The 69,662-nt window shown below is 50.0% G+C and overlaps 4 protein-coding genes across 4 annotated transcripts; 2 read left to right on the forward strand and 2 right to left on the reverse strand.

The window, feature by feature from the left end:
* Positions 1-450: 450 nt before the first annotated feature.
* On the reverse strand, positions 451-28,127 carry B4GALT1 (beta-1,4-galactosyltransferase 1). The gene is made up of 6 exons (XM_027748093.2): positions 27,802-28,127; positions 14,812-15,047; positions 7,504-7,691; positions 5,972-6,094; positions 4,414-4,518; positions 451-3,857 (listed from the first exon to the last, which is right to left on the reverse strand). Exons 1-6 carry the CDS (start codon positions 28,073-28,075, stop codon positions 3,722-3,724), a joined length of 1,062 nt encoding a protein of 353 aa, XP_027603894.1. The 5' UTR covers positions 28,076-28,127; the 3' UTR covers positions 451-3,721.
* Positions 28,128-39,879: 11,752 nt separating this feature from the next.
* SPINK4 (serine peptidase inhibitor Kazal type 4) lies at positions 39,880-42,159 on the forward strand. Its single transcript, XM_027748109.2, has 4 exons — positions 39,880-39,943; positions 40,917-40,951; positions 41,268-41,380; positions 42,085-42,159. The coding sequence occupies exons 1-4, from the start codon at positions 39,880-39,882 to the stop codon at positions 42,137-42,139; spliced, it is 267 nt and encodes an 88-aa protein (XP_027603910.1). The 3' UTR covers positions 42,140-42,159.
* Positions 42,160-49,454: 7,295 nt separating this feature from the next.
* Positions 49,455-54,576, forward strand: HEMGN (hemogen). The gene is made up of 4 exons (XM_027748114.2): positions 49,455-49,536; positions 51,953-52,046; positions 52,465-52,766; positions 53,910-54,576. The coding sequence occupies exons 1-4, from the start codon at positions 49,455-49,457 to the stop codon at positions 54,017-54,019; spliced, it is 588 nt and encodes a 195-aa protein (XP_027603915.1). The 3' UTR covers positions 54,020-54,576.
* A 13,409-nt stretch (positions 54,577-67,985) lies between these two features.
* On the reverse strand, positions 67,986-69,120 carry FOXE1 (forkhead box E1). Its single transcript, XM_027748112.2, has one exon. It carries the CDS (start codon positions 69,118-69,120, stop codon positions 68,245-68,247), a length of 876 nt encoding a protein of 291 aa, XP_027603913.1. The 3' UTR covers positions 67,986-68,244.
* Positions 69,121-69,662: the final 542 nt, after the last annotated feature.

A 69,662-nucleotide genomic window follows, 5' to 3' on the forward strand; every position in this document is an offset into this window, starting at 1 on the left:
TTCCACAGAAACTGTTTTCATGAGAAATTGCCAAGGAACACAGGCAAATGTTTACATCAGTTTCCCAGGAATGACTTTTCCATTTCCATGCTTGAGCCAAATCCACAGGCACCCAGGGAGCAAGCAGTGGCCTGTTTTCCCCAAATAGTCAACAGCTTGAGTGAGGGCTTGCATCCCCTGCCTGGTTTCAGGAAGGGTTTGCATGCTGTCCCCCCACCCCCAGGTAAAGGAACCACGCTGTTGTTTTCTGGTGTCAAATGGGGACTCTAGGATCTCTTTCTCTAACACAGGGAAAAATTTTGCAGCACAGAGAAGTTCACTCAGGGGGAAGACAGATGGAGGAAAAGCTGGAGAAAGTTAATGCAAGGAGGCTAAGGCATGGCCCAGCCCACCCCATCAGCCAGAAACTCACCCAGCCAGGGGGGTAATCCAGAGCAATGCTGCCAGACATCATTACTGAAAATACTTTATTTGACATCAATAGTAAAGCAGGAACATTGGATTACACAGCCCTTGATACATAAAATGATAAAAATACAAAAGCAAAACATGTACAGGAAACCCATAATCAGTCCAGTACACAGCAACATCCTGGGGAAAGCTGCGTATCAGGACCCTACCTCACACTAACAAGCAGACAGTCATCCCAAAGAAACCAAGCATTAGGATTTCCTTTGCAGCTATTTTTTCTGGGTTTCAACCCTTAGTTACACTCAGTATCACTTTGAGTGGTTTTACCAGTACGGGAGAGGAAAAAACACCACCCATCACAGGACATGGCCAGAACTGACTCCCGTGCAGCCTGAAGGTTCGTAGACAAGGCCCCAGAAAATCCCGGAGAGAGAAATTTCATGGCCAGGTAGAGACAGAGCACTTAATGAGTTTGACTGATACAGTTTACACAGAGACAATGAGATCTGGAAATCACAGTCAGCACAGAAGGGCAAAATAAGCAACAGAAGTGGCTTTGGTTCTTACATGGCTTGTGGCTTAAGTAGAAGAGAAACTATGCAGCAGCTTCTTGCACTGCTAGTATCTCTCTGCTGAGAATGCTTTTCAGGTTTCCTGATTTCCCAGTTTCCATTTCTATCCTCTTTCAAGGCACATGCTGTAGAAACCTTAGATCTCAACAGCCAGAAACGGGTGCTCGGACCACCTCCTGATATTGAATGATTTCAGCACACAGCCGAATAACGAGTTGTTACACTAACTTTTTCTAATCTTCAAAGAATCCCACTGCAAGGAGCGCCCCCAGGGCCTCCCCCCCACACACCTTGCGCCAAAATCAACCACTCAATTACAACAGGTATCCCCTTTGCAGAGGCTGGTAGGAGACAGACACCGCTACCGCTGAAGGTCCCAGCTCTGCGAGTTACAAAAGGCTCAGCACAAAATGGCAGTGCTCTCCACAAAGGCCTGCCGTTTTCAAGTGGAGTCTTGATGAGTTTTGGTGCTGATGTGCTTCCCGTGGGAGTGGGTCCCTGCTTCTAAGGCACCTTTGAAAAAACAAAAACAGTCTTCTCCTGTGTCTCATTACTGGTGTAGACCACACTGTTTTATGGGTAGACATTTGACCTGACTTCTCTGAAACACATCTTCTTGTACTCCCTTGTATCTGCAAGAGCTGGAGCTTAAGCTGCCAAAAAGGAGTATTTTATTTTATTCATTTTTATTTTTTTTTTTAATGCAATGATAAGCACAACAGAGAAGCTCTTAACCACAAGCCTCCTTCCTTGCACTTTGCTCCTGCTCCGTGTAAGCCCATCTTCGCTCACCTCCCAGCATGACTGGAGCAGCAAGTCTAGCCAGAAAGAGCTTTGAAGCAAAGGGAGTGAAGACTTTTTCAAAGTGAGACTGAAAAGGCAGTTTCTATGCATCCTTTGAGCCACTGCTGGCCTAAAAATAAATGCACTGTCCCCCGGCCCCTGCAGGATCCCACCCCTGCAGTGCAAGGGTTCAGCAAAACCTTCAGGTCTCAAAAAAAATGCAATAAAAAACCAAAACCAAATCGAAACAAAACAAAACAAAGCAAACCCCCCAAACAAAACAACAAAAAAAAAATAAACAACCCCCCCCCACCAAAAAACTAAAGGCAGTGCTGAAGATGATCCCCAATACAACAAGTGTCCCTGATTTTCACAGCCTTCAGCACAGGCCAAGGAAGTGCAAATTGCTGTGGTCAGAGCTGGTGGCAAAGCACTCACCAGAAGGAATTCAGTTCTCGGTTATGGCTAAGAGCTTTAAATCATTTAAACGAGCTCCATGGGTGTCAGCGCTTCAGGCTTTCATATGGTCACGGGAAGGAGAAGCAGGGTCTGTACAGGTGGTGCCCTGGTGCACTGACAGAAAACAGTACTGCAGAACGTGCATGGCCCTCAAAGCCTGAGACAATCGGAAAGGAGGTTCCAGATGGAGTACACGCACTGCAAACAGGCTTTAGGCGAAGGAAAATCATTTGGATGTCAGCCCTGCTGTGAGTATCTCAGCACTGCAGGAGATTTCATGGACAAATATGCAGAGCAAATATGATACGTGGCTTATATAGAATGACGCACATAAAAAGCCTACTAGTCTAAAGATAGAGGAGGCCTTGAATCATATCCCATTATATGCTGCACCCTACTTTAATCTGGTATTAAATATACTGCTTATGATACACAAATTACTTTTAAAAGTTATTAAGATGTTACGACAACAACAAAAGTAATAAAAGATTTCAAGTTTTATGCACAATCTTGCAAGAGAGAATTTTGGTTTTATGAAGCTTCAGACAATGTTTAAATAGTGTGGTAACTTCCTACCACTGTTAACAAGTGTCGGCAAATTCTAAGGCCATAATTTAATCATGCAATTAAATTAATCTTTATTTCAGGGGAAAAAACCCAACACTACAAATCCACCCCTCTCAACCCCCCGAAAACCCCCAAGTGTTGTTGTGAGGAAGCAAATAGGCTCTATCATATCCAGAAGTAACATTATCTGAAGCCAGCAGTTTTTGCAGATGCTGCCCGTGTAGCTCCCAACCTAGGCAGAGAGCTCACTGACAAATTCCGGCAAACTCTGTCTCGACTCACTCAAAGCCTCCTTTGAGACGAAGAGAAATAATAACATTCATTGAATCCAGACTTGATTGTTCAACACCTGCTCTGCACACAGAGAAGATGTTTGTTTTGGTCACTATGAGAAAAAAATGTGTGATGTTGTCTCCTTTAAAAAAAAAATTAAAATCTAATGCAAAGCGTAAACTTGCACAGTTTTAGCAGCATTTTACAGTCCTTCATAAAGTAAAACCAGGAATGATTTAAAAAGAATGTTCGCACGCACCTCATGTAAAATACCAAATCTCATGGGCAGTAATTGCTGATACATCAGTCATAATCAGTAAAATTTGGGTCCAGAAATTAACTCAACCCATGGGGAGTACTGCAGCAAATAGATCAGATTCAACATTTTCTGGTAAATATTTACAACTCCTATATACAACTTCTGGACTTACAAAACAATGGAGAGCTAGAAAGTTGTGTAAAGTCAAGTTTAGAATTTAAAAACATTAACAAAAAAAAAAAAAAAGCACTTGTCCAACCAATTTGGAGACACTTTGGCATGCCAAAAGAGGCCTTTTTTTGGTTCACTGCAGTTGTTATAAAATCAGCAGATATAATGCATCAGTGAGGCCAGATGTCCTGGGCAATATAGGCAAGTCTCTGTTGTATCTCAGATGTTAGCTATTTGGCGAGCCAATATCCACTGTGATCTTTGTATACAGAGGGTACTTGTCAGTTCTTAACACCTTGTAGGATAGTGTATTTAAGCCGTCAGAGTTCATTGTCTCCCTCGTGTGAGCAATTCGGTCAAACCTGCAGGAGGGGGAGGGCGGAAACAACAAAGAAAGGAAAAAATGTTTAAACAATCTGAATTTTGCACGCCCCTCAGGCAGCATCTCCGGTGTTTCAAGAACAACCTGAGTATCAGTCCCATAAACTCCCAGATTTGGCCAGACTGAGCAGTGGGCCAAGGCATCCCTACGGGGTCAAATTTTAGATAGGAAAAAGCAGCTAAGCTTATAAATCACCCAAATCCTTCTCCAGCTTTGCACTGGAGCACAGGTTTATATCCCAAAGACATGCTGGAAACAATTGCTCAGAGCTTAATTTGCTGTGTTTAAGAAATAAAAAAAAGGGGAAGAGACCTTCGTGTCATAGTGCAATGTTGGGGAATAGCTCTGTAATCAGGTAATAACCTGGTAAGGGGAAGGGGGCAGCTTGGAGCGCAGGGAGCTCAGTCAGGGAGGAGGAGATGGCTGCAGCCTTTCTGCAGTTGAGCTTTTTGCACGGCAAAGAAAAAGCCGAGCAGTCGGAGCAGCAAGGGCAGGAGGCACCCCTCAAACCTGCTGTGGGATAGGGTGAGACACACCTCTCAGGGTTGGGTTCATTCTTCCTGTCCCGGGTATGCCGAATCATTCTGCACTTCCCAATGACGGCATCTGGACGGGATATCCCCATGCCTTTAAACACCAGCCTGTAAAAGAAGCAAGAACATTAAACACTGAAACGGATGTGGGATGCTCTGCCACACCTTCCACAAATGACCACTGGTTTTGCCTACTTTTTTTTTTTTGAGGGCGTTGCTAGTGCATTTCCAGGCTTGCCAACACTGAAAGGGGGGGAAAAGCCAGTCCTTTTCCATACAAGCACATTAGTGTGGGGAGAAGAGACGTCCCCCTGTCAACACCAACGTAAATTCACTGCACCTTCACCTCCATCTCCTGCAACCAACACCCAACACCCACATTAACCTCGCTCCAGAGGCTGTAGACTCCACTTTGAATGGGAGGCATCTAGTTTTTAACCCTTCTGGGTAGGATGTGAAAGCTGCAGGGCTGGGAGAACCTAAAGTGAATAGTGGTGAAGCAGCATAAAGGACTCACATGGTGAGAGTCACAGTAGTCTTAGCTGGGTCCCACTGAGTGAGGGGCAGCCCCTCTTTGTTTGCATGTTCTCTGCAAGGCACCTGCAGTTATTTCACAGATACTGATGCTGGAGAAGTACTTGATTTTCTCTTCTTTGCCTCTCCCTTTTCACTTCTATATAGCATCTTTTGCTCCTCAAAACCTGAGTGCCCTAAAAAGAGAGGACTACTACCTTGCTCTGAATGTTCTGGAAGGCTGTCCCTCTCTTGGTTTCTTAAACCATTTTTAGGAAGACCCTTCCTGAAGCCCAGAAGAGCTCAAAAAGCCCAGAGAAATGACCATGCAGAGTGGTTTTGAAACTGAGAAACAGGGCTTTCAAATTCAAGGTCCCAGTGATGCTTTCTCTCAGTGATTGGCCTGGGGATGTGAAGCTGTAAGGTAGCACAACCCCAAGTCCACCCTTTGCCCTGGTCTTCAGGCAGGGATGGTCCCAGCCTGCCCTGTGCAAACACCTTCCTCCTCTCCTGCAGTTCTAAGCCTTGCTCAGCTTCCTTCCAGGCAAGAACCAGTGGCTCACAGCATTATTTAGAGCTGCTTACAGCCTGACAAATGAAGCTCTCCTGGGAACCATGGGATCTGCTACAAGGCTGCAGACCCAGGCAAGCACTGAGCTGCATTGGGCAAGGTGGATAAATGTCTCATCCACCCTCCTGCTGCATGTCCTGAATCTCCATCCTTCAGCCAGTGCTGGGAGACTCAGAAGCACAGTGCTCCAACCCATGCACTTGTGAGGCCACACAGCGAATGAGCAATGAGGGAGGAGGAGGCACGAGTATGATTTTTCAAACCAGACCCACTCCCCACCACACCTTGGAAGCTGTGAAATGGGGTGCCAGCACTCAGCAGGAACACGTTTTTGCTGAGCCAGCAGCTTGCCCACACACCACCTTTATCTCCTGCCTGGAGACACCCTATGCCCCCATACCCGAGTGAGAGCAGCAGGTCTGTGCTCATCCCCACCCTGGATGCACCCCAGGGTGCCAAGGAGGAAAATTTATTTACCTGTTATAAATGTCATCATCTTCGCCACCCCAGCCCCAGTAATTGTTTGGGAACCCATTGATCTTTGTGAACTGCTCTTTGCTCAAGGCAGACACACCTCCAAAATACTGATTGTAAGGCAACCTGGAAGCAGAGAGAAGAGAACATTAGAGGAGGAGAGGTGCTATTCAAGGGGCAGCCTGCCTGCCTGCCTGAATAGGGTTTGCTGCTGCCCTTTAACCCAGCCCACACAGAGCCAGCACCCACTGCAAGGCACCTTCCCGCAACAGGAAACAGCATGTGTGGACTCGGCTGGTGTAGAGGGAACTGGTGGGCTCAAATACATTGGGGAAGTATTTTACAACTGGCAATGGATGCATCCTTTCACTAGGCAGTACACTGTCCTCAAATGACAGGCTGGTGAGATGCACATCACATCACCAAAGGTGACATGCATGCCGCAGGAGCGGCAAGAGCTCAGACAGACACTGGGTGTGCCACAGAGCCGTCTCTTCCTGCAGCTCTACCACTGCCTCCACACTCCTCAGTGTCATAAAAGGAGGCCTGCAGCGCAAAACCGAGCTGGCAGTGTGACCTTACATACACAAAGCCAACCAGCTCCTGCTCAAAAGAGAGGACAATTCACCAGGGGTTTGGGGACAGATGAATTTCAGACCCACAGCGCAAGGAGCGGGTCCACACAGGACCTAGCGCAGACTCGTCTCTGCTTCAACAAGCAGAAGAATACCCTGGGGCATGCATTTCTTCTTTAAACTTCACCTAGCTGCAAGAAAAACCTGTAGCTGTTGTGGTGCCAGTGGCAGTCCTGCTCTGAGCAGTGCTTGGCTCTGGAGTGGAGACGTGCAGGGATCCTGCTACACCACCACTGCTATAGCTTTAGCACTACCAGCCACCCATTTTCACTTTACAGATTCACTATACAGGTGAGCTTTTAAACTCCCGCTTGGGGATTTGGGACAGGAAAAAAGAAGCCAGAAAGGAAAAGCAAGACACATTTCTGTTCACAACACCTTGCTGAACACAAACATATGTTGAAGGAAATTTCATTTTGTGCTGCTCTCAGATACCAGGGCAGGTCTCTCAGTGGTACAAAACTGAACAGCCAAAAAAATTTCATTTTGGTCTTAAAATAATGCCTGATGTAGTATTTTTAAAGCTGCACATAATTCTCACTATGTGAGAGTGTCTCACTTTTCAGACTGAGTGGAAACAGTAGCTGTCTTCCAGCTTCCAGCCTGAAACACAAGAAGGGATATGTGGGCATCTGTGAAACGAAGGGCGCTTGGTTTTTCCTCGCCCTACATTTCACTTTCCAGAAGCTGTGAATTTTAATAAACTGCTTGGCTGCATTTCTCCGCCCTCCTCCCCTCCAGCCATCCCACTCCCTGCAGGCACACGCATGCCCAGACAGGCTTTTGTGAGAGGCGTTTTCCCATGCTTCCACTGGTAGGTGGGGATGGGTAACACCGTGCCTGGCCTGCTAGACGAACGGTGGTATTAGGAAAAAGATGCCCCTCCAAAAGGTGTCTCACCGAAATCCAAATTTATCCATGGATACAGAGAGGTGCCGCGGCTGGCTGTAACATTTGTAGGTGTTCCTGTCATCCATTGGGATGAGGTCTACGTCACTAAACACAAAGCAATCATAGTCATACTCTTTCAAAGCCTCTGCGAATCCTATATTCAGCAGTTTAGCACGGTTAAATTCTTCCTCTCCATCCTAATTTAAAAACAAAGAAAAACAGTTAAGTGCCTTAAATTTGACAGTTGACATCAGCAGTTTCTTACCTGTTCCGAGATGCCCGTGTTGCCGCACTGGGTTGGCACACCTGTGATGGACTGAGCTTGAGCCCGAGCACTACCCTTGCAGCACCCATGGGATGTTTGCAGCAAGACCTCCCACCCACTGAGGATGCTGCCTGTGGGGTGGTGACATCTGGGGCAGCTGCAAACCATGGGGGCAGACAAAATGGCTGAGGAAAAGCTGGACCTGGCTCAGCGCCCAACTCTTGGTGGGAGCTTCCACGAGGGCAGGTTTGATACCGAGAGGTCTCCATGTCCCCTTCCACACATAGGCATTTTGGGATCGAATTCTGTGGTAAAGGGGAAGCAGCTGGGGCTTTCTGGAGCAGCACAGGAAAGCAAAGAGAGATGAGCTCCTCTAGAATGAGGATCTCTTGCCACAGAAAGAAACCTTGGTGGTGCTTTGGCTTACAGCCAGAACAAAGGACCATGGACCAAAACTTTCTGTGGCCAGGATTTGAGCACCTTCTTCCTACGCTCTGCCACAACACAGCTGTGGGACTGTGGCACGGCCTCTGCTGAGCAACATGTGTGAGCACAAGCCAGACCTGATTTGCAAAGCACAAGACGGCACCAGGAGTTAAGGTCTGCTTCTCTGCTGCTCGCTCCTGATCCTTTGCCAAGCTCTAGGCAGATATGCACACATAGGAGCAGAATGCTCCCTGGTAACCTCAGAAGCTGTTTCAGCACATGGCTGTAGCACAGCCTCAGTTACGGGGTGATAGGTCAGTGTGAGCTGCTTCCTGAAAGGGCTATGGCTCATGCGCTGGATGATGCCGCTGCTGCAGTGGCACATCCCCTTCTTTGGTGCTCCTCCGCCACCATCCATCTGTTTTGGGGGCCCTGATGAGAAAACAAAATCAGGAAGGCTGTCATCATGATGGGAAGTACCTGAAAAGAACTGACACTGCAGCAGGGCACATTTATCCCAGAGGAGTCACAGCGAAAGAAGGGACCTGCAGAGAACAGGGCAGGAGAGTCTCCACTTTCCTCCCTGAGCAACTGAGGAGAACCTGTTTGGCCTTTTTCAGGCAGAAACATTTAAAAACATGGCTTTGAGCACAAGTAGAGGCTTGCAAATTGCTTGAGTACTTTTGAAATACTACAAGATCATACGCACAAACAGAAGAATATTGGTTTGAGAGTAAGGATTTTCAGTCCAAGACCCCACTTTGCAACAGCAGCTTCAAACCCAAACCCTGTGCAGGGGAACAGAGCAGGTGGAAGGAAACTCACAGGCCATCCCCGAAGGAGGATGAAGTTTTTTGCCAGCCTGGAAACCAAGACTACCAAATCCTTTCTACCTTTGCTCCTCCACGCCCTCTGAGCAGTGTTCAGCCAAAGGACTCCCCGACTGTGCAAGCTGCCCCTCCACCCTGCACTACCCACGCCCGACAGGGGATGAAAATCAAGGATGGATTGTGCCCAAGGAGCAGCAGCTTAAAACATCACACCTCCTGAACAGCTTTCCCTGGTTAATAAACAGCAAGTTTGGGAACTGTTTAATCCAGACTGGTTAATGGATCTGCTGCTGGAGAGCCAATGCAAGTTCTTGAAACAGCCCCAAGTATCTTTCAAATGAAAGTTTTTAACATGCAAGTGTCAAACCACAGTTTTCAAAAGCATTCATCATCTGCCTCGGGCATAAATGACTTCACGGGGAGGAGTGAGCTTTCATGGAGGAGGATCTGAGCAAATTCTCAGCATCCTTACCAGAAACAAAAGGGTTCACACCGTAAATAAGGTGGTGGGAGGATGATTACCATTGTGCATAAAGTAAGAGCAGTGAAAACTCGACTACAGAAAATGAAGGCAAGTGGAACAAAGAGCCATGGGAGAGGAGCAGCTAAGGCTGTGAGATCAGAGGGTTTTCTTCACCTAGCAAAAGGGCTGCCCAGCCCCAGCTCCTCAGTGCTCCTCAGGTTCCACAGCACCAAACCCAAACCTGGCTCTATAGTCCCAAGGGGGACTCTTCCTGGTGCTGGTGCAAAGTGCAGTGTTCTTATACCTCAAAACAGCTGCTGAGTCCAGTCTAGGAGAGTGTCCTCATTTCACACCCTTTGGCTGCTCTTTTTCTAATGAAATTCCATGCAAAGGGCACTTCACACCAATTTTGTTACCAGCAGAGGCTCAGCTGTAATTAACTCATACCTTCAAGTAGCCTCTAACTCTTCTGGGTGACATATGGGGATTAACATGCTACAAGGAGCTGCATTTCTAAACTTCTCCCTGAAAAGCCTCAAAGCACAGCACAGTGACCACACCAAGAACATGTGGGACCCCTGCACATGGAGGGGACTAGACACAGGGCACTGCCACTCTCTTCCCAAATGGCCACACAGCTTCATAATCCAGGATCCAAAGGGGCAAAGCAAAGACTTGGGGCAAGGGAATAAAAACCAATATAAGAAAACAAAAACCCTTCTCTATGCCATTTTTCTGTAACTTTACATCGAGCAGGTAGCTCATGTAGCAAACTTTGCAAGACTGTTATCAAATGCAATTGCTTTAAATGCAGAAGGCTGGTTTTCTGTCCCATCAGGCACGTGGGGCTTTACAGCACCTATCGAGAGGTTTTGCTTTTTGCAGAAAGCTCTATTTCTTTACCTAGGGCAATGTGGAAGCACTGGCGTGCTCGCAGTATCTGAGATTCAAATCTCTCAAAACTCAGAAGCATGGTGCAGACTTCCATCTTTGACTGATCCCCCACAGTTCAGGAAAAAAAGCCCAACAATCCAGAGCTGAGAAAACTTTGTGCCACTGTCCCTTCCAGGTCAGCACAGGGCACCCTCGAAAAAGCAGATAAAGCAGAACTGAAGAAACCTCCAGCCCTCAGCTCTGTTTGGCAGCTCCTCATCCCATGGAAGCTGTTTTTTGACACAAAGAAATGGATTACTTTGGACTTGCTTTGACAGAGGAGCATTATCCTGAAGAGCAAGGCAGCACACAGGGGGCTGCTGCTTTGACAGTGCAGTCAAGCTCCACGCCTTCCTATGTTTTCAACCACTAAAAATGTAGTCCCAGCACGTTTTTGCTATTTTCTTTTTCCTGACAATTTTTTCCCAATATTCTCTTGTCCTGAAACTTAACCCATGTCTAAGTTTAGTGCTGGTGCCCAGCACCTGTTTCTGGCTCCCGAATTTACTCTCTATATCAATCCACTACACCCAAGTCCATTCCCATTCCCTGATCCATAAGAGACTGGCTGAAGGGAAACAAACTGCTGCCTCAGTCCTGCAAGGTCTGATGCCGACTCCTTCTTGCACCCAAAGATGAATGATCAGCCTGAGCAAAAGAACATCCAGGGCGTTTTTACTTCCCATCCCTTACATTTGCTGAAAATCTTAGGCAGACCTACCAAATGATGGTACTAATTTTTTTGGGCCCAACAGAAAAAAATAATGGTTTTGGAACCATTACTCAAGCTAAAGGGGTTGCAAACCAGCAAGAAGCCATCTGTCCTGACTTTGTTCTACCTCCCACTTCCATGCAGGAAGCAGCTTTGTCCTGCAGACAGCACAGAGAATCTGTGGCTGCATCTCTCTCACTTGGATCTTACGCTCATCAGGTCTCAAGGAGGTAATGGTGAGGATACATGTTCCTGGCCAGCTAGAAGAGCCATCACCTCTAATGAGAGCTTGCTAGCTAAGTCAGGGATACACTAAGACAACCCGAACCACACACGCCATGTCCATGTGAAAGTCCTCACTCCGGTGACTTAAGCAGGCAGAAACGGATTTCCAGGGTCATACAGGGCATCAGGAGAGATACTTTGGTGTTTCTCTGTCAAAGGGTGTTTTGATGCCTCAGCACAATTACACTGGGCAATGTGAGAGAGCAGCTACAGTGGAAACTTGCCTCCCTCACCACTGCAAGTGTAAACTGGAGCCAAGCTCAATTCCCTCCTTTTCCCACATACCCAGGGGGTCCTGATACCCCCTGCAAAATGACATGAATAAGAGTGATGCCCAACCACTCCACATTCACACACACCCCCCCCCCCTCTCTGGAAACTGCTACCCAGACATTGCAGGTAGCACCAGGGGCCAGTGGAAAATGGTTGAGCAACTGCCTGGTTTTCAGGGAATTTGTCAAGTCTCCCCTTTCCCAAACTTCAGTCTGGCTCCACAGGCATTTGCGTGGGCTGAAGTGCAGTGAGAAAACTCATTTCTAGACCTGCGTGCCCATGTGGCAAGAGCTGGAGGTGCCAGAGAGCACACTGCTAATGGCAGGACTGAGAGAGACACTGCAAATTCGCTGCTGACTTCTCATTTGCTCAGGTCAAGCTTGCACAGCATCAAATGGGCACTACACAAAGTGTGCCCAGCCATGTGCCCTCATCTCAGATTTATCTGAAAAATCCTACAACTGCTACTCCATACACTGGGTTTGGGTTTTTCTGGGGGTGGAGTGTGCAGGGTGAAACGTAACATGTGTTTTTTTCCACTGGCTCCTGTTACATGGCAGACATTTTACAAGCATCATCCCCCTGACTTCAGCCAAGTCCTACCCTGAGGCATTCAGGCACGCAAGAACAGCACGGTGGAGACACAATGGACTCGTGACAGAAACACATTGCGCTGAAAGGAAGAAGTTTGACATTACCAGTGCAGCAGTAGCAGGGCTCAGCGCTCCTCTTTCTTTCTATGAGATGCGGAGCACAGAAGAGCATGTAGGCAGCGTGTAAGAACCAGATCACACAGTAATTCTCCTTGCTTCAGTGATTGCTTTGATATAGACAGGATTAACAAGTAAAGGTAATATTTCCCCACTAGAAGGAAAAATAAAATAAAAAAGAAAAAAAGGAGGGCAGATGCAAAGGGAAGGACAGACAAGAAAAAGAGAAAAGCAATTGTCAAGACAGCAGAGAAATAAGACTGTTTTCCTACTGTACTTCTGGCAGAATTAACACATTTTCTGCAACTCTCTCTATTCAGTGTTCCCACTCACCCTTGAGAGAGGCATCCGGTGGGTTTACTACCACTGACCACTCCACCTCTTCCAGACACAGCTTATTAGAGGCATGCAGAAGGAAGATGTTTATTTTACAAATCAAGTAGTCTTACTTGCTAACCTACATCTGCTGGATGTGTCCAGGGCATATATACCCTGTGTACCGCATTCCACTCCTGCTCAAACTGTGCACAAGGGATGCACCTGAAAAAAACATTTGCTTCAGAAACTTCTGTGACGGTTAACTTTAAAGCACACAGCTCTAGTGCTGGAGAACAGGACCAGAGAAGAGGAGTAGCCAGCAACACAGGGCAATGCAAGCCAGCATGCACCATCGCAGCAGCAGCAGGAACTCCAACCGGGCTTCAGACACTGCCTGCCTTTACCCTTGAACACCACCGACGGCAGAATACCAGCCCCAGCTGCACTGCCAGCTCTTTGCAGTGGAGACACTGGCTTTTCCACAAGTGATGCCCCAGATCATGGGTGGGCAGCTCTCCCCGGTCCTCCGCAGAGTTGGCGGGCAAGCTGGGAAGGCAGCAGACCCCACTGCAGGACCACTGCCGGATGCCACATCGCACCCTCCCTTCCGAGCCACGCTCAGGAAAGCGAGGCATGCTGCCCTGCTACCCTCACCCACCTACACCCCAGGGACCAGCAGGGTCCGTGGCTCAAGCAGCCTTGTGGCACCAGTAACTTGCACAGGCAAATGCTGCGCGTGCAAGGAAATGCAGCCTGAAGGATGAAGGGCTGGGGCTGGCCCTGCACTGCTGGACCGCAGCAGCACCAGCTGCTCTTTGCATTACAGAGGAAGGGTCTCCTTACAGGGCTTAATTTTAGGGCACCGTGTGCCAGTCCACATGCTGCAGAAATGCCTTGTGTCCTCAGTAATGTGGCTGCCAGGCCACAAGCACAGCCAGACGCAGACACCAGAGCATCTTGGCTGCTATGCTTGGGAATAACTGCTAATTCCTCACAAATCACCTCTGTCAGATCTCTGGCACCCTGAAAATGAGCAAAGTAAGAGAAACTGTAGTAATGAAGTATTGGTTTTCTCTCTAGGAATAGTTCTCCCCTTACTTTCAATTCTGTGAGGAAATTCATCGCTTGGGCGACCGCTTTAAATATGCATGGTGTTTGATATGCCCAAACACATCAGCTGATCCAAGCACAAGTTTAAGAAGTTAACATTTAAGGGAGCATGCTATATCATCTCGGTTTTTACTGAGACGAGAAAGCAGGATATAAATAAATATCCAAGAGAGAAACTGCACTGTGGGATTGCCCAGCCAGTGGTCTCTGCTGGGGCTCTCACAACTGCACCTGCCCTTTCACACTGCAGCCCATACAAATGTCTGCACATTTTAAAACTTTCGAAGTGCAAACACTACCCAGTTATTTAAACACCATTATGGTATAAATTAAGACAGCTTGTCTTGAGTGAAATGTGCCTTTTTATGCCTGGTTTTTTTTTAAAAGAGAGATCTAAGGCCACCAGATATCAAGAAAAAACAAACAAACAAAGAAACCCAACAACCTTCCCATGACTGCTTGTTTCTTTTCTGTTCTATTCACCTGAAGACAACCACTTACCTGCTCCACTGCTTTCTCCATCCTGACACTCTGTGCACTAACATTAACAGAAGATGCTCAAGAAAGTAAGTGAAATCCTACAACTTCACGGCACATCAAATACCAGAATAGGCTTTAATAATACTGTGTCACCTTAAAGATCTCTGCATGCAATTCCTGCAGCAGCTGGGAAAAAGGAACATTTGGAAAGAGGTATTAAATTGGGTTGTGCTATTAGGAATTTTTTTCCTACTCACCAAGTGGTTTCTTTAAGCAGAAGCTCTCTAGGGTGAATTGTGCCTGAGCAGAAGAGGGTATCTCAGTTTTTCCATCAAAATTGTTGAAGCAAAATTTTTCATTTTTAATTTCTTTTTTTTTTTTTTTTAAGCAACCTTATCCCTGCCTGCCAGCCTACTGCTGCTCAAAGTAAAGCAACCGTTCCTCTGTTTGAAGGGGCACAGGCAGTGTCATGACAGCTGTATAAGGGCTTGTCTCTTTAGCATCTTTCTTACCTGGTTGATAACATATACTCCATAATCAAGTTGCTGCCTTTGGAGAATTGGGTGCAAGTAATAGAGCCAGTACTTCAGGTGCTCCTCTCGGTTCCTGAACGGTATGATTATTGCTACTTTCTGAAGTGCTATACAGTCCTTCGGAGCAAAACGACCTCCTGCTTTGATCTCTGGATTTATTCTTGCCACTTCTTCCAGGTTTACAGGCTGGGAAAACTCCACACGCAGCGCGCCAACTGGAAGAAAGGCATAGCACAAAGCAAGTTAACACACACAATCTATTCCTCTGAGCATGTATCCTTTACACACATTTGGTTTTTGGTTTGGTCTTGTTTTTAAGAAACAGACCTTTTGATCCCAACTCAATCCCAGCAGTGCACAGAGGTGTTGAAGCTTGGACCATCCTTACCCAAAGCAACCTCACACCATCATTCAGAGCAAACACTGTGGCCTCCTGGTATCAGAACCCAACCAAGTCAATGACGTTAAACTGAGTCTTGAAAATCCTACAGTCTGTATGGCAAACCAACAGCTGTGCTCCCACTGGCACATGCACCATAAAACCAGCCTGAAGCAGTTCCCTCTGCACTCTCACCCATCTCATGCAGCCCAAGAACTTCAAAAATAGTACTGCTTTCCTACTGAAATAATTACTTATGGCTAGCCACATGCAAAGTGAATGAAATCCCCTTTTCTTGTGTTTTGTTTTTTTTTCTTAGAGGTATTTTCAGTGTTCTGTAGACATGCCCCATATTTCTTAGGAATGCTAAAAAAAGCCTCTTCCAGATTTGCATGCAGGTTGGCAACTCCTGCAGATGGTTTCAACAGTGGTCAGTTTTGAAACTGCCAAAACAATCTGTGCCAAAACCAGTGGGTAAAACTGAGAAGCCCCTGTGGCACCACAGAGAGAACTCACTCAGAGAGATGCCCTCTCTGAACATCAAGGACAGTCCTTCTGCAATATTTGCTTCCAGCTGCTCCAGCCCTGATGGAGCAAAAGCCTAACAAGTGTGGCAGCTCCTGCAGAAGGAAGGGCCTCTCTTGCTGCCACGTCCTGCTCCCAGGAACAGCCAGCTAATACAGTGGGCTCTGCACACATACTCATCTACTGCTAAAACCTCTGCAGTGGGTGGGGATGCTGAGGCCCCTGTGCACAAGGCAGAAAGTCTCCACCATAAATACCAGGCTGGGGATCACTCCTTAAAGGTTTGGCTGCTGTGCCCTCCCCCTTTCCTCCATTTTGGTGTGCACAGACACAGAGGCATGTGTGCTCTAGAGCTACTGCCTCCTGCTTGCATTTGCTACAGAGACCCCCAGTCCCCCAAAAGGCAGGCAATGTGTGCACACACCAGCGGGGGCTACAGAGCACTTGAGGAGCCCCTCAGGAAGGGGCACAAGTGATTTTTAGAGCTCAGAAAGGCCAGGGCTGTCACAATCAACCTTGTGCATCCCGTAACACGTGACTACTAAAAAAAGCAGAAATAAGGCTCCAGACTCGCGGCTCATTCCCTGGTTATTTAGAAAAAGCTACTTTAGTTCAGTTGTGCTGCTCCACAAACCTGTGCTTGCTGAGGCTGGAGAAGGCAAGGAGGAGACTAGCCAAGCAGGCAGAGGTACCCAGTGTACCCCCGGAGGCAGCAGGGAAGCTCTGCTGCCTGATTCACTGCCTGCACAGCAGCAGGAAGCGGCATCATGGACAGGATGCAAAAGGATCTCCTGACCTCTGCATTTTGCACTGGTTAAATGGGCATGTTTCCCTTTCTCAGAGGAGGAGAAGGAAGCAATTTCTCAGACTCCAGGCACTGGGATCAGTCTGCCCATGCTCTCAGCACTCTGGCGGTTCCCAGCTGCACCCCCAACATGCCTGCCCGGTTCTGCACCCTCTCTGCCCCACAGCACAAGATGGATTCCTGCCCTGCAGCTGCAGGGCCAGGTCTGAAGACTCTCTGGTCTAAATGTGGCGTGCAGGGAGAGCTCAGAGGGCGCTCTGCAGCGGCGGAAGAGGCAAGAATTGGAGGAACTGAGGCAGGAAGGAACATGCAGTTGTGTGACCTGGACCGGGGCTCAGTGATGACAGGATCAGGGGCCAGGCACAGCCATCCTTCTGCCTGTGGGACGGCTGGGGCAGACACCATATCAACAAGGCCAGTGGGGGCGGGAGGGGAAGACAGTGCATCATTTCCTCTGAATTTGGGTACTGCTTCCGCACAATGGTGGCGAGCACTTTCCCAGAACAACCTCTGGCCTCAACCCACTGTCATGCCTGCTTCCCCCACCCATCCCTCTGCCCATCAGCATTACCTCCATTAGGAGACTGGCACTCAGACTTAGGATGATGCTACACTTCTATGCACTTAAACAGCAATTGAATTCAAGGGCACTGAACTGGGCATGGTTCACCTAACCGGTCATGGCCAGCAAACGGGATTACTCCGGGCATTTGTGTCCAGGGTGTTATTTTCCTGCCTCACTCACATCTGGCTGCCAGCAGCAGGACCAATCTGGTGGGATGCTGCAGGAAGCAGCTGGGCAGAAGTGACATGACCCCTCGTGGGGCCCTGCCAGCCTGGCCCACTCCCGGGCACTGGGTGGCTGCCATCCCACCAAGCAGCCCCTTCCTGCCAAGACAGGCTGCGCTCTCTGCTCCCAGTTACCACGCTCTGCTCTTAGTTGCTGCTCCTGAGAAACAACTGCAAGCCCCATCAGCCCAGAGGATGCTTTCTGGTTTAATGAACAAAGGTTCTTTTAATGTCTCGCACTCACTCATTTTAAGGTGGAAGGAAATGAAAGTTTGCCATTTAGGTGAATTTACTCCTGCTGGTGACTTGTAAGCTCCAACTGGGCAAGGACAGCCACAAGCACTTGGACACTGCAAACAGGGCATTTTGCAGATCAGCATCCAGCAACCCCCCAAGGCCAAATGTGGACCATTCATCCTGCCAGCACTTGCTCTTGTTTGCCTTCAGGAGACTGGAGCATTGGCAAGGAAGAGATGGGAGAAGAAAACATAGTCATGGTAAAAAAAAGCTGCAGAAGACAGAGATTTAACAGTTTCATAGTCTTGAAGGGCACTGGTGAGAAATTATCTGTCCTGCTCCAACCTCCTGCTTAATAAATCAGTTTTAAAGGCAGCACAGCTTCTTGCAAATACTGTCCTGAGGGATGCAGCCAACATGCAGGTCAGTGAGAAGTTCCCAGGCACTGGTGCCATCCATGTGCAGCAAGGCAGTCGCTTCTGGGGCAGGCTGGACACAAATCACTCGGTTAATACATTCACTGAATACAAAAACAGAAAAAAGCTGAACAGGCTGTTTTGAAACACAGAATGACTAAAACAAACAAGACTTCCTAAAGCCATGTGGCTGACACAAAGCAGCAGCAACATACCACCCCCACTGCAAATCGACACTTTCAGCTCACTTCCCAAGCAGGACAAAGCTAAAGCCAAATCCACAAGCACAGGCTTTCCAACTGTGAACAGTGTCATGGTTCCAGTTGCTAATTTTAAATCCTTTTCACTGAAATTTGACTACCTGGATAGCAAGCAGCCATAGGGCTGTTGTCTCCCAGGGATGCTGACTCAGGACATGATCCGTGATGCTAAGAAAGCGTGCAAAGTCTCCTGCAAGTGCTGTCCCATCAGTCAAAACTGTATCTCTGTCTATGTTTACTAGGTAAACTTTCCAGCCCAATTCACTCCATTGGAATCTTTTCTGCTTTTTTTCCAAGCTAACTGCCTGACATACAAGTCACTGTATATTGAGCCCCTCCTAAAAACAGACAGGCACAACAGAGCTGTGTGGACTTGCAACTCTGGTCACCCCTACACCCTGGCACCTGTAGGCAGATGCCTTTAGTGTTCCGCATCACAAAGCTCCAACAGAGCAGCTTCATGAGCCGCCACTGTGTATTTTCAGCAAAAGAAAACCTTGAAAACATAAATTAAGCAACTGCCGGAAGCTTGCAAAAGACACAAAAGCACAGCATCACATCCAAACATTTCAGAGATTGTAAAAGAGGCTTTAGCTGGCAGTGGCAGGGTAAGACAGACACACATACCTAAAAAGAGCCAGCCCACTCCTGCCCTTGCCTCTGACACTCAGAAGAGTTTCTGCTCACAGGGAAGGTGCACAGGAAAAGCGCTGCACAGGCAGATGCCAGGGGCCATCATGCTGCTCACAAACAGGAAGCAGCTTCTCACACAAAGCAAAAGTGAGGCTTGCAAAAAGCCAGAGGCAGCACAGCACTCGAGCCTCAGAAGCCTGGCCCACAGCCCCAGTGATTTGCTTGTCCCCACTTCCCCAACAGCCATGCCTGGCCACAACACCCAAACCTCTTGCCATCTGAGGCTGCCAGCACACCTCCTCCCCTAGTGCTCATCCTGATGACTCAAATGGGAGGACCCCCCAAAAATAAGCCCAGGATCTGCTCAGCTTGATGCTATAGTAGATGCAGAGAAGGCTCCAGCCTCCCCAGACCACAGGAAGCGGTCTAGGGGGATTATAGGGAGTATTTTCTCAGTACTAGAAGTGTTGGGAAAACTCAGGCAGCGATGCCGTGCAGGGCCAGAATTGTACTCTTGCCTCCCTATGGGGGCTGCAAACGAGATGGTACCACACTCCATCCAAGGGGATACAACAGGGGGCTGCTGCCACAAAGTGCAGCCTCAGGGGGTCTCGGGTAGGACAGAGCTGGGGAAACCTCTTCTTCAGGAAGGCAGTGCGGCTGCAGCAGAAGGACATACAAGGGAGGGAAGCTGGGCTAATGGACGGGCTTGGAGAGGTGATCCAGCAGTCTGAATCATCCTCCTAAGCACTTCAGTGGGAAAACCAGGAAAATTCACCTTCATGCTTTAAGCCAGGTGTCAATCTCAGATACTTAATTTAGTGACAATGAAAGCAAAAATCATGTAGCATCAGCTGGAAAAAGTCTCTCCCCAAACAGAGCAGAAAAGAACGTTTCCATCGCCCTGGCTGAGAGCTGGGCACTGCTCTCCATCCACTGAGCCATCCACTGAGCCACGTGCACACCCACACTGCCATGCTTAGACAATCCTCATAAGAAAGGAAAGCTGGAAAAGAGAAGCGGAACTCACAACAGGGGGGGAAAAACCAAACAACCCTCTCTTTGCAGGGGCCCAACAGAAAAGGGAAGGAAAGGCCCATCGGCTGCACCAAGCCAGCCCTGGCTGGGAAAAAAACAGCATCAGCTCCACCCCAGAAAATGTGGGGGCAAGTTCCCCCACTCCAGGCTGTGAGGCAGGGCTGGAGAAACCTCCAGCCCCCAGACCCACGTGGCAGCTCCAGGGCAGGCAGCTGCATCCCACAGCTCGGCAAAGCACTAATTTCTTCTTAAAATCATCAAAATAATTTCCCATCAGCTAAACTTCAGAGCTGTATCAGCACCTACTGAGGTGTACCTATAGGTACACCTATATAGAGGTGCATCAGCTCCTATTCAGATGGCACCAGCCAGGCCTGAATTACAGGTCAGCCCCATGGTGGGTGGGATGAGTGGAAGGGACAGCCTGCATGTCCCTTGCCCATCTGAGTCTCACGAGCAGCCCCCTGTCCTGGCATGGAAATGGACATGAGGACATTGGACACTGGCCAGTGGGTTGCAAACTGGCTGGCAGCTGCTGCCCCTTGCTGCCTGCAGCTCGTGCTCACCTATGAGCATTTAAAGAAAAAAACTCCTTGGGTCTTTCTCGAAATACCCCAGTGAGGAAAGAAATGCCCTCCCAAAGACTGACATACATTTTAGTTGGCTGATCTACACTTGTAAAGTAAAGTTGCATCCTGCTACAGATGTCAGATATGCCAATGCAAGGCTTCAACCTGCTACACAGGCATATGTCCAGGCAGGCTTATGCAGCCTCTGGCATCAGCAACTCTGGAACCAAAGGGAAACAGGCTGAAAAAAATGAGGATGCATCACATGCACTGGCAACATTGGGTCTGCATGAGAGCAGGTCTGTGTGATTAACTCAGCGACTACAGCCAGAGAAAAACGATTTCTTAATCCAATCCCCAACACTGCCTATTCTAACAGTGTCTCACACTGGCACATGGTGTCTCTAAAAAAAAATAAAAAAGATTGTTGATGAAAGATACTTCTGGGAGAGAAGCAAAGTCCTCCTCAGCGGCTCAAACCCAGTGCACGCTCAGTGAGGCGGCTTTGAACTGTCTCCCTTTGAGCCGGGCAATCTGCATGCGATTAGCCCTTCCCGCTGCCGCCGCAGAATTAAATTCCAGGCTCTCAAACAGCAAACTACAAACAAACAGAGAGGCAAGGATCAGAGAACGGCTGAGCTGCCACCCGCCAGAAACCCCCCACCGTGCTGCGGGACGGGATGTGTGGACGGGAGCTCTCCCGGGCTCAGTGGCATCCCAGGTACATGGCTTTGCCAGGGGCAGCCCCAAATCAAAAGGCAGACGCCGCAACCCTCCTCCCCTGCCCCATCCCATCCTGCCGGTGGCATTTGCACCTGGATTCCCCGGGGGCCGGGGCTCCCCAGGTGGTGTAGGGGAGCACCGGGCGCCAGGTGGGGCAGAGGTGTGTTTGTCTGGCCGAAACTCTGCCACGCCCTGCGAACCCCAAAAGCACGGGGTGCCGCCAGCATTGGGGAGCACAGGAGGTGAGGAGAGGAGCAGGGCATTACATGCCTGGGGAAATGGCTGGTGCCCCATGCGCTGCCCTAGAGCGCAGAGGTTTGTGGAAACCCATCCCGTAAAGCCTTTACAGGGCTCCTTCCAGATTCAGCAAGACAGTTCTGCAGGTGAGTGCCCTCAAAGCAAGTCCAGTTGACACCCCAGCCTGAGGAGGTGACAACAGCAGCCCACTTTCAGACAAAACATCTGCAGAGGCTTGGGGACTGCCCCGAGCTCCTGCAGCTCAGCTGCAGCGGGGAGGCAGCTGGAAAGGCTGTTTGCTATGCCCCAGTGGGCAGCCAAGGCCACTGCTCAGTGGATTAGCACCTGCAGTGTGAATCCACACCTGGCTCACCAAGCACCTCTCCTCGCAGGCAGGGGCTCTGGGCACTGGTTAGCACAAAAGAAAGCACTACCCGAGTGGGGACAGGCCAAGCAGCAAGACCTTCTCCAGCCCAGAGAAACAGGGGAGAGCTGGACACTAACACTGTTCCATCCATGTCCCAGAAAACCCCAGATCTTTGGCCCCACCACTGCAGCACTGCTGTGGACTGGCTTGCTTTGTCCCCAAAACCTCTGCAACCAAACCCCCTTCTGGACTGCAGAGGAGGGTGTGCAAGAGTGAGGGGAGCGGTGTCTGGCTGGGGAGTAGGGTCCACTGGTGAGGAAAGGTGGTGAGCAGTGGAGTCCAGCAGCCCAGCGCCTCTGGCTTGTTTGGGAGGCCACCAGACCTAGAGCACCTCCCTGCTGAGGACTTGCACCCCAGCCCCCCCCCCTTTGGGGTCAGGATGGCCCTCAAGACAGCAACAAGTCCCCTTTCTGCTGAGTGAAGTCAGACTAAGGAGCTCCACACCAGCAGAGGAAAGTTGAGAGCTTAACTGAATTCTGCATCAAACTGCAGTTTTGGAAGCTGCAAGTATCTGTCTTTTTCCAAACACAAACTTGGCCAAATTTCCAAAGAAACTTCTTCAGATCAACGCTGGCAGGGAAACAAGCACGTTATAAAACACTAGATGCACGAGACAGAAAACTTTCCTTTTCTCTGTGTGTTGTGCCGTGTGCCTGAAACAACTGCTCTCCAGCATGGCAAGGTACCTTTCCAAATTACTTTGCAAGCCGAATTAACAGTCCTCGACCTCCACCACTTTGACCGGGTAGGGATGCTAGGGATGTTCTCACCACAGGCTCCCTGCCCACCAAGAAAGCCTGTGCTTCAGAGGTACGATGTGCTCCCAACCACACAGCTACGGAGCTGTCGGTGGTGTTGCCAGGATTGCGCATCTGCTCCCTGCCAAACATCTTAAACCTATTCTTTGGAGAAGTTTAACACAGTTTCTCAACTCCTCTTTTGAAGCCAAAGAAGCCTAACTTTGAGCTTGTTAGCTCCCCCTCCCCCAGCCCTCTCCATGCTCTCCTCTGAGTTTCTGTTTTACATTTTCAAATAAAGGCAGAGAAGGGACACAGCACAACCCCAGCTTGCAGCCATGAGCGAAGTAATGCCTGTAGCACTGGGGTTTGGGGGCAGGCAGGAAGGAGCAGAGAGACTGGCTGTATTGAAAAGGTTCAAAAAAAAAAAAAAGAGCAAAGTAAATAATAGTAAGTTCAAACTAGAGACGAGGGAGATGCTGAATGTAAAGCAAATGCTTTCTCCACAGTGTGGTATTGCAAGTGACCCCACAGGTTTAGAGGCCCCCAGTTTCTGGGATAGAAACACCCCACAGGGAGACAAGAGCCCAGGACTGCAGGTGGGAAATGTGACAGGATGACCAGACCCCAAGAGTGCCAAACCTACCAAATCCCTCCAGCGCTGTCACCATCAGAAGTCCTCTTAAAAAATCATGGGTTTAGCATCTCTTAGGTTTGCACCCTCTTGCCCAAATTTTGCCCTGCTAGGATTCTGCCAGTGCTAAAACGCCCTCTACCTCTGCCCACACAATGTCCATATATACAAGGGCCTCGAACTAGATTATTTGTGAATTCACTGACTTCTCAGGCAGCACACAACCTCTAAAAACTTCTGTAATACGGAAAACAAGCATCACCACTGATTTGACAAGCTACCTACATCTCCTCAGAACAAACCTCAAAACATCAGAAGATCCTCATCACTTATCTTCAGCACCTACAGTTTAGAACGACTGCTTGTACTGACAACACAACTGACAACACAGACATCAAAAGCACTGCATGAAAGAAAAAGCCCGTGCCATAGGTGCTCCCCTCCATAACTGACTGATGGCTGCTCACTCATAAGCTGGTCAAAGGAGCTTTTTTCTCTAGGTTCTTGATTTTTTAAACATGCCTTGCAACAGTGGGAAGCATGAGTTTCTATCCAGAGCTCTGGCATCTCAAAGAAACTGTTTTCTTGCATGCCCAAGATCCCTGAGCAAAAGGACTTGAGGGTGCTGTTTGACCAGAAGCTGGACATGAGCTGGTAATGTGCACTTGGCTGCATCAAAAGCACATCAAAAGTGGCCAGCAGGGCAAGGGTGGTGACTCTGCCACTCTACTCTGCTCTGGTGAGACACCCCCAAAACACTGCATCCATCTCTGGAGTCCCCAACATACAAAGGACACAGGCCTGTTGAAGCAACTCCAGAGGAAGGCCACCAAGATGACCTGAGGGCTGGAGCACCTCTCCTGTGAGGGCAGGCTGAGAGTTGGGGCTCTTCAGCCTGGAGAGGAGAAGACTCCAGGGACACTAGGAAGGACTTCCAGTAGCTAAAGGGGGCCCAAAGAAAGATGGAGATGGGACTTCTGACAAAGGCATGTAGTGATAGGACAAGGGGCAATGGCTTTAAAATGAAGGAGGGCAGGTTTAGATCAGATATTAGGAAAAAATCCTTTACTGTGAGAGTGGTGAGGCACTGGAACAGGTTGCCCTGAGAAGCTGTGGATGCCTCATCCCTGGCAGTGTTCAAGGCCAGCTTGAATGGGCTCTGAGCAACCTGGTCTAGTTGAAGGTGTGCCTGCCTAGGTCAGGGGGTTGGAACTAGCGATCTTTAAGGTTCCTTCCAACCCAATCCATTCTGTGTTTCCATGATGTCCCAGAAAACAGCCATTTTTAAACATCAGTGAAAACAAGTACATCTCTAGTGGTTTGTGCTTTGGACAATTCACGGGTTCATACACTAACTTATATTTTTGTTTTGTCAATATCCTTTAATTGTTGGTGTTCAGGGTTATCAGTCTTCTGAGCTTAAATCTGGGGATGAAAAGCCATTAAGACAGACCTGACTGCAGTGGTTAGCACACTTGGGTCACCTGTCCCACGAGGTGCTCATGGCAAAGAGGGTAAGAGCACACCTCTTAGGTTTGCCATCCCAGGCACACCTGGTATCTAAATGGGGGTCAAAAATGGCTAAGAAGACAGGTGTACTCTAAAATAACCTCCCCAAACATATGTGCTCAACTGGGCAGGACTGGCAAATGATGTCCCTGAAATACAGATAAGCCTGTCCATGAAATTCTGCTTTGCTGACTTCTGGCTGCCTTGAGATGAGATCTTTTGAAAAGGGTTCTTACAATCAAAGAATCTGACCCCTTGTGCACCCCCTGCTTAAACCAGCGGGCACGCAACGACCCCATCACCAAAACACAAAACCTGCGTAGAAATGATAGAAGAAAAGCATTTGATTGTTTTGAAAGCACTTCATCCAACACACATACTAATTCTGTAAAGCAACATTTTACTAAAAAAAAAAAAATAACCCAAACCGACACCACAATACTGCTCCTAAAGAATGTAACAATTTGGGGAATGGAAAACCTGCAAGAAGTAGCTGGATTTATTTGCTTTTGGGTTTCTCAGAGAAGCCAGAATTTCTTGGGCTCTGCTTCTTGATACCCCTTTTAAGATACTCCTTGGCATGCAGCTCTAAACTGGAGCATAAATCCAAAATGCTTATCTTACCTTGTATTAGAGAATTTCATAACAGTTAAGGATTTTTAATTCAAAGTTGAATTGTAGTAATTCCCCAGCCCCGATTTATTCTTTTGAATTATAAATAATGGCAAGTGAACCATAAAAGCACATTTTAAATTTGGCAGCTTCTTGTAAGAGATTAAACCTCATTCAGCTAATGCATTTGCTGCAGAGCCAGACAGCAGGGATTGTAAACCGCTCTGTCTAAAGACTACTAGGAAGAAAAGTCTGGGCCTCTGAAACAAGTACCTGGCTATTTTACCACTCAAAAAGTCTGAGCAGCTCAGTCACACATATCCTGTGTGAGTCATCACATACTTCCCAACGACGAGGAGGGCGGAGGGGCGGGAAGGGGAGGGGCAGGCAGGAAATTAAAAAAAATAAGATGATGTACGATTCAACAAATTTAGGTTTACGCTGAGGAAGGGCAGTTGGAGCTACCTGTTCCCAACAGAGCACTTCTCCATGGCTTTGGGAAGGTAGGAATCACAGGAAGGTCCTTGCTGGTTCCTGTTTTTTATGTTCGTACTGATAAGGAGTTTTGTGCACAAAAAGAAGAGATCTTTTGAATTGTGGGTGGGTGAATTAAGTGCCAGAAATGCCCACAAAGTGTACACCTCTCTGTTCCTCACAGTGGCCTTAGAGATCCATGAGATGTTGATGGAGACTCGGCTCTGAACAACATGTGAGGCATGCATGACAGGACTGTTTTACAAAGGCTTTTTGCTACCAAAACCTGAAAAGAGCAGGATGAAAAAGAACAGTTTCTCACCTACATGCTGGGTACAAATCTTGACACTGTGATGGTACCAGGCTGCATGTGACTGCACCATCCCACAAGTACTGAAGGTAACACAGCTAGTTTGCCTACTGCCTTGTAAAGAGCTACTTTCTGTATGGCCCTGTAGCTCTCTGACTATCTGTAACCATTTCCAGTTGCCTGTGGCCTTTGGCAGATCCCGCAAGATCCATTGAAGATGTCACAAAGACGATTTAAAATACTTTAATTGATCCTTCAGCGACTAACTCCAATAATGCTTTGAATCTTGAGGTCACTAAGAGCGTTTCTGCAAACCCCAGGCATTTCCAAAGCACATGACTCACTCCTGACAGGATCAGAGTAAGTGGAGACCATTTAAAGGAAAGCCATATTCATAAAGGGTTTCCACATCCACTCTGTGAGGACAGGCTTGCATAGCCACTTTCAACCTAAAGTGATCTTGGGGAAAAAAGTGAAAGATATTAATCGAAAACAACGATAAAAAAACACAGCACAGTTTCTGTTAGTGACCTCAAAACCGCCCTCCTAAAATACCAAGTCATTTGTAATTCAGATGCATTGATCCATAAACAGGTGACCAGCAAGCACCGAGAGAAATGATGAATTTTGTGTGAGTTTCGTAAACTGAAAACCACAGGAAGTTTCTCAGAAGTCCTCCCCATCCTGATCTCCAGTAATAAAGGTGCCTATGCTAACATGGCACACTTGATGGATAAGAGAGATGATCCCCAGGCTCCAGGGCCCAAAGAGGTTGTGGCCAGGTCACTGTCGACTGGAATGCCAGCAGGTCATGGTAACAAACTCCATCTTACACCACAGGAACGTCTGTTCAAGGAGGAACAGTTACAAGCAGCAAAGTTGGGTGAAAGAACCTTATAAAAGAACGCAAAAATCTGAAATTCATCTCGCCCCCACCTCTACCTTGTCACAAAGCTAGCGTATCAAAACAGCTCCAGGTCATCACGTAGTAAAAGTGAGACCACCAGCAGGCTGCAAACCCATCAACATCCTACCAGCATGCCAGCACCTAAGCGGTCCCGAGAAAGGCCTGGGGGAAGCACAGCCCCAGTGCAGATAAAACACACGCCAGGCTGCCACGTATCAGGATACTGCATCACAGGACCAAATACACGGGAAGCGCCACTGGGATGCGTAACAACTGTATTCATGACCCTGCCTCAGAGCCCATTTTAAACCCGTGCCGCTCATCCAACAGGTCCGCGCGCGCTAAAGGCTAAAAAAGCCCGCACAGCGCAAAGAGCCCCTCTGAACCTTCCTATGGGATTGCGCAAGAGCAGGGTAGAGTTCCCAGAGGACATTACCCAACCCTGCGGACAACGAAAAAGAAACCTCGCCGGGCTGGGAGGCAGCGCTCCCCGAGAGCGCCGGGGCTGCGCCCGCCGCTGCCGTCCCTGCGGCAGCATCCGCGCCGCGCTGCCCCGCGCACGGGCTCCCCCAGGATTCTCCCACAATCCCCCTCCGCCGGCGGCACGCGTGGCCATCCACGCCGCTGTCACACCGCGCCGGCCCCTGGGGACAGGCGGGGACACCGGGACCTGGCGGCGGCCGCCCGCGCCCCCTCCCCCGCGGCCCCCCTGCCCGCCCCCCCGAAACCCCGCCGGGACGGCACTCACCGAGCAGCGGGGAGGGCTCGGGGCAGGGGCCGGGCGGCGGCGGGGGCTCGGCGGGCGGGGGCCGGGCCCGGGCGGGCGGCGGCGGGCGGGAGAGCGGCAGCGAGAGGTTGGCGGGCGGGGGGCGGCGCGGCGGCGGCTCGGGGCTGCCCGGCGGCCCCAGGGCGCTGCCCGCCAGGTAGTAGAGCAGCGTGGCCGAGAGGTGCAGGGCGCAGAAAGCGACAAGGAGGCGGCAGGCCCGCTGCAGCGAGGTGCCGGGCAGCGACGGCTCCTTCATGCCGCTGCGCTGGCGGGGAGCGCCGCCCGCCCCGCGCCGCGCCGCCGACAGGGACGGGGACGGGGCGGGGGCGGCGGCGGCTCCGCCCGCCGGGGGCGGTCCGGCACCCCGCACCCCGCCCGCCGCAGCCGGGAACACCCGCGGGACACCCGGCAGCACCCGGCCCCGACACCGCCTGCCCTTGCCCCCGCACCCCGCCCCGGCATCCGCCTCCCGGCTCCGGCATCCCGCCCCGGCCTCCCGCCCGTCTCCCCCGCGCCCCGGAGCGGACGGTCCCGCCGCTCTGCCGGCCTTTGTGAGCGCACCCGGCTTTGGCTGGCTCTCCAGCACGGTGCCTGGTGACACCGTGTTGGAACGGCGGCTGCAGGTCGCTGTAGCAGCCCGAAAAAGCGGTCGGCTGTAGCGCGGGCTGTGTTTGGGTTCATGCCCTTTTTGGAGGGCTGCGGGTAGTCTTTGCTTGGCACTGCTAAGTGTAAACTCTATTTTTCTGTCAGGTCGGTGGAGCTTGTTTCAACCTTTCTGCAAAGCAAAAAAAAAGACCAGAAGCACCTTTTTGTTGAATATATCACAGCACTCTGGCAGTGCCAGTGGCAGGGCCTCCTGGAGGACTCCAACCAAACATCCTGCTTGGAGCTTGACTTGCCAGGAGCAGGTGAAGTCAGCTGTGGTTTGATCCTGCTGAGTCTTGAAAACTGTCCATCATGGGGATTTACACCTCTCCGGTGCCCTGTCCCAGAGCTGTCCAACATTTCTCAGGAAGGAATTTCCTCATGTCCATCATCAAGCCAGTAGAAGTGCCTGGGCAAGCAGGTCTGGACACCATCCAACATCCCTCAAAGTTACATGTGTTTCTTATAACTAGGGAGTCCATGAGCCTGGGAAGAAACCTCCTTGGTTCTACGGGAAGAAACCTGCCCTGTAACCCTGTCTTGGCCAGCAGCAATGGTGGGGGAGGGTTTATAGTGTTGCCCTTCTGTAAGAGCAGCATCAGTCAGGAAGCCAGAACTAACCTTGCTGTTCCCCTGGGTGCTGCAGGCACGTTGCTCATGGCTGACTGGAGAGTAATCAGTGGTACATCGGTGACTCATGGGGTAAGTGAGACTGACAGCTGACCAGGCAAAATCCTGCTTGTGGTCTGGCAGACTCGCATGTATCTGGTTTAGCCCTGTGGGCTTCAGAGTGCTTCAGGGATACCGTGTGACACTCAAGTGGTTTTCAAGTGCAATAAATAACTCCTGCCAGTAGCCCTTAATGCTGCTGTTTATTTGGTCTCATGGAAGCAAAGTAACTCAAAGAGAAAGTGGATCTACATTCTTCTCATTGGTTAAAACTACTTCCCAACACACACAAGCGCCACTGCTATTGCCCTCAGCCCTCGTGTGTCTGTTGATTTCAGCGGCCTCTGGTGCTGCCTGGTGGGTTGCCAAAGTGTTGGTCTGTGGAGCTGGGCTCTCATCCAACAAGGTTGGATGCTCCTTCAGTGTTCATTCAATGACTGCTCACAGTTACTCTTCCACATTAATATGTCGCTGGTGATCTTTGAAGAAATGTACTGTGTCCCATACTTTGACCTCCAACAACAGCACTATTACTTAGTCTCAAGGCTGGCCCTCTTGGACCAGCTGAACCTCATCAGGTCGATCTGATCCCATGGACTACAGCTGTTCAATGCTGTGCAAGTGCACATCCTTTTTTTTATTACTGGCCGTGGTGGTGAAAACCAGTAGAGCCTGGTCTTGGTTTGTGATGCTGTGCTGAGAGAGCAGAAACAGGAACAGAATGCTCAAGAAGTGTGGCTGCTGCCATTGGTGGGAGAGTCTGCACTTGTCTTTAAAAACTGAAATGGACAGTGATCTCCAGAATCTGTCTTGAATATGGACAAATATACATTGCTCTCAGACAAAGAAGTTTCCTTCTTCTGGAGGAAAGTCAACAAGGAGTTGACTTCAGGTCTCAGTGCTTCTTTTCACACTTTCCAAGTGGCTTCCACTAACCATCTGAAAGCCCATCTTGGAAGATGGGCATCGCTTTCACCATGAGGAAGCTCGAGTAGAAAGAGCTATCCTGCAGCCAAAGTGCATGACCAGAGACATCTTCTTCCTCCTTTCTGTTCACTTGCATGTTTCTCAGTTCTTTCTGACACTTTCTGCAAGTCAGTCAAATAATCACCTTGTGCTTTGTTTAAACCTGATGTTGTGAGCATGACACTAATGCCATCACTGATGGCACTGATATTCTCAGTCAATATTCAAACAAGGACTCATGAATTGCCTTTTTCAATGAGTAAACCTAGCTTTCAAAGCTTTCAGGCTCTCCAGACATCTTTTATGCATCAGTTAGCAAAAGGCAACCCACAAGTGAGACAGCAGAAAATCCATTCTTCAGAACTAGCAGGTCAGTCCAGAGTTTCCACGTTTCACTGCTGTCAGCAAATACCTGGACTTGTGTTAGTAAAATTTGTCTCTCCCTTCTTTCAGCTTTGAACTGGGCACTTGCAGGGAAAGTTCCCTGTGGTGCATTCTGAGCTAGACCTTGACTGTGACTCAAGGCAGAGTCAGTTTGATTTCCCATGACACTATTATGTATGTCTTGTTTCAAATTTGGCTAACAATAGCAAAAGAAGTTCCAGCACAGTATTCGGGACAATCATCAGAGGGATAGAAAGTGTCTAACACATTTTTCCACAGGTGCACTGTAGCTCCCTACCATGAACGCCTGCTATGTTTTATGTGAGTCGTATAAAATATTGCCATTTTTTCCATGGGACCACTGTCTTGCTTGCACTTAACATGGCTCTGGAAGTAGAGCAAGGCTTTGTGATGAAAGAAGCCTCTGTTGCAGGCAGGGATCATTCACACTGTGCACCACTCTAGTGTGCAATGACGGGTGTAAGGGTAAATATAGGTTTATAGATCCAAGCATGTAACAGCACACCTATTTTTGGTAAAGAAGTAAGATGTCCTATTGAACACATGAGTGAGGAAGTATAAATAGAGGCCTTACAGGAAAAATGCAAATGTGCATATGCAAGGTCTGGCTGTGCACACTCCATGTCAGCCCTCTCCAGCTTTTCACCACTGCAATCTCCACCCCAGCCCAACCTGTAAGGAGTTCTTGGAGGTCTCACTTTTCCAGGCATACCCGAGTCCAATTCTAGCTCCCTGGCCTCATTATGCTGGTGATGTTCTTTTTCGGTGAAGCTAATTTTTAGCCTTTTTCTCCCTACAAAAACTACTGTGTGACTATAGTGTTTTGCTGCACATGAATACATCTGTCCGTCCACGATGCCTAAAGACATGTAAGTCTGATTTTAATCAAACTTGGCAGTTGGAAGAGATCATAAACACCCAAAATACCTGCTGAAACAAGTCATCAAGATGCAACAGAGTGAAAGTTCACTGGTAATCTGGTAAGACATTTGTAGCTAGGCATCAAAGCAGGAGGAGGAAGAGGGAAGCTATAAGCCCCGTACTCTTAGAAGAAAAGCAAAGTTCTCGAGCAGCATAGCAGAATGCAGGGAAGGATGTGAATATGTGCCACATGGGGGTTCCTCAGTCATGCACCTCAGGGAAGGATTGTTTCAGTGTGATCTAGCTTTCCTGGTCTGTGCTGAAGTCAGTGTTTTAGCCACAGAGGTAGCATCATCTGTTGCCATGGGGCAACTGCTCCTTACCTGAAGACCAGTTTGGTCACCACCAGCACTGCAAGGATGCTGTGCTGCCCTCTGGTCCACAGCAAAACATGGCACATCTGCGTGTGTGGTCTTGAGGAGCTGAAGGTGCCTGGGACGGTCAGGGTGCAATAGCTGTTCTAGCCCCTTCTAAGTATCTCTGTGTCAAACTTCACAAGCCCCCTTCTGGCCAGGAAGGACGCTGAGAAGGATAGCCTCCCAGCAGCATTCCTATCAGCTTAAGCCACGCTTAGCATGCATCGTGTCAGCTTCTCCAGGAAGAGTGGGAATTTGGGCTTGTGACCCTGCTCTTCGGTGCGGTCACGGCAGCCCTGAGCATCCGTGGCTCAACATCAGGCCCCGCAGGTGGGAGCAGCCTTGGATTGCTCTGGGTGAAGCCCACAGCCCCAGGTCACTCACAAGAGCAAAAAAGAGAGCACGTCCGCAGGGCATGAAAGTGCTGCCTGGGATAAATGCGGCTAGGGCAGGAAGCAGGCAAGAGGGGAGGTCGGAAGGCAGGGTCCGGATTTAGAGCCCGGCCAGGATGGAGAGGGCTGGTGGAGAGCGGTGGGTGGCAGCGGGTCCGCGCGGGGGTTATCCCGGTTCACAAGTTCAAAGGTGCCCTCTGCTGGCACCGTGCTCCTGGGAGCTGGCGGGGAGCCCGGCTTGTGTTCCCGCGCTCCGGGGTGCGCTGTGCTGGCAGCTGCCTTAGTAGAAACGCTGCTTCCAGGGATGCCAGCAGGACAGACATATGCTCCCTCTCTAGCGGCGTGGGCAGGTGGGGACCCTCACTGCTCCCTTCAAGGCCTGCAGAACCCCGGGGATATCCCCACGCTGGGGCATGCTACGCGGATGGGTGGGCGAGCATCCAGAGCGCGCCACCGTTCAGGCACATTCCTGGGCTTTTTTCAGTGCCGTCGTGGCAGCAGTCTACATCCGCAGGGCAGGGCCGAGAGGCAAGGGCATGGCTCCGTGCTCTCTGCAGGTCACTCTGCTGCAGGGCCACGACGCTGAGTGTCCCAGCACAGCCCCCTGCTTTCGGGATCCTGCTCCGCAAGGTCACCCACTGTGTGATGCTCTTCTGCCAAAGCACTGGTTTAGGACGAGGACTGGGAAGGGCTGACTTCATCTGAAGGGACAGGTAGCAGTCAAGGCAGGCAGCAGAGGAACAAGTGAAGAGAGGCAGAAAGCTCTGGAGATCCAATCGCAACATCCATCTGCCCTTTGCTGAGAGCCCGTAAGAGTCAAATCCGGGGCAGCACTGTCTTTTGTGGAAAGAACTTTCATGAGAGACCAGGCCATGAGCTTTGCTCATTACTTGAAATAAAGACCTCAAGACCTGAAAAAAGAAACTCAAATCATCTTATAAACCTTGAAGTCTTTTTGCAAAGTTCCTCTTTAATTTCTGCTGCCAGCAGTGAACTGTTTTTGTGGGGCAGTTTTGCACAGTGAAGCAATTTGGGAAGAGTCCAAAGCGGCCCTGATATAGTTAGTGCTGACACAGACAAGCTCCTGCTAATCTCCTTGCCTCCTGAATGGTGCTGGCAGGTCCTGTTGTGGACTGAGGGTGTCCCATATTTGTGACAGGAAAGAAGCATGAGCCTGTACCTCCTTACCCAGCCCTAGGGGACTTATTCCCTCTTTCCTTTCAGTTGTATCCAATCCTGTAATGTGTGCATCTTTTTAACTGAATGGTGTTAATCTATGTCCCATGTCTCAGGTCCCATTCTGGGTGGTTGCCTTAGCAGAGAAGTGATAATAATTCTTTGCCTGTCAGAGCAAAGGGAGGTGCCTGCAAAATTTTGCTCGTGTGTAGTTTGAGAAAAACAAGAGAAAAAAATAACTTCACCTGCAGAGAAACTCGTTGCCAGGCAAGAAGACATGTTCTAAGTGTGCAGCTACATTCATCTAAGTGAAGAGAAATTTCCACCATTTCTTAGTTATAGTCTTTGATAACTTTTAACATGAATGTTTCCTTTATCAGTTTGGTGGGTTTTTTTAACAGCTAGACATTGTGGTTCAGACCAAGGTATGGTGCCATACACATCCTTTTCTAATTACTAAACTAAGGTTAAATGGGCCTTGCCAAAATCTGGCTCCAAAGCCAGCTCAGGTTGGGTTACTGCTGCACTTTCTCAGTTCCTTGCTAGGCTCATCTTCTGTTGGTTTGGGTGGCTCTTGCTGTAGTGCATAACATACAGCCCAAATCATTTGTCACAGAAATTTAATCTATAAATCAGATAAATCCATTATAAGGGTGCTCAGCAGTGCATTTCTTGTTTATTCACTGCTTTGCCTCCTGGGATAGACAGCATTGGTGCCAGGACCTGGCTAGACCCTTGGACATGTATTTTCCAGAGCAGAATCTGGGATGAAGATTATGCACAAAAGTGTGGTTTGGTGCCACTGTTGAGTTCATTTTACCTGACAGTTCCCTAAGAGGAAACTGTGTTAGCATCTGGCTACTCAAAAGTAAGCTGCTCCCAATACTTTTAGTTCTGTTTCCAATCCTTGTAGTTCTGCTCTGATCCACTAGTACATATCTAGATGACCACAGTGTGGGGTAAAAAATAAAGCAAAGATGTGAGTTAACAGAGGATATTGCTATTAACGTAAATGAGATGTCTCAGAGACTGCAAAGTTCACTCTGCAGCTTTTAAGAGAAATGAAATCAAAAGCTGCAGGAATGTTCCAAGAAATAGGATGGGTTTCACTGAGGGTGGCGGTGCCCTTCTGTTCAATGGTATTTTGTTGTGGCTCCCTCCCGGTGTTAATTGATACATACCCAAGTAGTTAATAGGTCACTTGGAAAAAATTATATTTGCATATTAGGTGGGCTCTGAAGCCACAAGTAGCAGGCAACCTCAAGGACACACGTTTCTGCTCTTAGTGTCTACGTGGAAGACCTGCATCTTCCTCCTCTGGCAATTTAGCTCATGGGAAAGTGCTGAGCAGTGTGTGTGCTTGCACATTCATCAGATAAACAGCATACTAGAGAGTGTTTTGTCCCCTGATTCTTCTTCAGATGGATGCTGCACCCTTGGACATGTAGGAGAAAGTGGAGATGTGTGAATGTTAACCAGTGGCAATTCGGAAAGTTGGCCGGGCATGACTGGGTGACACTGTTCCCAAAGATCCATGCAAATGCAGCATCACCAAACAACATCCCCTCAAAATGCAAGGAGAAACAGAAAGACTTCCCTGACTCTCTTACATCATGTCCCTTTTCATATCAGTTCACCCTGGGGTACCCTCAGGTCCTTTAGCAACTGGTAGACCTGCAAAAGTCAAGGGACCTCCTCCACAAAAACTCACCAAGAAGAGCTGTCACTTTGAAGGGGAGGGCTGGCATTATGTGCTACCTGTTTTTCTCCAGTGTGCTGCTAAATGCAGGATGGTGACAGTATCCAGTCCTGCACAAAATGTAATTAGCAATACTGTTCTCAGAAGGTATAAAACACTGAGGCCCAGTACAGGTTTGCTCATTCAGAAACCAGCTCCAGGGAAAAAGAGACTCAGAAACCTGATTTTTTTTTTTTTTTTTTTTTTTGTAAATTACAGTGGGTGTGAGTTCCCAGATAAACAAGACTGAACATCAGTGTGCTGGGAACAGCCGATATACCTACTGCTGCTGCCAGCATCCAGGTTATCTGTGTCAGCTCAGAGCAGGAGGGCACAGTCCCACAGCAGCAAGGGAGCTCTGCCCACCCATCCCAGGCACACAGCCTCATCCCCTCCCTGGCACCAGCACTGTGGCTTGGTGTACACTGTGCCAAGCACTTGCTGGGCAAAAAGTAAACCTGTGGTTTTCTGCTGTTTTATCTGCTCCACTGAGGATTTGGTCACCCAATCCTCTTGTGTGAGCATGTGAGAAAAAGCGACTCAACACCATCCTTAAGCTGCCAAAAAGCTGCAGGGCATATGCAGACCGCAGATGAATTTAGAGCATGCCTTGCAGTACAGAGGTCCAAACAGGCAGAGGGAAACACAAGAGAGAGGAGAGGCAGGTGCCCTTGGATCAGGACAAGCTGCAGCAACTTCTGCCCAGCTACAGAAACTTCATCAGCAGTAAAAGAAGGAGGAGAAGAAGGTGTGCAATCAATGCTCCCCCTAAACTGTTGCACTTCTGAGGTCCAGTGTACAGCCTGGCTTGGCGGGAGCTCTAATCTTCTCCAGATTGATGCCACCTTGTCCCTGACCTTATCCAGTGAAAGTGTCAGCAGGCAGGATCAGTCCACGTAGTCACCCTGTCTTGTGTTCTCACAGCTGACAGTATCACGGGGAGATCTTTCTATCATCAGAGAAATAACGAGCCTTTCTCATTGCCTGACACATGGGAGTATCTACTCACAGCAATAAAGAGAGGAGTGAGGTGACTGAAGGTGTGGTTTGAATCTAGAAAGTCTGGCAAAACTGCTGGGAAGTGGTGATGGCTGATCCCTGCCCTAGTTACAGAGGGTGATCAGATGTGAGGGTTTGGCTCCGCTGTATAGCCAAAGGAAAATCTCTGGTCACTTGCATCTCTGGTGTTGGTTCATTTTTGGTTTGGTTGGTTGTTTTGGGGTTTTTTTGTGTGCAAAGAAGAACAAATTTGTCCTTCTTACTTGTGGAGAGATCTCAGAGTGATCAGAGGGACAGAGCAGCAACTATTATCCTCTCTATAGAAGCCATCTGGAAGCAGGGAGTAAACTAAGGATGAAAATGAGCATGGTACTTGCCCTCCTCTTTTTGCCTTGCCCCTTTGTGCAGCGGGAGGGTAGATAGTGGGCTCTGGGCTTGGGCTTTACAAGCAAGGCAGCATCTGCTCTCAGGGTACTGCAACATTTGTATGATCTTGGTGTCTGCTGGTATGCCAAAGGCCTGGGAGGAGCAGCAGAACAGGAGTTAAAATATCAGTGTGGGTGCAGCAAGTGGGAAGGCCAAAAACAGCCATGAAATCCAGGAAAGAGAACAGATAACAGCAAGGAAACGGCAGGTGCTGGGTGGGGGGGTGACGACACCAAGGCCATACCACCGATAAGGCCACCACGCAGACGTGAGCGATGTGATGCAATCCAATTTGGACTCCTGCCATCTTGTGCCCACTCAGTTGGAAAGCCTGCAAACAGAGCTGCAGTCTCCTGGGAGGGGAAAGGTGTGATAAGGGCTCATGATGCGACAAGTGATCCCAGGTCAGTGCGTGGACATGGACTGGTGGGTGCCAAGGGAACAAGCACAAAGGCAGGGGCAGTGCCACAAGCGAACAAGGATGAGATTGGTTGTGGAAGCAGGAGTCTCCTTCCTTGTTGCCACTGTCTCCAGCACAGTTTATCTGCCTTGCTGGTGACAAGACTGGGACCTTCATACCTGCCCCTTGTACGCATCTTGCTGGTAAAAGTGCAGGGAGGATGTGGCAGAGCCAGCTGGAGCCACTTGGCCAATGTGAGGGCAAGCAGCCACTAGAAAACCTCCTGTCTTACCCAAAGAAGAATTCCCCCACCTCTTCTTCGAGAGGGACAGGAGACTGAACTTTTGTTAGGGGTTTCAAGCTTGTGCTTGCAACAGAAAGAAAAACCAGAAAAGACAAAACCAGTTTGCAAGGGGTGATTCCCCTTTGTCATCTCTTAGCATGTCATTTTAATTTGCTCTGTGAAGGCAGTGGCATTTCAATATCACTGAGGAACGAGGTGGAGGAAGATCAAGCCTCATATCAGGCAACAGCTTTTCCACAGCACTGCTGATCTCCAGCACAGAGAGCACACAGACATTTCCTGCTGCCCTCCATCCAAGGGGAGTGATCTGGAGCACACAATATGTTCCAGCAGCACATCCCAACATGTTGCTCCTGTGCTGCTGCTGGCATGATCCAAAGAACCAGGCCTTGCTTGGGACTGGAGCCACAGCAGGGTTCTTTGCAGCAGCAGCACCAGAGGCATTACAATCAGCAATTGGTATGGGTTTTGGTAGTAAAGATTTTGAAGAAGACTGTAAAGGCCCATGATAGCCCTCATCCAGGGCTGTGCTGTGTGTTGGTGTGGGAGCAGCTTGCAGGAGGTGGCTCCACGTTGACCATGTAGCTGAGTGTTGGCTAGGACCAGATCTGCAAGATGAGAATCAAAGGAAATACATGCATGTGTGCTGGAGAGTGACTTCTGCTTGTGCCATGGGCCCAGCATGCTGGTGGCAGGGCCCTTCAGGGCTCACCCTCCAAGCCTTGTGCACAGCAGGGTTTGGTCAGGGCATCTGTGGCTTTATATATGGCCCACAGAGGATGGAGATCTCCCACCTCCCTGCTGGTTTGGGTTGCTCACCCTCTGTGGTAAGGTTTCTTTCCTGACTCCTCACCCGAATATCTCAGGGCTGAAGTTGCTTTTTATTCTATCATCTGGCACTACCAAGAAGAGATTGGCTCCATCAACTTCCCTTTCAGCTGTTGTAGGCTGCTATCAGATCCCCCTTGGCCTCCCTTGTACTAGACTAAACAAGCCCAACAGGACCCCATGTGCCTCAGGAAAAACTGCTAATGCAGTTAAATATTTACTTTAGTTGAGGGATTTCCAAAGTGGAATAATAATAAAAGCCAAAGGTTATTGAACTGTGTAAACTCCATGAAGAGGGAATACGAAACATGTGCACAGCTGCCTCGGCAGAGTGGAGGAGTGGTTCTGCAAGAGGAACCCTGAAATGGTCACCTTCTCCCTTCCCAAAACGTGGTCACAGCCCTACTGGGTTGCATATGGAAGGGCCTCCCAGTGGCAAGGACATGAGCAGCCTCATGCAGGGCCCACACCTCTCTAGCTATGAGGGATGCTCACCAAGCTGTTCCCTTTTGTCTCAAACAGACAAGGCCAGCCTGTATCTTCCTGTAGGGAAGAGATGTCCTAAGCACAGTCATAGTCAGATCCTCAGCAAATTCAAATGTTTGGTCTCTGTGTGCCTGGAGCCCTCCAAGCCTGCTGGTGGTTTCTGTAGGACACCTACCTCATGTCCACCCTTTGCACACATGGCACATCCTACCTGCTTCCATGCGGAAGGAGAGACCCTTTGCCCCTTCTGGCCCAGACCTCATCTCAGCAAGTCTATCCCAAAGGAGTTTTTTAGTCAACACTGACTTTATGCCCAGTAGTCCTCTTTCCCCTCCTTCACCCTTCACCAACTGATTTTGTTTCATGAAAGGAAGATTGGGACAGATGTGGAAAATTCAGTTTCTGAGAAAGAGATGATAAGGATGCTCACACAGAAGGACTGGCATCAAGCATTCAGTCTGGGAGGCAAAGCAGCTGGGCTCTTCTTGAGTGGTGATGTGTGTTGAAAAGACTGTGTCTCTTACCACTGAGGATCCTCTCCAGCCTCTCTGTCCCCTCTGTGCTCTCTGTGCCACTTCTGTGTATTTGACCTGGGTACCCATGCACACAGCTCTCTTCCAACACACTGAATCATTTTGCTCTGTCAATCTCAGCTGCAACCAAGGTGGTGAGGTATCATAGCACTTTTGACTATGTGGCTCCCCTAAGCACAGGCAGTGACTGCACTTGCAGCTCCCTGCTCCCAATCAGCCAAATTTTGTTCCCTCCAGCCCCTCTGTACCCCCAGCCTGTCCCATCCCACCCAGTACCTAGGTGGGCTTGCTGCAGCATGATGACAGGCCTCCTGTTGTGTCTGGGGTCCTGCCCAGTGCATCAGGCCACTGAGTATCCAGCTGGCTGGATCTCATGGGATAATGCTCAGGCCACAGTGCAGCCACCCAAATCAGCCTGAATTTCTGGGCTTTTCTATGTGCAGTCTCACCACTCAAACAGAGATACCTGTCATGTATGAAGAATAGCAGCTGCAAAGGGATGGTTTGGGCAAGATACACTCAGAAGTAAGGTGGCTGGGGTAAGTGGAGAAGAGCAGCCTTGCCCAACTCTGACAACTGTGCAAAGGGATTGTAAAGCAGCCTCCAGTGCTGTCACCTGAAGCTGGAAAGAGGCACAGGGGAAGCTTATCAGTGGCACAAGAGTGCCCAAGCAATCCATCCCTCTGGGTGTACAGTCCAGCTGCTACCAGCACAGATCAAAATGCTGCTTTTCCCAGCACTCCTGAGATAAGCTGGTGCCCTCCCTTATAAAGGCAGCCAGAGCGAGGTGCCCGAGCATGTCTGCCTGAACCAGCCATGGCTGTGAGGGACCTGGTGGTGGTGGTGGTGGCAGCAGTGGTGACTCTGGTTGCTGCCGGCGGTAAGTCTGCTCTGCTGCTTGAGGGAATGACAGAAGGACCAAAAGTGGGTGACAGGGAAGAAAGATCCAGAAATTCTGGTTTGGAGAGAAGGTGAGGAGGGCAAACAAACAGTGGCAGCATGGTGAGGAAGGACTGGAGCAAACACACCGTACCTTCCTTATTAGCAGTTCAGGGCAAGGACTGCAGGCTGGTTCATCAGCTGTATTGCACCTGGGAGAGGGATGGGATAGGGAGAATTCACAGTTTGAACAGGAACCAGGTCCTAGGAGGACAGCACGTACACTGGGGTGGCAGCTACTGTAGTTCCTGCTTCCATGAAGACTGGCAAGTCCTTGCAAGAACCCTATGTGCTCAGCATATTCATGTGGAAAGCACCTGTTTGTAGGTACTGGAAAGCCACTGCTACCTAGGTGCATGTAGGGGTGGTCCTGCACCAGCTGGTGTGTGAGAGCCTTCATGTCCTTAGATGGGCACAGATGGGCTGTGAACTGTTGCTACTGCTCTGCCTGACTGAAAAAGAAAGACCCACCGAATGCTGCTCTCCCTAGGGATTGCAATTGTCCAGCTGTGCAGCATCACCAGCCTTCTGAGGATACTCCATGCCCCATACATTACTGCCTGGTTTCCCATTTCCTGAGATGTGTTGGATGCTCTGTGGAACTTCTGGTTCAGAGACTGGGAGAGAGGGCTGTTGGAAGATGGTTTAGTGGGTAGGAACAGCTGTTTCCAGCTTTGCCCCAGCCAGTGCAGCTGTGGATGGAAGCTGTGTACTGTGCTGCTGGCAGGGGCAGTGGGGCTGGCATGCAGCAAACTGATTCCCCCTCATGAAACCCACACAGCTGATTCAGGTCCTGAGTGGGCTCTGCACAACACTGCTTTCCCTTTAGTTTGGATGTGATCCTCAGTTGATGACTTGTGCTTCTGCCATCAGTCACAGGTGTGCCATGCTCATGGGTCTCTGCTCTATTTCAGGGGCAGAGCTGAATGAAGAGAGTGGCCTGAGAAAGGTAAGAGGTTTCTGGTTTTTTCCTTGTTCGTGGTTTGAGATGGATATGCCTGGTGTGCCTGGGAGAAAGACTGTTCCCAGCAATCATCCACGGACTCATGGGTACTGGTGTTCCAGCACCAAACCCAAATCAAATCCCAGGCTGCAAGTCCCACTGAGGGCTGTGGTGGCCTCTGCTCCCTGTGTGGGCACGCCCTGCCCCATTTGGGGCAGAAGGAACCAGGTTGCCGGTGGCACTTGCTCCTGCCTGGGCGTTGTGGGAGGAAGAGATGGGTCCTGCTGGCACTGAAATGTGTGCTGTGGTTTCTCCTCTCAAGCCGGTGTGTGCGGACATGGTTGACCTGCAGGCCTGCCCCCTCCTGTACTTGCCTATCTGTGGGACCGACGGGAATACCTATGCAAATGAATGCCAGCTCTGTGTGGAGCAAATGTAAGCTCATGCCCTTGGCAGAGACCTCCTGGGTCTAATTTAGGCTATCTGGGCAGTTGTGAAATACTGTCATTCGTGCCTGGGAAAATCCATGGCAGACTGCACTTGCATGGCAAATAACACAAGCCGTGTGTTGGGCTGTGAGGGGGGACGGATAACCAGCTTGTCAAATGAAGCTGCAAGGAAGTTGGAGGAGCTGCACCCAGCTAGTCTGGGGAAGGGGAGGCCTGGGGTTATCTAGCAGCAGCCTGCAGTTGCAAATGGGATGGAGCCACTTCTTCTTGGTAGTAGCAAGTGATACAATGTGGGGCAACAGCCACAAGCAGCAGGTCCAAGAGGATGAAAATTTGACGCAGGGAAAACCTTTTCCCCAGGAGGGTGGTGCACCATGGAGGTGTGAGGAGGGGGTCTCCATTCTTGTGGGGTGGTGGTTAGGGCTCAGACAGAGCCACGGCCACTGTAACCTCACACTAGGGACAGCCCTGCTGTGAGCAAGCTGGGCTGGAGACCCACCACAAGTGTCACAGGCCCTGGGAGGGGACATCTGTGAGCCAGGATGACTTGACCTCAACTTTTTAGACAGGAAAATGAGTAAGCCTATTTTGTAATAGTCAGTTCCATTCCATTTGATGGAATGCAGCCAAAGTGTGACTCGCAAAGTATTTTTTTTTTATCTCTTACTCTTTTTTCCTGTATTATTTTAGGAAAACCAGGCAAGACATCCGGATTCTGAAAGATGGGGAGTGTCAAAATACCTGAGTTTTCTGATAGCTTTCCTGAACCTAGAAACAGGTGATTAATTGATCCTGTGTGCTCTGTGCTGATTGGACACTTACATTAGCTATGGTAAATAATAAAAAATAACATGTACAATCTTATTTAAACAGCACTTTTTTGTGCAAGGCTGAGGGAAAACACGACAAGCCAGTTCCCATAAAGGGCTGATAAAAGTGTAGTCAAAACATTAATTTCAAGTCCACATCACAAAACAGGGTGTTCTGCACATTACCTCACCCACATTACTGTGAGAAAAGCCATGGAGGAGTAGCAAGAAAAACACAAATCCTTGTGAAGACAGTGCTGGACAACTGCAGGGTTTTTTCTGTAGGAGGCAATTTCGCAAAGGGAAAGTAAAGTTTTTTCAGGATGAGAGAAGATGTCTCCCTGGCTCACTAGTAAACTGCTTCACTGCTTCCAGAAGTGATGTAAATTGAAAATAGTAACATCTGCACTTCTCATATTAGATGTTATTCAGCTTTTTATCCAAAAGGCTTTCACATCCCAATCAGCTCAGATAATACATGGGGGCATGGAAAGAGCTTGAGTGGAGAAGCTGAACACAAGAGACCCCAGATGTCTGCTCCAGCACTTGAGAGCAACCCTCAAACTGAACAAATTTCAGGTCTTGGTTGCTCCTGGTGTCAGGGCCATCTTTGAGACTGTGGCAGGGCTCAGTCCCACCAGGGTAACAGTGTCAGTGTGCATCACCAGTCTCTGGGGCTGCCTCTGCTCTTTCATCTTCCACTTCTACCACATGGTCCACAACTCACCTTTCACAAAATACTTGTAATGAGGTTGTACACCTTGGGTGTGCAAGGGGCCCTCTTTGCTCATAGTGGCAGCTATCAGAGGACACTGACTAATCCAAGACTTGTCTCCTGAATTCAGTTCAGTCCTGCACCAGATATATTTCTGCAGAATTACTGACTGAGATTACAGACCAGCTTTGAAGAGTGTTTCAGTGTGAACTGACACCCTCCAAGGATAGGCCTGTCCTCACCCACAGGAGATCATGCTGCTCTGACTTGCTACTGTACTATAATTGTATACTGTACACCTCTTATTTACAGGCATCTGAGTAAGAATACGGGGTGCATCACATGGTCAAGTGAGCTCCCTGAAGTCAGTGACCATTCTGCAAGTCTGGGAGCTGTGCCAGTGTCGTGGCTACTGTGCTTGATCAGCTGGAATTCATCCCCTCACCCAGTTCTGCACTTTGCTGGAGCCACCAGATGGGACACTGCAGCACCATAATGCACAACAAAGCCATTGCTGACAGATTTAATGCTGCACCAGGAAATAGTATTGAGGAGCATAAAACATCCATGCTCAGTCAGATGGATTGCATCCACCATTTTCTGTCCCAGAGGCAGCTGCTGTCATCAAAAGTTTTCTCTCCTTAAAAAGTTCTTTACCAGGCTGAGAAGTCCTAGCCTGGCTCAGGGTTGTTTTAAAAGCTTTGATCGTCCCTGTTTTCCTTTCCTGGACCCTTTCCACTTCTGCAGAGGAGGGGACACAGCTTGCCCACCCATCCATGGGTGCTGCTGTTACACCACTTGCTCATTTGCCCTGAGGCTCTGCAAGTCTGTTTTTCCTTTTTCTGTCCTCTGGTAGCAAGGGAGAGGTGCTCTGGCTGCGTGCTGCTCTCTGCATTGCCAGGTCTTCTCTGCAGACCTTGGTGTCTCCTGTGCACCACAGGGAAGGGCTTTGGTGGGGTTATGACCCCCGAAACACTTCCAGGGTGAACAACACAAATGTACGGCTCACTTCTGTCCTGGGGTTTTCTGCTCCTGCTGCTGCCAACCCAGCCACAGGCAGGATGTATTTGGGCAGCTCTATCCCAGCTTTCTGCCAGGGCTGAGGGGAAGGTTATGCCCAGCTTAGCATGGTGCATGACTGGGACCCATTCTCCTCCTGGGGTGGCTGGAGTCACCAGTATCTCAGCCCCATGCCATGGCTCAAGCTGCACAGGCAGAGTGGCTGCAGCCCTTCTCGTATTCCCTGAGAGCCACATCTATTTATGTGCAGAGGCTAGGAAAAAACAACACAAACAATCCAGAGGCTCTTCTGAAGAGGGAAACCACATGCCTCCAGCACAACGTGGAGTGTTTATTCAGAAACTGCAGAACTAAAGCACACACTTATAGGTCAGACCTGCAAGGTTAGAGCATGGGCAGCCACAGGACAGTGTCAGTGTTGACTCTACACACAGCGAATTCAGAGGTACCACTCCTCCCCAGGGACTGGTGGGTTTACCTGTTTATTTCACATGGCTCAAAAGCAAGCTGCAGAGCAAGGGGAGGATAGTGGGAATGGTTTAACGCCACCACAGACCTCAGGGCCTGTGCAAGACTAGCCTGGTGCAGAGAGCCTGACTCTGAAGACTGGCAGATCTGTGGCTGGCAAGGTCAGGTGAGGCTCAGGAGGCAGCTGATGGACAGCAAAATGCCTGCAATGCCCCGATCTGTGCCAAAGGGTATGAATGTGGATTTGCACTTCTGCATACAGTTTTGCCTGTTCAATTTATCCACCTGTTTCCCATCTTTTGATGCTTCAATCAAGGCAGGAAGAGGAAGGGATTATCTGTTTTCACAAGCACCATAGTTTGTCACACAGAGCAACTGGTAGTTGGGCTCCCAGAGAAGCGTGTTGCAACCAGGCAAGTTGCCTCCAAATGTGCCTGAAGTCAGGGAGTGAAGGACAAGCCTGCAAGTTTGTCAGATAAAAGTGGAAGAAATGCCCTGATAGTGTTCTAGGGTGGCAGTGGTGTAGCTTCCCCAGCTGCCCACGTTGATCCCTCAGATAACCTTGGGCTCAGGGCTGCACCCATGACTGCAGGGAGGGATATTTGGGTCTCTGGATACTGCCTCGCAGTAGCATTGCCAGATAGGGGAAAGAGAGATACACTGGAGGGTCATGAAGACCTTTGACTTATACATAGATCCAAAGCCTGGTGTTGTCAGGTCTACAGTGACAGCAGTTCCACCAGTGTCAGGAGAGAGGCCCAGTGGCAGGATCCAGTCCTAGGTCCAGTTGTCCCTTGGACAAAACTTTTGAAAGCTATGTCATGGACTGGCAATGGTGAGATGTACCCAAGGTTGTGGGTGTTCCCCTACCAAGCAGCTCCAGTGACACTTGAGGAATCTGTGACGCTGGAGACGCTCAGGTTGCTGAACACCCAGTTGAACTCTTCCAGGTCCTTGTTTAAAAACTGGATGCATCAGTGGAGGTGGTCCAGGGCTAGATGAACTGAAATGTGGAGTGAAAGGGGAGGGAAGCAGTATCTGGCACACTGTAAGGTGTCCAGCTGCAACAGTTCACGCAACCGAGACTGGCCAGAAAGTTTAACTTAGTTTCACAAATTCATTCATAACAAAGGGGAGGCAGCTTTGGCCACATCTGCTCAGGAGCTCTGATGAAGAAGACATCACTGCACTGCTGGTGCTGGTGGGGCACAGGGAGGCACAGGGAGGCAGTGCTGGGCTCTAAAATGAGCCCAGTGCCATTGTGGGTGAGACTCTGCCTCTCAGTACCTCTTCTTCAGAGCATAGATAACTCAAAACTAGGCAGTGGGGTCTGTAATCTCTATGTTTTTAACCATTTTCAAAGCCTTCCCATGGGATAATAAAATCACTTCCTTGGGATTTAAAGTAAGTTACACACAAGAGACAAATCTCTTACAGAGAGTTCATTCCCGAGAGATGCAAGCACAAGCTCTGTAAGATTTTAACGCCCATCTGTTTTCCACTAAACACCTCTAAAGACTCTGGGGGCACAGTGGCTCTTTCTTGTACAAGTGCTCCCTTCGGGGTAGAAGATGGAGAATGGAGAAACATTCACAGCACCAGCTCTGCAGTATCATCAGCAATATTTTGCTGAGTCAAGAGTCACTTATCAGACCTCGCCAGGCTTTGGAGTGACTGAGTAGACGATGGGTGTGAGAAGCTGAGTTAGCCACGGTCTGAGCACGCACCCAGTTCCCGTGGAGCAGTGAAACACACAGGGATTTCCACCCTTTCTTCCATGTTTCATATCACCTGCAAGCAACCCAAAATGTAGAATCATAGAATCATTTAGGTTGGAAAAGACCCTTAAGATCATGAAATCCAACCACTAATCCAGCACTGTCATATACAGCACTAAACCATGTCCCTAAGCACCACATCTACATGTCTTTTAAATACTACCAGGGATGGTGAGTCCACCACTGCCCTGGGCAGCCTGTTCCAGTGTTTAACAGCCCTTTCAGGGAAGAACTTTCTCCTGATACCCAATCTAGACCTCCCCCAGAGCAATATGGGGTCATTTCCTCTTGTTATATCACTTGTTATTTGGCAGAAGAGATGGACCCCCACCCGTCTAAAATCTACTTTCAGGTAGCTGTACAGAGCAATAAGATCTCCCCTCAGGTTCCTTTCCATCAAGCTAAACACCCACAGCTCCCTTAGCCTCACAGGACTTGTTTTCTAGACCCTTTACCAGCTTCGTTGCTCTCCTTTGAACACACTCCAGTGTCACAATTTCTGCACCTGGGACAGGGAAACCCTGGTTGTGTGTATAGACTGAGGGATGAGAGGCTGGAGAGCAGCACTGTGGAAAGGGACCTGGGAGTCCTGGTTGATGGCAAGTTGAATGTGAGTCAGCAGTGCCCTGGCAGCCAGGAGGGCCAACCCTGTCCTGGGGGGCATCAGGCAAAGCATCACCAGCCGGTCAAGGGAGGGGATTGTCCAACTCTGCTCTGCACTGGAGCAGCCTCACCTTGAATATTGTGTGCAGTTTGGGGCACCACAATGTAAGAAAGATATTAAGCTGTTAGAGAGTGTCCAAAGGAGGGCCATGATGAAGGGTCTGGAGGGGAAGCTGTGTGAGGAGTGGCTGAGGGCACTTGGTTTGTTCAGCCTGGAGAAGAGGAGACTGAGGGGAGACTTCACTGAGGTTTTCAACATTCTCATGAGGGGAAGAAGAGGGCTATGTACAGATCTCTTCACTCTCGTGACCAGTAACAGGACTTGGGGAAATGATGTGAAGCTGAGTCAGGGGAGGTTTAGGTTGGATATTATAAAAAGGTTTTTCACCCTGAGGGTGGTTGGTCACTGGAACTGGCTCCCCAGGAAAGTGGTCACAGCACCAGGCCTGCCAGAGTTCAAGAAGCGTTTGGACAATGCTTTCAGGCACATGGTGGGATTCTTCTGGTGTTCTGTGCAGGGCCAAGAGTTGGACTTGATGATCCTGATGTGTCCCTTCCAACTCAGCATAATCTGATTCTATATCTTTGTTGTAGTGAGGGACCCAGAAAGGAACACAATGTTCAAGGTCTGATATGTTTCTCTTCTCCACAAGCAATGCCTTTGCACAGTAAAGCATCCTGAAGGATACAGTTTTCCAATGTCTGCATGACCAGGGTGGCCCCAGGGCTGTGCAGCCTCACACAGTGCTGGAACAAGGACACCTCCACCAGCTTGGGACACCATGCCTTCGCTTATGACTGAGCTACAAGAAACTACTCTGAATGACTTGGAAGCCTCACATCTCTTTATGCCATCCATGTTCCTGGCCCACCCTCCCATATCAGAGCGTTCCCATATCTGCTCTGCTGCCACCACCCTGCTGCTTCTTTTGGGGCTGTTAGACCTCCCCCACCTCTGTGGAGGTACCACGTAATCTGTAGTGGACAGAGGGCAGGAGCCCTGGAGCGAAGTGGTAACTCGGGATAAGCAGAAAGGCAGCAGAGATGACCTTGGACCCCCAGGGTTACATCTTAAGACACCCACAGGCATGAAGTTTCAAGCCTTGGAGTTTCCAGGGACCTAGAGAGAGATCCTGCTGAGAGCAAATTATGTTCATTAAAAATAAAAAAGACTGGCAGAGACTGGAGGCAGGCCAGATTGGCTCTTCCCTGAGGAGCTGCTCTGCTTCAGGGCAAGTCTTGGGACTGTTCAAGGAGCTGGGATCATCCCTGCTGTGAAAGGCAGGCAATTCCCAGAGGACCTGGGGGTACAAGAACACTGTCAGGTTCTTCCACCAACTTTTGAGCCACTTTGAGTTCATGGGGGGCAGGGAGGGAAGGGATTAGGAGCACAAGCACCTCACCAGTGCATAAGTAGGTGAGTGCCTCATGGAGAAAAGTGTTGGTAGAAGCTGAATCCCAAATACCCTGGCACTGAGTGCATTAGAAGCTGGGTAAAGAGGTGTCTGTGGTCCATCAGAGTTGTTATACACACTATAATCTTAAGCCTTTCTGCGCTATCCTGATGTGAGAAACTTTGAAGGCAATTTTCAGGGGAGGCCAGGACTGCTACTTCATCTCACATGCACTGACCTGAGGGCCTGGCCATTCCCACAGAACAGGGAACAGGCTCTCGGCATCAAGCAGAAGCTTCTCCTTGGCAGCTGTCCTGGCCCTGCAGATGACCCTACAGAGGTTGCATGAGGCTGCATGCTGTGCAGGCCTGGGGCTGAGATGGGCAACAGGGAGCTAGGAACAACTGCTAAAGGAAATCATCCTGTGGGAGCAAGGGACCAGCTGGGTCTTCTCACTGTTTCCACTGGGGCTGCCCATTGCCATCCTCCTTCGTGAGTGAAGTGCTTTGCTCACAGCCTGAATCCACTGGAAGAGCAAGTCATTAGGAAGTCCTCAACATGCACAGACAGGTATGGATTTATTATTCTGTCTGGATTTCCCAGGAAGGTGGTGTAGCCCTTGGACAGGTAACATGACTTTGGCAGTCTCTGTCCTTAGGGGTTTCCAAAGAATATGACAACACAGCCGTCCTGACCTCATGCAGCAGACAGTCCTGCGAGGGGAGCTGGAGGATGTCCCTTTCCAGCACTGCCAGGGTCCTATGCAAACACCTTTCAGACAGCATACATCCTATTTCAGACCTCTCAAAGGGTCCTCAAGGACTAACAACACCTCCTTGCATCTCATTCTGGAAACCAGCAGTGAGGCAATGCTGCATCCTGGCCTGCCATGCAACATCTGTCCACCATAAAGGAGAGCATTTGAGTCACAATTTAGAAGCAGTGAGTGTAAATTTCCTATCCAAAGTGGATTTATTTGCAGTATAAAAGCACTAACATGTTTTGCAATCCACAGAGTAGATCCTGGATAGAGACTTTCACACCTTTGCACTCTGATAAGAAGAATATTATTACCCTCCCAGTGGCCTGGACAGATAAGAGTTTTAGGGCGGGCAGTCTGCATTTTTTTCAAGCTCTCATTATGCTGCACCAGTATCTCCAGATGCCTTCTCCAGGGAACTAAGCTGCTTTCTGTTTAAAACTGCAAAGAGCAATGGAGAGTTTAAGCAAAGACCATCCTTCTCCGGATTCTTCTCTGCCATGCTCTGCAGCCCGTCAGGAGTATGCTGTGCCAGGTAATAATGAGACCATTCCTAACTTAAGTTTTTGGAGAGAGGAGAGAATTATCTTTGTCACCAGTGGTTTCGAAAATAGGAGCTAATAATTACTAGTTTACACTTGGGGGTGGAGGATGCACATTTAACTACAAGTATATGTGTCTTTTTACATGTTATGTTTCAGATCACAAAGGCAGAAACACATGTAAAGGCTTTTCAACTCTAAGTCCCTCAGGCAGCATCAATAAATTGTCTGCAGACTGGCAATACTGTCTCATCGTTCTTATAGCTTGATTTTTTTTCCTTTTCATTTGATCTCTGTGCCTTTGCGTCTTCTAGTGAATGATTTTTCATCAGGATGGGTATGTTTTACTGTGATCTTTCCTGCCTAGTGCTAGCAGGTGACAGACAGCTTTGGAGCTCTTGTGGGAGTGCTTTCTTGGACCAGTTAGAAATTAATGAGGGGTGTTTGCTTAGAAAGGCCTGGGAGAGAAACTGATCACAAGCAGCTAAAAATGCTTTTACAGCTCACAATACATTTCAAAGGGAAAAGAAAGTTACCTTGGCTGCAAATGGGATGTGCAAGGGATTACAGACTTCAGTAGCTGAACTGAAGCCCTCTGCAGGTGCCGCTACTGCAACTTGTAACCTCATCTTCCCTGGCAGCTTCCTGAGTTTTGCTATGTGGATGACAGAGCCATCTCCTGCTGACTGAGCACTACTGCCTCTGATACTGCTTTATGTTGCGGAAAAACCTCCCATTTCTCTTTGAGTTACTCTCAACTTCCCTGGACAGGGTCCTGGACAGTATGATGTAATGTTAAAGTTGACTCTGCTTTGATGGCACAGAGATGAATATAAATCTTTTCCAAGTTAAATTTCTGCAAGATTATAATTAATTATCAGAAGTGTCTTGTGTAAAGATCTACTTTGGGTAGAGGCTGGCTCCTGCTGTCAGTTTTGCTTTTTTCTGTCCTGGACTACAGTTTTTCTTGCATGTAACAGGCACCTGGGATAAAAGAGCTATAGTTCCAGCTCAGCCTCGGAAGTCCTTTTCATCTTGCCAATTCTCCCATCTGATCAAGGGAATGACAAAATGACCATTTTCATTGATTTGATCTAATACTTTAGTGTGAGCTGAGGCTTTTTGTGAAAAGAGATGGATCTGATTACATCTAAAAGAAGCAGGTCACAGTTTTGCTTTTTCATTGTGTGGGTTTTGTTGAAACTATAAAAATCAATTCTTTTGTGATCTCTTCAGTATACAGGTGGGAAGAATTTCCTCTCCCTCCAGGTATCAGTGAAGTGGTATTGCCCTTTGTCTCATGGGATTGATCTTGTGCTACTTGATTTGAGCCAGGTTTTTATTATTATAGCTTGGAGTCCAAGCTAGAAAACTCACGCTGACTGGATCAGAAACCATAGGACCTATTGCCACATCATCAGAGATGCTGTCTGTTAGAGCAAAGACATGGAGAGGTGAAGTTCAGACTGTTCACCAGGATGGTCTTTGCCTTAGGAAGCCATTTGGAGCCCTTTGTAGTCAGTGAAATGAGCACAGCTCAGCTTGACCTAGGAAGGCATGTCACAGGGTGACTGGGATCTGGGGGGTGCTCCTCTCTTGCTGGTGGCTGTAGGTAACCTGCACATCTTGGCCAAATGGTAAAGCCAGCATTGGAGCTTTCTCATATCAGTTAGTCTTTCTTCAGCTTTGCCACGGTCTTCTGCAATCCAGCTTGGGGCTGCTTGTGTGGTCTTTGGGACCAGTCTTCTCACCTCCAGCAGAGTGTACTAGCCCTGTCTTGGTCTCTGGTCTCTTTTGGTCTGGTCTACAGGGTCTCAGCCACATGAGCAGCTGTGTAGGGGGAGGCTGTGCCTCTGGCTCACGCTCTCTCCCTCACAAAGCTGCTCCTGTGTTGTAGGACTGGCTGTTCTGCCACCCAAGGCTATCTCCTTAGTTAGTTAGATAAGCATCTTATTTTCAGCAGTGGCCAGTTGCAGCTGCCTGGGAAAAAGGGTAACAATGGAGCAAATATGAAGAATTATCTTGCAGTCTGTAGTGATGTCTGACCAAAGGATTTCACACTTCCCTTTGTGGCACAGGAAGCCTGCCCCATGCTTCCATCAGGCCCCAGTACAGTAGGGGAGTAGGTTGGACAAGGGTCACCCCAAGACTGCAGCACCAGGATGGAAATTGCAACTAGATAGAAATTTAGAGCAATTTGCAGCTAGGAACCTGGGAGCTTTGGGTGCTGTGTCATCAGATCCTCCCCACTGAGGCTATGCTGGAAGTATAGCACCCAAGTAGTTTTGTATCAAAACCCAAAAAAAGCATGGCCCCTTGCATCAGTGCTCTAGCACTGGGCAGGGAAGGATCAAACTGTGCCCTTGGTCAGAAGGGCACTCAATATTAGCACTCAATTTATCCCTGCAGACGTCATCATAACGCACCGCTTGAGGGACCGGGAGCTGCTCAGGAAAAGAAAAGCAGAAGCCCTGGAGAAAGATTCGACTCAGTGGGTTCTGAGGTAAATCTTGCTTTTGGTTTGGAATTGTTTTTGTGGTGCACTTAACCTGAGTCCAAGCATGGCAGCCCAGCCTCTGCATCTTCACCCAAGGACAGAGCCATCAGTCTGCAGCGGGGAAAGGTGACCTGCAGCCAGCAGCTGGGAGACAGTGATTAATGGGGGGCGTGGGTTATGTAGGTGGCTGGTTGGCTGGCAAGCAAACCTCAAAAAAAGTGTGGGGCTGGTGAAAAATTTGATGCACAAGCTCTTGCCCACCGGTGCAGCCCCAGACGGCTGTCATGCCAGGCTCAGGAGATGCTTCTGCTGGGATGAACTGGGTCACAATAATAACAGAGGACCTGGCAAAGCAGCCTTGAGGCAGGAGGGAAAGTCCTCTGCCCTACTCCCAAGTCTTCACCCGTGTGAAACCCCCTGGCAGGGAGCATAAGAACCAAAAGCAAAAGAGAGGCAGAGGAGCCAAAAGAGGACGGGGCCGTCAGCCGGAGGTGAAGGCCACCCTGGACCCAGAACCAACCACAGACCCCCAGCCTGAGCTGCAGGAGGAGGCTGAACCAGTGCACTCTGAGCCAGCACTGCCTGAACCAGTGCACTCTGAGCCAGCACTGCCTGAACCAGTGTACCAAGAACAGCTGCCCATGCTGACCATCCACAACCCGGTCAGTGGGATGCAACCAGTAGCAGTGGAAGGGGAGCCAGCAGCCAGGAGCTTGGATCCTGCAGGTGAGTTGCCACAGAGCTGCTGACCCTATGGTGGCTCGGGAGGCAGTACAGTGCTGCCTCTGGAGAACTGTCAGCCAAGGTTGCCCATCCCATCAACAATCATCCCACAGCACTTCTAGGGCATGGGTTCCTTCCCCACCAAACGTTACTTGGGTAGCTGTGAAAGGGTGGGGGGCATGTTGGGGCTGGGGGGACAGATTGTGCTCTCTAAGTCACACGGAGAGACAAAAAGTCTACTATTGTCAGTAGAGTCATTGGGATGGGGTCTGCGGTCCCTGGCTCTAAATAATAGCTCCTTGTCCTAAGAACACTTCTGTGGCTCTGCCAAGAGCCACGTTAGGGCAGAGATGCTGTGTAGAGAAGATGCTGTTTCTTGAGGTCAGAGCCGGTCAGAGAAAGCCAAAGTCTGGGCATGCTCTGTCCACAGTCCACCCAGTTTCAGGACTGACACTGGGGTGGTGGGGAGGGAAGGGTGGGCACTAGGGCAAGGGGCAGGTGTCTACAGGCAACTACACCTTCAAAACCTGCCAGGACTGAGGCATGGAGGGCACTAAGCTGGTCTGAGTGGCAGACTGGTGTCTGGGCTCGAGAAATCCATTTACAGCTAATGTAGCAGGAGTTCCTCCCAGATCTGGCTTTGTTAAGTGTAGAGCACATTTACAGCAGCCAGTGGGCCCAGTATGCAGGTCGCTTCATAACCAGGAAAACCTAGGATCTGCTTCAGAGGAGGTGAGCATCCTCTGACCCCCAATTACTACATTCCTAGCAATGTCTGTGCCAGCAGGGAAGAAAAGGCCTCTTGCTGCAAGGCATACAGTGCCCTCAGTGCCACAGAAAACTTCCATTCTGCCTCCTGAGGCCTGGGGCTGACTGTGGCACATCACACTAGTGCAGCTTCCAGCCCAGAAGTCTTGAAATGGGCAACCATCAGGCTTGTGTTTATTTGCCTCCTGCCTTTAAACCCACCAGGGCTTTACCCTCTCCAACTCCACTCCACAACTGAGACTGCCTTTGAAAAGCAGGCAGTCCATCTGAAGCTACCAAACATGCAGTTAGAGGAGACTGGCCTTGGGGGCTTTAGCATGGGACAGAGGGAAAACACATGAGAGACTCCAGTATGAAATGATCTTACATGCATTATAGGTGAAGAGGAGGTGGTGAAACCAACAGAAGCAGAAATACTGGAAGATTTCAATACTCCTCTGGAAAACGACCACCAGGATAACGAATTCAACACACATGTTCTGTATTAATCACAAATTTTCATTCACAAAGCCTAGGCACGATGATCTGTATTGATTTTCTGATTGTTTGGGGATTTTACTTATTTTGACTCCTGCCTCACAAACTCTGATGAATACTGCAGCAGCTTCTTTCTGGTTAGTCATAAAGCCCACGTTCTCCTTGTCACTCTGCTTTCTATGACTCTTTCAGGTTACAATGTGGTCAACTGTACAGAGGCAGTCCTTTGGGAGTTGCCTGCTGCCTGTGGCTTATGAGCCCCCTGCTCTCTCTGCAGACAGGTTGTCTCATTCAGGCCCACAGAAGGTTTCATGGTGTCCTGCCACAGCACAGGTTAAGCATACAGTCCAGCATCCATCCTTCTGAAAGCCATTTCTGATTTGCATAAATGTGAGTGGCACTGCAAACCTGAAACCCAGTATAATTTTTAGTCAGCTGGAGCTGCACACCTTGGGCTTTTTCCTGTAACCCTGAAGCCATACATCCCTTTCTGCTTCTATTTTCACTCTGAAGGTCTTTCTCAAGGTCAGTTTTCCTCTGCAAAAAACAATAAAATTGTTTTGCTAAAGCCTGGAATGCTTTTTGTTTTCAGTTTCTGGGCAGCTTCACTTTGACCTTGCTGAGCCACCATGTAAGGAGAACAAAAGATGGTTAAAAACAGCTGAGTGCGACAGGCTGAAACTTGGCTGAATCATACACGTTTGTCAGGGAAATGCCATTTGGGGCAAAGAGAGGAACCACTCTGTACAGCCACTGTGTTCCTGGCTCCCAGGTCATGCAAATAGGATTTTTCCTGAAGCCAGAAAGGAATGGGGCATCCTCCCTCTCCCCACATTTTGGGTCTTGGGGTCTTTGCTTGTGTGCACGGCAGGGAAAATGGTTCTCTTACATTCCTGTAATGTCCTGACGCAGAGGGTCCTTCTCCTCTTGAGGTGGAGTGGAGGTCATATTGCCATTACCTGACTTACCAAGGGCCTGTCTCCCAGAGCACAGGGCTGGCCAGGCCCTGAGATCACTCTCGATTTGGGGGATTTTTTAATGGCTCCAGAGATGTTGATGCTGCTGTCCCAGAGCTCTCCAGGCTCTGCATCACGGCACGTGTGACAGCTCACTGGTGACACCAGTAACAGCCTCTCCAGTGACAGGATGGACACCCTTGACTCCCACCCCTGCTCTGCTCCCAGGGATGTCACATGAGGGGCAAATGCTCACCAGCTTTTAACACAGCCTCTCCACGCTGGAATCCTGGGATGACCTCTGCAGATACACTGCCAGAAGCTCTACAGCACCTGGTGGGTGGCAAAGCAGAAAGCATCCAGCAGCTCCACAACCAAGCATATGCAGCCCACTCCCTATGGGCAGCTCCTGGAGGGATGGGTCCCCCTACACAGGTATCTTGGCACTGTTTTGATCTCCACAGACGTACCAGCTAACAAAAGGTTTCACTCTCTCTTTGAGTAACTGATACTGGTGGGAGCAGAGCAAGATCTCTCACCTTCTGCCATGAACCACCCAAACCTCATCTGCAACCCCAAACAGGTAAGGTACAACAGGGGGGCCTTGTGGGAACCCTGCAGCATGGAGGGAGCTTGTGGCTGGGGGGTATGCTGATCCTAGGCCAAGGCACTGGGTGAAGGCAGCTGAGGCTGCACTGGCCTGAGGTGGAACCAGAGGCAGGACGTCATGATAGGGTTGAACACCGTCACAAAAGCGGTGCTGGGGTCCTCCTGCGAGTGTGGTGCCCACACCACAGGGGACTGGGCTGTGGCTGCTGCCAGGCAGGCCAGGAGACCCTTCCACCTGCTGGAGCCCCACCTGGTGGGGACCAGCAAGAGCCAGTGGCTCTTCCCAGCTCTCCAGTCCTCCGTAGTGCTCACAGGAAGGGGGAATCAGCCACGCTGCCCAATCCACATCTGCAGACATTTAGACTCTCCTGGTTCCCAAAGCTCCTTAGATTTTGGGGAGAAGAAACTTCTGGGAGGTTTTAGACTCATCTTACAGCTCACATCGATTAGGGAGGGCACAAAAATCCTATATTCCACCTTCTCCAGTGTGAAGAGGAGCTGCAGGAGGTGGTAAAGGTCTGTCAGAGCGAGGTCTCCGTGAACAAACACAGAGCAACACTCACTGCTGAAATACACGTGGGCAGCAGTGCCAACCCTTGCACTGCAGGGGCTGGAGAGCTCCCTGTGGCCAGAGGTGTGCAGGAACCAGAGAAAACATCTCTGTCTATCTCTGTGGAGATGCGTTTGATGTCATTCCAAGAACCGCACACTTTTACACACGCTCTTTACCTAACTGGCTTGTTTGGCAGACATTAAGAAAAGGTGTGCCCGCAAACAATCAATCTTATCAGAAGAAAGATAAAGCCATCCTTATCAGCACTTTCACTCACCATGCACTGCTTCCTTCTCTGATGAGAGGGCATATAACAGAGCTCTTGCTCATAAGGATGGAGTTCAGGTGTGAAGCTGGACACAAGGGGGGTCTACATGTATTTCTGAGGTAGGCCCTGCTGCCTGAACAGAGCTGGGGATAGGCTGGCAAGGGTGGGTGTATCTAGAGAAGTGAAGTTGCTGTTTTGCTGATGCAACAAATCACCCTCTCCCTCCCTTCCCTCCTTCCTGAGTCCAAGAGAGATGTCTTTACCCAGGGCCATTAATAGAGTGTCAGGCAAAAGAAATGTTCACCCTCTGGGATGACAACTATGATCTGGGTCTGCCATGAAGGGGAAGGCTGGGGGGGAGGTCAGAGAACTTTAATTGACTGTAGCCTTCTTGATGATGAAGAGCAGGTGATGGGTGCAGGGAAATGGATGCTGAGCCATGGGGCCAGCACAGGGAGCCAGGTAAGTGCCTGACACAGTGATCCTTGCTGTGCTATATGGCGACAGGGCTGCCTGAGGCTCTTCCAGGATGCTCTGTCCTGCTTCCTGAGGCACAAAACCAAGGCATGTTGTGATGTGTAGTGGACATGACCACTGTGGTTGTCTCCTCACTTGCGAGGTTCAGCTTGATGTTGGTTAATGTCAGCTGGGCAGGGCTGAACATGCTGCTGTGAGCTTATCTCAGGGCCATGGGTCCTGTCCCCATATCCTGAAGAGCACTCATCCTGAGTGCTGACAGTCACAGCTATGACAGGACAACTAAGGAGAGGGAACCTGATATCATGTCCAGGAGAACCAGACTCTCCTCTTTCCACTGACAATTACCTTTCAATATCCTTTCAGGAAACACGCTTCCAGCTCTATGGGAGAAGGGAAGTTGTTTGGTTTGTGCACCCTGGCTTCCCACTTCTCAAATTGCTCTTGTGACACAGAGTCCCCCACATCTGCAGAAAGTCAGGGGTGATTTGTGGCAGGTTGTTGCTCATGGGTGATGTTCTGAGCCACTGCTTCTGGTCCTTAGCAGAAGTGAAGTCATAGCTAAGCCTCAGCTGAAAGAAGTGGGCAAGCAACTTAGGACCAGAGACTACCAAAGCTCAGTGAAAAGCCATTCCCACAGGAGCCTGGTCTTGCAGAGATAAGAAAAACTTGCTGATTAATTTACTAATATTGACTTTAAGCAGTAAATCCTGGAGACTGCAAATACCCACTCCCTCTTTGGCCACCACTTCCTGCTCAGAGCTTGTTAGCTCTGATCCTTCCCATTCTGTGTTCACTATTTCAATAAATACCCCTCTAAAACTACCAGGGCTGAGAGACTGGGGCTGTGTGTCCAGCTCCAGTACTCCACCACCTGGCCTGACTCTCCTGTTTCACTAGGAAATCATATAACTTTAGAAAAAGTTAAATGAGGAGAAGTCTCTGGAGATCTTGAATCCAATCCCTGCTCAAAGCATGGCTAGCTCTGACCAGACTACTTTGGGCTTTCTCCAAACAAGTGTTGATAATTTCCAAGATGTGAGATCACCCCTCCCTTTTTCCTATCCCAGGGCTGTCCCACTCTCAGGCAAAGAAAGTTTCTCCTTCTGTCCCACCAGACTTACCCTCAGCACAGCTTTAGTTTCTTGCCTCTTGCACTTCAGAGAAGACTCCAGCTCCACCTTCTCTTTAACCCTCTTTAGGAGTGCAAGTTAGACTCCATGCTCATCTACTCTCCATGAGAACAAGCCCGATTCCCTCAGCCTGTCCTGTGCACCAGCTCTCTGCCTTGATGGCCTTAGCTGAGCTCATTCATAAGAATGTCTTTTTTTTGTACTAGGTTACTCTAATACACCCGGTATTCCAGCTGTGGGCTCATCCACATCTGGCAGGTGGAATGGCCACTTGCCTAAACCCCCTGCCTGAAATTCAGTCCATCTGGATGGACCTGGGGAATTGAGCATGGCTGTGATTGTGTCTCCCTTGGACATCCTGAGGTTTGCACTGACACAACACAGAAAATGCAAAGAAGCCAGGATACAGCTTGTGTGGCAAACAACACAATCTGAGCTTCGTAGCCTTAAAAATGATCCTTTTTTTCACCCCCCTCCTCTCCACACCACCTTCCACAGAGTTTGCAAAAGCACTGAAACGCAGCGTGTGCCTATTAATCACATGCGCCTGGACGTGGCTGCTTGTCTGTCCAAACTCTGACCGCAGGCTGAAGGTGCAGCTCTCGTGCTGCGCCTCCGTAGCCCAGCACTGCGATCTGTGAAAGAACGACCCACCCGTTCGCAGGGACCCAAACGGGTCGCTCCGCATTTCCAGCGGCTCTCCTCGTTCCTCGGTCGCTCCCTCCCGCCCGATCCCGCAGTGCTCCCTAGCGGCAGCACCGAATTGTACGGGTCGAAAAGGACGTTAAAAAAATCATCTCTTTTCCCCCAGATCAGGTTGCTCAGAGCCCCGCCCAGCCTGGCCTTGAACACTTCCAGGCATGGGGCATCCACAGCTTCTCTAGGCAACCTCTTCCAGTGCCTCACTACCCTCACAGTAAAGAATTCCTTCCTAATACCTAACCTAAATCTACCCTCCTTCACTTTAAAGCCCCTTGTCCTAGCACACACTCTTGTCAGAAGTCCCTCTCCAGCCTTTCTGTAGGCCCCCTTGGGGTACTGGAAGGTGCTATAAGGTCTCCCCAAATACATTAGATCTTCCTGGATTTAAGCCTAGCTCCTGTTGTGGCAGAGAGGTGCTTACGCTTAAGTGGGAAGACTTGAAACCATTTTCCCTGCTTGCTTCAAGTGGGCCTTTCTTTTGCCTTTCCTCTGGAAGGGAAGGGCTGGAGAAAACCGCCACGAAGGCAAAATACAGAAGACAGTACCCAAGAAGGAAAACCTCTTCGTAATTTTTTTAACAAATGTTTCCTGCATAAAGGTCCAAGCCCTGAATCATCCCCTTCTTCCTCCGTGAAAAAGCCACCAGTATCAACAGTAATACCCAGACACAGCCTCTCATACCACGCCAAGGTGGCTTGAAGTGTCTGTAACTCCAGGGGAACACCACGGGTCCGAGCCTATCAGAGTGGTCAGTCACTCATTGCTGCTGGAGTGCAAGCCCATGTTATTCAAGTAAAGGCAATTTTAGACAAAACAAGGACAACCAAAAAAACCACCAAACCAAACCACATCAGAAAAAAAAAAAGTAAGACAGGTGGCCCTCAGGACAACTGGCCTCTAGAGCAGATAGACAGAGACAGAGAGCTGAATAGCCCTCCTGTATTCCAGGAGGATGTAGTTAGCAACTTACTGAGCCAGCTGGATCCTAACAAGTCTATGGGACCAGACGGGATCCATCCCAGGGTGATGAGGGAGCTGGCAGAAGAGCTTGCCAAACCGCTCTCCATCATCTTCCAACAGTCCTGGCTCTCTGGGAAGGTCCCAGATGATTGGAGGTTGGCGAATGTCACCCCAATCCACAAAAAAGGCTGCAAGCAGGACCCTGGCAACTACAGGCCTGTCAGCCTGACCTCGGTGCCTGGCAGGGTTATGGAGCAGATCATCCTGAGTGCAATCACACAGCACCTTCAGGATGGACAAGGGATTAGACCCAGCCAGCACGGGTTTAGGAGGGGCAGGTCCTGTCTGACCAACCTGATCTCTTTTTACGATCAGGTGACCCACCTGGTGGATGAGGGGAAGGCTGTGGATGTGGTCTATCTAGACTTCAGCAAGGCCTTTGACACTGTCTCCCATAATATACTCCTGGAAAAGCTGGTAGCCCATGGCTTGGACAAGTGTACCCTCTCCTGGATTAGGAGCTGGCTGGAGGGTCGGGCCCAGAGAGTGCTGGTGAATGGAGCTGCATCCAGCTGGCAGCCGGTCACCAGTGGTGTTCCCCAGGGGTCTGTGTTGGGTCCAGTCCTGTTTAATATCTTTATTGATGATTTAGATGAGGGGATTGAGTCCATCATCAGCAAATTTGCTGATGACACCAAACTGGGAGGGAGTGTCGACCTGCTGGAAGGCAGGAGGGCTCTGCAGAGGGATCTGGATAGACTTGAGAGATGGGCTGATTCCAATGGGATGAAGTTCAATAAAGCCAAGTGCCGGGTCCTGCACTTTGGCCACAACAACCCCATGCAGCGCTACAGGCTGGGCACAGAGTGGCTGGAAAGCAGCCAGGCAGAAAGGGACCTGGGGGTACTAATTGACAGGAAGCTCAACATGAGCCAACAGTGTGCCCAGGTGGCCAAGAAGGCCAATGGGATCTTGTCCTGTATCAAAAATAGCGTGGCCAGCAGGAGCAGGGGAGTGATCCTTCCCCTGTACTCTGCGTTGGTGAGGCCACACCTTGAGTATTGTGTTCAGTTCTGGGCCCCTCAGTTCAGAAAGGATATTGAGGTGCTGGAGCGGGTCCATAGAAGAGCAACAAGGCTGGTGAAGGGACTGGAGCATAAGTCCTATGGGGAGAGGCTGAGGGAGCTGGGGTTGTTTAGCCTGGAGAAGAGGAGGCTCAGAGGTGACCTCATCACCGTCTATAACTACCTGAAGGGAAGTTCTAGCCAGATGGGGGTTGGTCTCTTCTCTCAGGCACTCAGCAATAGGACAAGGGGGCACGGGCTTAAGCTCCGCCAGGGGAAAGTTAAGTTGGATATCAGGAGAAAATTCTTTACAGAGAGAGTAATCAGGCATTGGAATGGGCTGCCCAGAGAGGTGGTGGATTCACCATGCCTGGAGATTTTTAAACGCAGATTGGACGTGGCACTGAGTGCCATGATCTAGTAAATGGACTGGATTTGGACCAAGGGTTGGACTCGATGATCTCGGAGGTCTTTTCTAACCCAATCGATTCTATGATTCTATGATTCTATTTAAAAACAAACCACAATTTGGGAACCATTGAAAAGCAACACAGATACAGAAATAAACTCAAGTGTACCCAAAGACTGAGAAGCAAGAAATCATCACCATTAGTATTATGTGCCTCCTGATGAAGAGAAGGAAACCTGCTCTGGGAACATCATGATCTGCCTATTGAAGACATCTGGATGCTGATAACTTGTTGTAAGTCCCCTTGCCCCCAGCCTCTGCAATCATCAACCCGAGGACACAGGAAAGGTGAATATAACATCAAGAAGCAGGGGTAGATACTGAATTTATTGGGGTGTGTGCATGTGTATGTGTGTATAGCTATCACATATGCATTACTGAAGTTTCTCTGTATTAATCGGACTGTGAGACTAATAATTGAAAATATTATATTGTTAAAACTTTTGTTGCATGTAGTAATGGGGGACTCCTGGCTTCACTTACACTGTGCTTTTTTTGTCCATAACAAGATTTTTGGTGTTACACAGGAAGGGACAGAGACAGAAGTTAGGAAGAGAACAAATTCAAGCTGGCGCATCTACGCCTACATATAACTGGCTGCTGCTTGAACAACTGGACTGTCATCCAGTCTACTACATCATTCAGTCAAGGGGAATATTTGTGGAGCCAAATATTCTTTTCCAAAGGCCACCACTGGTCTGTCACTTACACAGCCCAATTTTTGAATGCTCACAACTAAATAAAGTGCCATTTTGCCCTGGCTCTGGGGATCCTCCACATGCCCAGATGAGATGGCCAGATCTTGACCTATATTGCAAGATTTTCCAATGAACTCACCACGTCCTGTTGCTCCCATCAATACACCCATCTCTGTGGCTGCTGCTTTTTGACTAGCCTATTCCAGATACAGAATGATGGATTGGGATAGGGTGGCCAGGGTACCACTATTTAAATGGCCATTTCTAGAGTCAGCACTCTAGCGAGTATTAACCAGTGATGACAGGCTATGTGCTAAAACATAGGACACAATTTGTTAACCTCTGAGGGTGACAGCCTGAATTATTGAGCACTTTTTCCGAGTGGGAGATGTCAACATGAGATGCAGATGGTCACCTTGAAAGAGCCAGCCTCAAGGATGATGCACTTGGAGTGCTTCACGCACCAGGTGAGCTGCATCTCAACAGTCAGACCAGAGGCTCTGGTGCTGGCACTGAACAAAAAAGGTCAGAAGCTGATCTTTAGCCAATTAAGAGCTCTTTGGATAGTTCACATACAGACGACAGCTTTGCAAATTCTTAATTGGTTAGTGAATCCTAGCTTCCTGGCATCAGCGAAAAGAAAGGGATAGCAGTGGGCTCAGTGAGTTCCTCTGAGCCAGCCCACAGTTACTATTCCTGCTTCCTCCATGGCCACATTCAGCCAGACATCCAGCCCTGTGTGTACAGTGACCCTGCAGACTTCCAATCATCAGAAGAGGTTAGGATATAGCCTCTTTTGCCCTTAGCCCAAGCAGTGTGGCCACGGTACTTCATGTTCACTACATTATTGGTTCCTCTATGCCCTGTATTCAAATACTGCAGAGGCATTGAGAGTTCAGAGTCTGGCAGTCCTGAGCTGGGCCTCTCTGCCCCTCAGTCTGCCCACAGAAAGAGAGGTAGGATGACTGCTCCACATCCACAAGTAACTCTCAGAAATAACCCCAGCTTCTAGGAATAGTGGATGCCACTGTCTCCCACCTTGACTTCTTGGCCTCGGACATGGAGAAGACATAAATTCAAACAGGACTGAGTTAAGAAGTCAGCTCTGCTGTCTAGAGACAGCCTCCAATGAATCAGGGCTTCAGGCCTATACAAAGACAAGTGTGTGAAGCTATTCTTTGTGCCAACCTGGGCCACTGTATTTCCATACACCAGACCCTGTAAAGTCAGACCTCCAAAGAGGTGTTCAACATTAGTTCACATCTGGGTACTGCACAAGTGGGACATCCTCTCTGATCACTGACTCTGGCATTGCAGTTCTAAGTAACGGCTAAAGCCCAACTCCAGCTACACAGACTGACCTCTAACTACAACTCACAAAGCTTTGGACTCTCTCCAAGGTAATCTCTCCTGGCCAAACGGCAGCTGCCTACCCCGCCTACTCTTTCTCATAAATTTGATGCACTTCTTTTCACTTCCAAAGGAAGGTAAATCACATCTAGGAGTCCCAAAGCCATTGAAGAAGAGTTTCCTATCTGCTCTCTGATAACATGGCAGATTAAACTACCGGTTCCTATCTCATTCATAGCCCTCCAGGCAGCTTGGGCTGTTGACAGGGCAGCAGCTGCAGAGTTTGCTATCCCTCAAACACCCTTGGGAAGCAAATCACCCCCCTCTCAGCAGGAGATGGGGCAACCTCTACCATCATCTTAGCTATGTGCAATCCAGATCACCACCCTGAGGTGTGGAGTTGCCCCTGAAGGCCTCTTACACCCCCACCAGCTACAGTTGTTGCCTGATGAATTGTTCCCACAGATGTTGTTGTTGCATAAGGTGAACACAGTGTCAGCCTGTGGCTGTGGGAACTCCATCTCTGCAGCCAAAAAACCTAACTGGCCTTGGGTGCAGGAGGCAAGACCAAGCATTTCTGGTGTTGCTGCCACAGGACAGAAAACATAATGTTGTCTCCAGCAGTAATACTTTCTCTAGCTGGCACAGCTCCGTGGTGGAACGATCAGAGAGTAATTAATGCCAAGCACAATACCTTTGCCCACCTCTCAGCTTCTGTTCCTCTCACAGGTAGTAGCCTTCCCTACCTGTCCCTTTTTAGCAGACACCTGGCTGGGATGGAGCTTCATCCATTGATGTCTGGGGCATGCCTATGGCCTGACAGGAGACCTTGAAAGCAGACTGGTGACTCAGGGGGGGTGGCAGAAATTTGATGAGCCAACTCTGGCCTGGCCTTGCTGTCCCCTTCCTCCCTCTGATGTCTTCAGCAACCCAGCAGACCAAAAAAAGCCAAGGTAAAACAAACAGAGTGAAATGCAAGAAGCAGCACATGCCATGCGTCTTGCTCTGTATCACTCCTGGTCTCAGGAGTAGAGGGAAGGCTTGAAAAATTCAGACACTTCATTACAAACAACAAGACAAAGATTTATTTCCTTTTCAAGTGGAGTAGAAGAGTAAATACAAAAAAACCTCCAATATAGAATATAATATTCTCCTAGGCTATACAAAGTCTGCCCAGGGTCTGACTGTACCAGAACTCGTGCAGAACAGAAACCAAGATGCTCTGTCCTTCGAGAAATGAGCTCTTTCAAGGCCCTTCTCTCTTCTTGTCAGTGCTCACAGTTAAGAGTTTCCTACAGGTTTACAATCCAAATTGATTGGACTCTTCTCCCAGAAGTCAAAACATTAGTTTGAAACTTAGACTAACTTTGCTAAAATGAAGGCCCTCAGATATTTACAATAAAACTTCCAGAAATCAGAATTTGTCCTTATTCTTGATGGTGCCTGAGAATTACAAGCAAAGTGACAGCCAAAAATACATTGAGATCCAAATGTTTAACATATCCCCATGGCACAAGTGTACATTGAGATCCAATTTTCTAACATATCCCCTCAGCATATCCCCATATCCTCGCAGAGAGACCCAACCCCACGGCTACCCAACAAGCTTATCTTCTTCTGTCAGTGGCCACGCCACTGCATGACACACATAGGCACATGCACAACCACAGGATCAGCACATCCTGCTGCCACAAGGCAGAACCCAGACAGACCCCACAGAGCAATGTTCAGCGCACCCTTTGTGTCTGAGCCTACACGACAGCTCAGGAACATTGCAACAGCCACAAACCACAACAGTGCTGCTGAAAAGGGATCTCTGGCATCTTCAGGCCCACTGGAAGAGGGAGGCTTGAGCATTGCCAGCACTAGCAAAAGACAGGTATAGCTTTGTCTGTCTTCACCTTGAAAAACTCAAAGCACAGACCCCACACAGATGCAGAGTCTCTTGAACAGTCCTTGTAGCTCTTCATGGTTTTGCCCAGGGTTTCCAGCTGTTTGTGACAGAATTTTAAGCAGTTTTTGGCCATGTCTCAGGTTCTTGATGCAACAAGTTCATGACTGCATCTGCTGCAAAAAGTACATCTTCTAGGTATGCCTGGTTTCTCTAGGTAGGTATAAAAGGTCTGCAGAGAAACAAGAACAAGCATCTAGACCTTTTCTGCAAACTACACAATCTGTGCATTCTGAGTCATCAAGATCTATCAGGCATGTCCTCAAGACATTGAGTTTTGCTCCCTGAACTGGCCACAGATGCTACCTGAGGTCAGAAGCAGCTTACACAAGACCTGTATCATCACTGGTGACCTTTTTTTTTTTTTAAGCTGAACTTCAGACTAGCACCAGGGCTGGACCAGTGAACAAAACTAGGCTGAAGAGAAACAAGGGCCAGAAGGCCGCTAGGATCAGGAAAATTATCTGATCCACATTGATAACTGCTTCTACAGGAAGGAAAGAAAACATTAAAAGGCAGGACAGTTCTCCCAGCTACTCCCAAACCATCAAGAGGACAGCATGACTTGCTAGCAAAGGGACACAGTCCAGTCCTTGCAGGCAGTGAAAGCAGAGAGGCAGCAGGCAGCTGTCAAAAAACCTGGAAGCTGGCACAGCTAGATGTACAGCTCCTCTTCCAGATGGTGAAGGGAGAAGATGGGAGAGGAGCTAGCATGGCTGCTGAGAAGACCTGCCCCAGGATGAGGCAACCAAGCTGCAGACAAGACTCTGCTCCCTCCAGGATGAAGCAGCTTCTGGATGTGCCAGGACCAGGAAGGACATTGAAAGATAAAACACAGCTCTTCAGAAGGGAAAGGAAAGGAACAATCTGATCCACCTCACCACACCAAAGACTTGAATGGTGCCTACACTTGTTGTCTGTACCCCCCACTGGTGGCAACGCAACCTCCCCAGCTCCATGTGCAGCAGTTTCCTGCGGTACCACCAACAGGTCTAGATGGACAAGGGGCAGCAATATCAGGCCAGGCCCAGCCTCCCAGCCCATGAGGTGACTCACCCACCACATGTCACCTTTAGCACTCTGAGGCCTTGAGTCCAAAACTCATCTCCTACCTCAGAGCCGCATGGAAGAGGCATACAACTTTTCCTGTCCACCTACTGCAAAGGGTTCCTCCATGCCAAACTGTGCTGTGGGGACACTCAGCCACCTGGATACTCATGTCCCACCCGGATACTTGGACCAAAGCACCCAGAGAAGGCAAGGAAGTTGCCTCTATACAAATTTCATCCTGCTGAGGACCTCATCTGAAAAATGTTCTGTGGAGCAGAAGGCACAGGTGTCTTCATGGGATCAAGAGCTCTTTGCATCAGTGCACAGTAGCAGGACAAGATACAGTAGACATGAAATGCGACTAGAGAGGTGATGAATGGATGGATACAAGGAGAAACTTCTCCCCCCTAGGGACAGTCAAGCTGCCCAAACAGACTGTGCTGTGTCTCTATTCTTGTAGGTGACCAAGACTCAACTAGACAGGCCAGAGCAACCAGATTTGAGTCATTGGTGACCCTTATTTATTTGAGTACGAGGTTGGAACAGAAACTTCTAACCTGAGTTATTCATAAGTTATGCATATAATCTGTACCCTTCTCTATTGTGAGACCCCGCTGTGTGTGTACCCTCTCTGTTCTTCCAAAACTCTCGCTGACGCTCTGGCTGCACTTTCCACTTCCCTCTCCCCACGTAAGGCACCATCTCACTACAGGAGCTTCTCACCAACCTCCTCCCAGCTCTGGTTACACAGGCTCCCCACCTCCCCAGGAAAAAGGAGCTGTATAAGCAGACCTGGACAGCAGGGCTATGTCAGTTCCCTCTCCATCCACAGCCCCGGGCAGAGCCCTGGGCAAACACCACTGCTCCAGGCCCCTTCCAGAGGTAGTGGAATATGTTGGGAGGTGTTTGCTTGAGTTTCCCCATGGATCTATTTTCAAGCCTTTACCTCTTATAGATGTTCCTGTTAGTTTTTCCCTCCCCACATTGTCTTCTGGTTTCTTTTCCATCCTAAGAAAACTTGAATGTGGAGCAATTGCAGATGAAAAGGCGTCATGTCCTGCCTCTTGTGTTTCAGGAAAGAAAGTTTTCCCCCACAGATGCCAATTTCTCTAGGCTACAGACAGAGCTGGGCTCACCTTAAGATCAAAGTAATTTAGGATGTAAGTACCTCCATAGACTTCAGGATCATGTCTCCACTCAAAGCACATCCAAATTTAATGCTGGATCCAATTCTGGAGATAGATCAGGCTCTGTTCAACCAAGTTGGAAAGCCCTCCAAGGGCAGAGGTCCCACAGCTTCGCTGTGTCCCTCTTCCAGGGGCTGAGCATGCTCATGGTAGAAGTTTTTATAGTTCCAATCCCACCACTCTCCCACCCCTACAGCAGAGAGCATCACCCCTGGAGAGATCTGACTTGCTGTGTTTGCCTGCAACTCCAGCATCCAAATCTTCTCCAGCCCTGGCCACCTTGCTGGTGCAAAGCCTGGCACTAATGCAGGAGCCCTGTGCAACATCAGGGACATGCCACCTCATCAGTGCCATGCATCCCACTTTTACATATTTGCCTGCACGAGGCCGGGGAACGCTTCCTCCTGCCTCCTTCCTACCCTGCACCAACAGACGTCTTGTTCTGTAAATAAAATCAACAGCAGAGATGTTTTTAAAAGTGAGATCTTCCCAGGTAGACCAGGAAGGGCCCTACCAGGGTGTGCTGGGAGAGCGGGAGCTTGGCAGGAGGCTTTGATCACCTGCCCCAGGAAAGGCTGTGGAAGAGGAATGGTCTGTTTGCACCGTTCAGGCACTTGGGAATCCCTACGGCTTTTTCTAGCGAGAGTGGACAGGGCTGGACAGGGCACCCCAGGTCTCTGACAGCGCCACTCCTCGCCAGGAGGTTCGGGCAGATGGCATCTTCCCGGGGTCCAGTGGCGCCGGGCGAGCCCCGCAGCCCGCCTTCTCCCGGGCTCCGCTCCGCGCTGCCGGGCGTCACCCGGGATGGGTCAGAGCGCCGGGACGAACCTGTCGGGGCCGCCGGGATAGGCGCCGTGCCGGGGTCCGGGCTCTGCGGTGCCCAGGTGTCCTCCGGCGCCGTAGCCGTGGGGCAGGGGCGGGTAGGGCGCGGGGGAGCGGCGGCCGTAGACCCCGGCGGGGGCGGGCGGCGAGGCGGGCAGCACGATGCGCCCCGACGGCGCGTACAGCGGTCCGTGACCTCCCGGCGCGTAGGGCCCGGGGGCGGTGGGTAGCGGGCCGTAGGCGTGGGGCAGGGTGGCGGAGGCGCAGCCCTGTGCGGGGAAGGCGGCGGCGAAGGCGCAGGAGGCGGCGGGAGCCGGGGGCAGGTCGGCGGGGGGCGGCGGGGCGGGCAGCGGGAGGAGGCGGCACGGAGCGTCGGGGTGCTCGGCGAGGAAAGCCGGGTAGGTGGAGAGGTCGCTGCGCTTGAAGCGTTTTCTGCGGCGGAGGAAAGACCCGCTCTCGAACATATCGCGGGCGTGGGGGTCCAGCGTCCAATAGTTGCCCTTGCCGGGGCGGCCGGGCTCCCGTGGCACCTTGACGAAGCAGTCATTGAGGGTGAGGTTGTGGCGGATGCTGTTCTGCCACTTGCGGGGGCTGTCGCGGTAGAAGGGGAAGCGCTCGGTGATGAAGCGGTAGATGCCGCCCAGCGTCAGTCGCCGCTCGGGCGCCTGCCCGATGGCCATGGCGATGAGAGCGATGTAGCTGTACGGCGGCTTGCCCCGCTCCGCCGGACGCTTGCGGCGCCGCCGCCCGCCCCGCGACCCCGCCACCGCCGCCGCCTCCTCCTCTCCTGGCGGCGCCGCGTCCGCCTTCAGCGGCGGGGGCAGCGGCGGGGGGCCCGGCGGCAGCCGGCTCTCGGCGGTCATGCGGCCGTCGGGGCGGCCCCGTGCCGGGCCGGACCGAGCCGAGCCGAGCCCAGCCGAGCAGGCGAAGCGCCGCCGCCGCGGCTTTTATGCGGCGGTGTCCGGCGGCTCCGCGCCCGGGCGGCCGGCACTCCCCCTGCTACGCCCCGCCGCCCGGGAGGCGCGGGCAGGGCCGGGCGTGCCGCCGCCGCCGCAGGTGGGGGCAGCGCCCTGCCCGGCACCCCTCGCCCGCCCCCTCCGCTCGTCCCCGTCCCCAGCGCCGTCGGGGCTCCGCTGTCCCGCGGCCGTCGGGAGCGCACAGCGCCGGGGGACCGGCGCGCACCGAGCGGGGTGGGAGCAGCTCCAGGGTCCCGGTGCAGGTGTCTGGGCACGGGCACTGTCCGCGCCTCCCCGCGGGGCCCGGCGCCGCCGGGGTCGGCTCAGCTGGCGGCCGCGGGGAGAGCCGAGGTGCGGTGAGCGGCCGCCGCTGTCGGAGGAGATGCTTGCTGCCGGTCCGTGGCATGGGGCAGTAGGCTCAGGGCAGTGACGCCCAGAGAACCCCACAC

The sequence above is a fragment of the Pipra filicauda genome, unplaced genomic scaffold (assembly GCF_003945595.2).
Source record: "Pipra filicauda isolate LSUMZ 115617 unplaced genomic scaffold, ASM394559v2 scaffold11_size5308982_pilon, whole genome shotgun sequence".
Taxonomy (NCBI): Eukaryota; Metazoa; Chordata; class Aves; order Passeriformes; family Pipridae; genus Pipra; species Pipra filicauda.

Excerpts from the sequence above, each read along its gene's own strand:
- B4GALT1 (XM_027748093.2), bottom strand. The coding sequence starts at position 28,075 with ATGAAGGAGCCGTCGCTGCCCGGCACCTCGCTGCAGCGGGCCTGCCGC. Across the intron at positions 7,692-14,811 it reads GAGTATATGTTATCAACCAG|GATGGAGAGGAAGAATTTAA; the intron begins GTAAGAAAGATG and ends TTTTTAAATTAG. Across the intron at positions 4,519-5,971 it reads GATGATGACATTTATAACAG|GCTGGTGTTTAAAGGCATGG; the intron begins GTAAATAAATTT and ends CTTCTTTTACAG.
- SPINK4 (XM_027748109.2), top strand. The coding sequence starts at position 39,880 with ATGGCTGTGAGGGACCTGGTGGTGGTGGTGGTGGCAGCAGTGGTGACT. Across the intron at positions 39,944-40,916 it reads GACTCTGGTTGCTGCCGGCG|GGGCAGAGCTGAATGAAGAG; the intron begins GTAAGTCTGCTC and ends GCTCTATTTCAG. Across the intron at positions 41,381-42,084 it reads CAGCTCTGTGTGGAGCAAAT|GAAAACCAGGCAAGACATCC; the intron begins GTAAGCTCATGC and ends GTATTATTTTAG.
- HEMGN (XM_027748114.2), top strand. The coding sequence starts at position 49,455 with ATGGAGAGTTTAAGCAAAGACCATCCTTCTCCGGATTCTTCTCTGCCA. Across the intron at positions 49,537-51,952 it reads TCAGGAGTATGCTGTGCCAG|ACGTCATCATAACGCACCGC; the intron begins GTAATAATGAGA and ends TTATCCCTGCAG. Across the intron at positions 52,767-53,909 it reads CAGGAGCTTGGATCCTGCAG|GTGAAGAGGAGGTGGTGAAA; the intron begins GTGAGTTGCCAC and ends CATGCATTATAG.
- FOXE1 (XM_027748112.2), bottom strand. The coding sequence starts at position 69,120 with ATGACCGCCGAGAGCCGGCTGCCGCCGGGCCCCCCGCCGCTGCCCCCG.